Source organism: Emys orbicularis, chromosome 3, assembly GCF_028017835.1.
Source record: "Emys orbicularis isolate rEmyOrb1 chromosome 3, rEmyOrb1.hap1, whole genome shotgun sequence".
Lineage (NCBI taxonomy): Eukaryota > Metazoa > Chordata > Testudines > Emydidae > Emys > Emys orbicularis.
Window position 1 is genome coordinate 7217742 of NC_088685.1, and position 62847 is coordinate 7280588.

The 62847-nt window shown below is 49.4% G+C and overlaps 1 long non-coding RNA gene across 1 annotated transcript; it reads left to right on the plus strand.

Annotated features, from left to right (window-relative positions):
- The first annotated feature begins 39344 nt into the window (after positions 1 to 39344).
- LOC135876829 (uncharacterized) lies at positions 39345 to 57387 on the plus strand. Its single transcript, XR_010561315.1, has 3 exons — positions 39345 to 39428; positions 41110 to 41289; positions 57113 to 57387. It is a non-coding gene; the product is annotated as an uncharacterized LOC135876829 (long non-coding RNA).
- The last annotated feature ends 5460 nt before the right edge of the window (positions 57388 to 62847 follow it).

Sequence of the window (62847 nt, forward strand, 5' to 3'; positions counted from 1 at the left end):
AGCCAACTTGGGCTCATGGGGCTCGGGCTACAGGGGTATTTCACTGCTGTGTAGACTTCCAGGCTTGGGATGTAGCCCAGGCTCTGGGTCCCTTCCACCCTGTAGGGTCCCAGAGTTTGGACTCTAACCCAAGCCTGGAAGTCTACTCAGCAATGAAACACTCCTGCAACCAGAGCCCTGCGAATCTGAGTCGGCTGGCGCAGGCCAGCCGTGGGTTTTTCTTTGCTGTGTAGACATACCCACAGCACTCTTCTCGAGGTCTGGGAAGGGTGCTAAGAGTGTCACAGCTAAATCCAAGAACAAACAGAGAGTTTAGCAAAAGTGGGTTTGGAGTTGTATGTAGTGGTCAGAGTCAGGGCCGTCCCTACCCATACGCAAAGTACGCAGCTACGTAGGGCACTACGCAGCTGCGTGCTGCTCCAGCCCCTGCTCCGCCTCTTCCCCATGGCCCCCGCCCCTGCTCCGCCCCAGCCACGCCCCCACTCCACCCCTTCCCCAAAGCCCCCGTCCCTGTTCCGCCCTCACCCCGCCTCTTTCCGTGCCTGCGCCAGCCCAACCCTGCCTCTTCCCACCCCTGCTCTGCCCCAGCCATGCCCCCCCTCCACCCCTTCCCCAAAGCCCCGCCCCTGTTCCACCCTTGCCCCGCCTCTTTCCACGCCTGCACCACCCCAGCCCCGCCTCTTCCCACCCCTGCTCCGCCCAAGCCCCGCCCAAGCCCCACCCCCTCCACCCCTTCCCCAAAGCCCCCACCCCTGTTCCACCCTCGCCCCGCCTCTTTCTGCGCCTGTGACATCTCAGCCCCGCCTCTTCCCACCCCTGCTCCGCCCAAGCCCTGCCCCCACTCCACCCCTTCCCCAAAGCCCCGCCCCTGTTCCACCCTCGCCCTGCCTCTTTCCGCCCCTGCTCCACCCCATCCCTGCCTCCACTCCCCTGAGGACTGCAGCAGGGGTGGGGCGCCCTGCACTCACCGGCGGCGGTAAGAGCGACCCAGCCCCAGCCCACTCTGCGCTGCCAGCTCCCAGCCGTGCCACCGGTGAGTGCTGGGGGGTGGTTCCCCCCTGCCCCACAAGCCCCAAGGCTGGGAGCGAGGGGAGCAGAGTGGAGCAGGCTGGGGCCGAGTCACTCCACTTCCCGCCGCCCCATGAGTGTGGGGTCAGGCCCACCCTCCACTCACTGGGGGGCAGGAAGTGGAGCGACCCGGCCCCAACCCACTCTGCTCCACCAGCTCGTGCTGGGGGGCGGTTTCCCCCTTCCCCCCAAGCCTGCTCCTGCCCCCCCCCGCAGAGGCCTGGGCTCCCCCCCCCAAAGGAGGGCTGCATAGGGCACCAAAAAAGCTAGGGACAGCCCTGGTCAGAGTGTTATAGAGGGTAAGACCTCTGGGGATGATGATTTGTTTCTTACGTTTGCTCAGGAAGTAGATGTCACTGTTACGTTTTGCTTCCTTTTTCTTCATGTTGTGGAGTTTCCAGTTCAGATGGCGAAATTCGATATCTTCCATTGATCACTCTGTCCTCATCCCCAAAAGAAACCTGCACAACACTTTCAAAAACCGAGCCTGGGAACTAAATTTATAATGTTGCTAGACACTGAAAATCATGGTCTTAATAAAGACACTGCATTTGTGGCTTATTACAACAATCTGTAACCCACCAACCCCCCTTTTTTGTCCTATGACTTACAGGGGTGTTAATAGGCCACTTCACCTTGAATGGCCCCTTAGAATATGTGCTAACTGCTTACGCTAAAACATCTGTTTGATCTTGTATTTAGCTGTGACACCTTTTTTCTCAGACCTGAAGAAGAGCTCTGTGTAACTCTCTCACCACCAGAAGTTGGTTCAGTAAAAGATATTACCTCACCCACCTTGTCTCTGTTATATTTACTTGCAGTGTAGTGTTCAGCCACTAGATGGCTCTGTGTGCTTTATAGAGCTCCAGTCAGGGTGGGTCACTGGTAAATAAGGAAGGCAAAGCTGGAACTCAAGCTGTGTGGAAGCCTGTTTGTGTCTATAGCTAATAGCGGTTTTCTCTAATAAATGTTTCCTGTTTAAAGAGAACTGTGATTCCATCTATCATGACACCATCAGGGGCAGTGACTGAGATTTCAGGGGAACCTAATCACATCAGCCATGCCATCAGGGGCTCATTCACCTGCACATCTACCAATGTGATATATGCCATCATGTGCCAGCAATGCCCCTCTGCCATGTACATTGGCCAAACCGGACAGACTTTACGCAAAAGAATAAATGGACACAAATCTGACATCAGGAATCATAACATTCAAAAACCAGTAGGAGAACACTTCAACCTCTCTGGTCACTCAGTAACAGACTTAAAGGTGGCAACTTTGCAACAGAAAAGCTTCAAAAACAGACTCCAGTGAGAAACTGCTGAACTTGAATTAATATGCAAACTAGATACCATCAATTTAGCTTGAATAGAGACTGGGAATGGGTGAGCCATTTCACACATTGAATCTATTTCTCTCTGTTAAGTATCCTCACACCTTCTTGTCAAACTTTCTGAAATGGGCCATCTTGATTATCACTACAAAAGTTTTTTTGTAGGCTCCATTTGGAGAACACTCCTGCTGTTTCTCAATCTGCTGAGTGATGTGAGGTGGTCCCTCTTCCCATGGGGGATGCTCAGAGATTTGGGAACAAGAGGCCAGAGCAGGGAGCCGAACCTGGCTCTTCAGCCTGGCAGTGCAGATCTTACCACCAGACAGTCAGGCCAGTCCCAGACTCAAACTGGAGAGCGTTCAGAGAAGAACCATGGAAATGATTAAAGGACTGGAAAACTGGGCATACAGTGAGAGGCTCTAAGAGCTCAATCTGTTCAGCTTATCAAAGAGAAGGTTAAGTGGTGACTTGATCACAATCCATAAGTACCTACATGGGCAATAGAAATTTGGTACTAGCGGACTCTTCAATCTAGCAGAGAAAGGCCTTACATGACCCAAGAGCTGGAAGCTGAAGCTAGACAAATTCAGACTGGAAATAAGGCGTCCAATGTTGACCAGGAAGGTAATTAGCCTTTGGAACAATTTACCAAGGATGGTGGTGGATGCTCCATCGTTGGACATTTTTAAATCAAGACTGGGTGTTTTTCTAAAAGAGCTGCTCTAGTTCCAACAGGAATTAATTCCAGGGAGTTCTAGGTCTTGTGTTATGCGGGAGGGCCAACTAAATGATCACAATGGTCCCTTCTGACTTTATAACCTACGATACCCTGCCGCTTCCTCTCAGAATTTCCTTGATCATTTGCATGGTATTTTGCAACTAATATTTATACACTTGTTCCCAATCTTGTTAGATTGCACCTGAAATCTGAAAATTCTTATGAAATGCATCTTTGTCCTCCCAGTAAACGGGCAGGCACAGTCAGGTAGTTTGTGAGTACTGGGCACCGTGTGCCGGTTTGTTATTGCAGAGCTAGTCTGCGTGCCCTTTATTATTGTAGAGTTACTTGTGAGCACAAAGTTGGATGCACCGTTTGCTATTGTAGGGTCACTTGTGAGTTGTTGGCACAGCTTACTCCATAACGCAATTGCTTTCAGTGCTGTCTCCCTTGAGCTATACCAATGTCCTGACTCTGTGTAGGGCTTGAAGTTGCAGTCACTGGTGTTTCTAGGAACAGAGCGAGCACGGAGCAGCCACCGCATAAGGAACTGATACCTTGCTGATATCTGACAAATACTGAGAGGCTTCAGCTGCCCCTGGCCTGGAGGTGAACATTACAGGAAGCTTGATATTTATGCTTCTGGCTGGAACTCTTCTCAACACCTGATCAGTCTGGATGAAAGAAGAAGTGCCTGAGAGCAAGGAAATAATAAGGGAGCTTGTTAGCAGTGAGCAGCAGCTTCTTGCATTCCCTACCCTAGGAACAGGACCACGGAATGAAGCAGTCCAGGGGAATAAGATTTCAGGAGAGACGGTTTTGGAGAATTAAATCTGCAACCGAAGGGCGAATTAAAATCAACCTGTGGAGAAGAAGGCTGGGGAATCCCAGCAGACACCAAACCAAATCAAACTCCACAACCTCTGAAAAGAGATGCTCGGAACAAGCAGTGGCCATTGTGGCTTCAGCAGCGTCTGGTCAAGAAAGGAATAGTCAAATACCTTGACTGCGAGTGGAAAAGGCAATCAAAGCAGGTCTGAGAGTCAGTAACAAGGATCAAAGCAGGTCTGAGAGTCAGTAACAAGGCGCAGGGAAAAGAGAAGGGCAGATAAAAGTAGAGAGACTCTAACAGGTATATTGGGGGGAAGGAAACACTCAGTGGAAGTAGGCCAGTGAATGAAATGGGGCTGACAGTTTGATGATGACTCTAAAATGACTGAGATATTGACTCACTTTTAAAAATACCTGACGCTAACAATGACTAGAACAAAGCAGTTTAGACATTTAGGAAGAAGGGTAGATCTCGTAAAAATAGCTATTGATTTGGAACAAGGCAAGGGTCTGATTGCATTGGAACAAATCGTTTGCCACCTGGGAACATCAGCATTGGCACCAGGGCTGTGTCTACATGGCACAGTTAGCCTCAGTGGTCAGCACCCGAGTCAGTGTAGCCCGGGTGCGAGCGTCCCTACTGCAAAGTCCTACCTGCGTGTTCACTGGTTCTGTACTCGCCCGGGTGTGGTTGTGGCCGTAGCTCCTGGTTCTTTGTGCTGAGAGGCTTTAGGATTCTTTCCCAGTCAGGTATGTCAGTTGCAGGAGAGCTTGCCTTTCATTCAAGGGACTTGTCGGAAGGCATTGGAGGACAGTCAGCGCTTGAGAGACTTAGCAGGCTTCCTCATTGCAAAGTGGGTGAGTTCCAGTCTGAATGAAAGTGGAACTTGGGCTCTAACCTACACCCCAGCCAAGTGAACTCGCCCAAGCTTAAAGCCCCTCCGTACCCAGGCCAAAGGTTTTTCTGTGTAGACAGTAGAGGGGTTAAGTCTAAAACCCTACTAAAAGTCTGGGTTAATTGTACAGTGCAGATATACGCTATGCTGTGCTCCACTCTGCACTTCACAACAGAGCTAGAACTTGGATTCTCCTGCTCCAAAAGCACAGATCCCCACCATCAGAGGGAAAGGAGATTCTCCATTAGCTGTTATCAGTCTAGGAACTTTGACATGCGGTAAAGCAGTTTTATTTATGTCCACTAAGGGCCCTGCTACACTAGCACATTCACTTCACTAGAGTGGTTCATTATTGGTTTAGAAGAGACTTGAGTCTGTTCAGGAACGGTGGTGCTTCTAGCCGTCTCCTATCAATTGTGGTTTCACAATGTCCCCTGATCTGGGTTCTGTATTGGCCCAAAGCCACTTGACATGGGGAAGCTTTTTTTAAACAAAATAATAAATACATGTAACACTCCAATAAGAGAAATCAATCTGCAGACTTAAAAATTCAAAGTCCACCTGCATATCAAACAAAATAGTTGAATGTGAGTTTCTCTTCTACTTACCTGTCCGCAATAATAATTTATTTAACTTTGTTCATATGTTGGGAAGCGTTGTGTAGCAAAGTAGAGGCAGGGCGCTTGACAAAGAGAGGCCAAAAAGTGACTAGTGGTTGCGAATGCCCAATTTGAGACGTCTTAAGCTAATTTTCAGAGGGTGGGTGCTCAGCGCTTTCCGAAAAGCAGGCCTGTTTTTAAGGTACCTCGAGTTGGGCCCCTGGAATTATTAGTCACTCTAGAAACGGGCAAATTCTGTGGCAGTTCATCAAGCAAAACTCCCCCAAATCTGAGGGGTTCTCAGGCTTTGTAACGGAGCAGAGCTCATCTTACTAGAGATTGCCTTGTGGACACTTCGCATTCCGTTCCCCATTGTCAGCCTGTCCCATTCACAACCATCCACTCCCTTCTCATTCACAATCTCATAATGTCCCTGTGGCAATTGCAGCTGTTGCTCATGTAGTAGAGTGACATTAGGACACTTGATGTATTGTGTGCTTTATTAATGCAATTTAGCAGCTGGAAATGAGGAGGAGGAGCCGGCATCAGGTGACCAGCCGGTTCTCCGCAGAGCACTCTGCAGACCTCAGCTGGGGGACCACAGATCTAACTAATAATAAATTATAAAGGGGCACCTTCCTTTTTTTGCCCATTGGTTGGCGATGCCGCTGCCCAGGAAAGGAGCTACAGAGGCAGGCGAGAGGAAGCTATAAGCCCTGGGGTGGGGCAGCGAGAAGGGCAGGCTTTGTGATGATAGCGCTGGATTTAGATTTCAGAACAGGCTTGGGCAGGCAGTGGCTCCGAGGGGACTTGGTCTAGCTCTTCTGCTTACTGTGCTGATTCGCTGCCGGTGTGTTCCAGGCCTGGCACCCCCCCAGCTCCCTGCTTTGAAAAGCTTTGAGTGTGAGCCCTGAGGGAAGGCAGAAGAGGGGAACCTTGTGACTTCCTGGCCTCTGGTCACTGCGTTTCTTCCAGGGAGTGTGGACGTGATGGGTGAGGAATAGGCATCTGACATGCAGGGCCCAGAACAGTGGCTGCTGCTGTTCCTGATGAATCATTGTGGTTTCCCTGTGAGACGCCTCACTGAGAAGATGATAGGTTGTTTTGGGAGCTAATTAGCAGGGAGCCTGGCTAAGCGCCCCTTGGCTGGAGGGGGGTGAGGGGGGGTGAGGAAACGGGAGCTGGGCTGAGATGATTTCCCCACAGGCTGCAGAACAGGAATGTAAACCCTGAGCAATAGTTAAAACTTAGGGGGAACAAAAAGCCCAAGTGTAGCTTTGGCTGTTGAAACGAACGCTGTGTTGCGTGCTGGGCGGTTCGCAGTCTCTCTCCACCTGACGCCTTGCTTGCGCAGTGCTGCGGGAAAGGGGTCTTGCGGTCTGGGAGCCAGGATTTATAGAGTTCTAATCCCATCTCGGATGCTGCTTGTGGCTGCAGGCGACTCTAACCCCCCTGCCTCCGTTTCAGGATATGCCCCAGGCTATCTCCCAGAGGCGCTGTGACTGCAGATCGGGGCGGGGAGGGGGGAGGAAGGATGGTTGATAAGGTTAAGCAATGTAATTGCAGGATCAAAGCTCTAATGCTGGCCTCACTGATTTCCTCTTTGAGTTTGGGGGTGCATTACTTCCCTGCCCTGTGCCTCAACTTTCCCATCCGGAAAAGGGAGATGACACTTCTCTGCTCTCACAAAGGAGCTTTGACGTTTAGCTCATTAATATTTGTGAAGAGCTTTTTGCTCCTCGGAAAGTTCAGTGTATGATGTTAGCAGCTGTTGTCTCTGAAGCTTGGAGTTCCATCTTAGAAATGGCCTCAGACATTAATCTCTGACTTTCACGAGTTATTGGCCACTAACTCCATTGCGGGGTGGAAGTGGGGAGGGGGTTGGGAAGTAAGTAGTAGATGGATCTGTAAAGTCAAATATCCCGTGACCTGCCGTGGGCCCAGCAGACTTTTCCAATCACAGCCCCGGACCCGTGAGCTGAAGGGACAAATGCTGCTCCCTGTACTGCTGCAGCTTCTTGAACTACCAGGGCACTTGCTTTAGTCAAATCTCCCATCATGGAGGGGATTGGAAGTGCCTTCTTGCATAGCCAGGACTCTGCTCTGGCCCAGGATCCGTGCTGCTCGTGACATGCACTTGTGCATTCTGCCATGCTAAGGGGTTGCAGTCGGGTCCTCCGCCTCATTACACTTGCCTCTTTCCCTGGAGGGGAGAGCACTTGACAAGCCCCTGCTCTTCCCCCCTTCTCTTGGTCTCAGTGGCCCCTTTAGGTGGCTGAAGAGACTTTTAAAGGAGGAGAAACCTTTTTAGGGTGGTGTTGGCCCCTTTAAGCCTGGGCGGTGGACTTTTGGTTCCCTGACGGTGGGTGGAGCTATTTGGTGCCTCTCTCTTTTGGTGCCAGTGTGACTGGGAAGGGGGGGGGGGGGAGGATGGGAGACAGCGCGCTGCTAACAGAATTAACATATGCCCACCCAGTCAGTGACCACGGAAAACAACCAGGGCAGTTGGCAGCTCTCCCATCAGCAGCATGACAGCCTGCTCTGAGAAGAAGTGACCCTAGGATCAGAAAAGCCTTTGAGGTTCAGACAGAGCAGCGAGGGCCAGATGTTGAGCGAGAGGCAGAATAACCCTCTGGTCTGTTGGGGGATTCAGGTCGTCGGCCCTGACCTCCGGGCTAGCGTCTGTATGCGTGTTTGTGCGTGTTGTTGGCTGGGTTAGGCGTGTGGTGGTTATTTTTAGTTGCGGCTATATTTGCATTGAATTGGAGCCAGTGGAGCCTGACCCCTGCCATGTGACAGGGGGTGTTAATCTTTAGTAACCCTGCCCTATGCCAGGCAATAAAGAGCCGACTCCTAGCAGCACTGCTCTGTGCCGCACCCTTATTCCACTTTCTGGGATTGGCTCTTTGGTATGAGTCTCATGCAACAGATTGGGCAAGGAGCACTTAATACAGAGGCAGTGTAAACCTGGCTGGGCCTGGGAGAGCCACAGCCCTGTCTCAACCACACGGGATTTGCTTTTCTGGAAGAAACCTTTCAGCGTCTGTGGGTTTGAAAGGGTGCGGGGGAGAGCGTGTGCGTTCGTTGCTCATTGGGTCGTGTCCAGTAGTACAGGGTGGGTGCTGCAGGCCCCTGCTTGCTTCCTCTCTCTCTACTCTCAAAACTTCAAAAGGCTGTGGCTGCTGGCACTGCTCACGCTGTGATATGTGATGTTCGCTGCTGCTCCGGGGAAGAGCAGGCAGCGGGATCCAGGCCAGACAATGGTAGTGGTTTGACACGAGAATGGTGGTGGTGTGTATGTCTGTTATATACCAGCACTCAGTTTCGTGCACCAGTAATCTGGGCTGGATTACCAGACCGTAATACGCAACAGCCAATTATATCCTATTAACCTGTGAGGGATTAGTTTATAAATAGACCTACGCCCGCTTTTGTATGAATTCAAGATCCCTATTACATAATTGCATGTTAGTTACAAAGAGACACTGCAAATGTGCAGTGAATGACTGAGACGTTCCCCACCACCCCTCTAACCAACCCAAGGCTCCCGACATTGACCTGACGTGCACCTCTGATAGGCAAATGCCGTGCCTGCTCACAAGGGTAGAAAGGTGACATGATCTTGCACCACAGGGGTTAAAGCGAGGCCGGGAATTCAGCTCCCCCTCTTCTGCTAAAAGCAGCAGGAGCCCTCCATCACTCGTAGGTGTGGGTGAACTCCCCCTCCTCTGTGGCTGGTGTGGGGAGAGTTTCCCCCGCCTATTTCAGTCCACAGTTGCCTCCCCTCTGCACATAGTACCGAAGGTCAGAGCCTTTCAGCTCCCATTCTTGTTGGAAAAGAATCTGGAATGTGGAGTCAGAGTATATTGTTAGCAGAACTTATTTGTTTACTCGCATACACCAGTCCTGGAACAGAGGTGGTGACAAACAGCATGCAGGCAAACTCCTCCGTCAGGAATCTCAGCCCAACCACCAATGCCCAGTTCCCAGGGAGCAGCTCTGCCCCAAAACCTGACTGGTTAGAGAGAGCATGGCACAGAGGAAACTCCCTTGCTGCTTTCCCCAAAGCAACTGTATCACAAAACAAATGACAATGAAGCATTTCTTCAAAGACTGGACATTGCTTTACATTAAGAAATAGAATTTATGGGATTACATGAAACACCACCATCCAGTGACTCCTGCCGTAACACTACTTTTAACCACAGCTTGTATGTCTGACATCACACCGTGTTTAGCTTTCTGGGTGCATGAGCCTGTGCATCACCAGCTGAGGAACTAGGCTTTGAGCAGCCCTAGATCAGGTGAGCAAGTAGATTCTATTTTTCAGCAACAACGGGGCACTTAGGTAAAAGGGTGAGGACTTTTGGGGTATGTTAAATACTGGGCCAGTGCCTCAGAATTCAAGTAAATCTCTGTCAAAGGTTCTTTCGTCTTTAGGTGAACAAACCTGCTTAGTGTATAGCTTTGCTGAGCACCGATGTTGACAAATCCTGTATGGGGAGTAGAGAGCCCCTTCTTAAATAAATATTTGACTAAAGAAATAAACTCGCTACAAGAATCAACATTCTGCGGCCTGTGGACTTGAATACTGTGGTCCTCCATGGTTAGGAAGAATAGACCTGCTAAGCAAATGTTCGAACCTGCCTCGGCCTGATCCCTGTCTGTGCTACCGAGTGTGCAGTGCTCCGAGATGAAGACCTGGCAGGGAAAGAAACAGGTCCCAGAAATAGACTTGCTGGACCAAATCCTCTGGAGTCAGGGAGAAGGTTTTGCACATACCACGCAGCCTGTTTGTTTGTTTTGCCGAGAGCCTTCATTTTAATAAGGGGATCGAGGGATGTTTGCTCATTGCCTTGTGTCACCGCGGTAGATGCTAGCCAGGCTTCTCCTTCGTCCCCATCGGAGCCAGGGGAGAACCAGCAATAGCTCGGCAGGCCTGTTGTACCTACAGGGGCCCGGGAAGCCATTCTCTTCCCCTCCTGCCCACACTGCTGGTGCAACATCTTTGTGTCTCCTCCTCTGTCTTCCAGTGCCCTGGCTCACCAGAGGGAGCTGGCAATGGCCATCAAGCACAGGGACTGTTCAAGTCCAGAGCCCTATAAGTGTAGGTTACAGTCAGCACAGAGCAGCAAGGAAGGGGCATTGTCTGGTTACGAATGTCCTTGCCTGGGGTGGTGGTAACACCCCAGATGATTAACACTGGATGATCCAGTGCAATTTTTACCATTTTTGCTGTTTGTTTCTTCTCTTGTCCTGTTAACTTTAGACAACAAAAATAGGAACATAGGAATTGCCAGAGCAGCTCAGACCACTCGCCCATGTGTCCCAATACCCTCTCTCTGACAGTGGCCAGTACTAGCTGCTTCAGGGACAGATACAAGACACCTCAATGTAGGCAGTGATAAGATAACCCGTCCCCAGGGATGTTCCTTGTACCCTGGAGCCAGAGGTTTTAGATCCCTTCCCAAGCTCCTGTTAACTGTTTTATCATTAATTATTATAACTCTGGATATTCTTCATAGATTCCAAGGCCAGCAGGGACCATTGTGATCAGATCTGACCTCCTGTATAACACAGGCCATAGGACTGCCCTAAATTAATCCCTGTTTGAACTAGAGCGGATCTTTTAGAAAAACATCCAAGCTTGATTTTAAAGTTGCCAGTGATGGAGAATCCACCGTGACCCTCGATAGGTTGTTCCAATGGTTAATTACCCTCCCCATTAAAAAATTGTGCCTTATTTCCAATGTGAATTTGTCTAGCTTCAACTTCCAGCCATTGAATATTGTTAGACCTATTCCTGCTAGATGGACGGGCCATTCACTAAATTTTTGTTCCCCATGTAAATACTTATAGACTGTAATCAAGTCACCCCTTAACCTTTTCTTTGATAAACTAAACAGACTGAGTGCCTAGAGCCTCTCATTTTTCCAATCCTTTGATCAATCTCGTGGCTCTACTTTGAACCCTCCACATCAAAATCCTGCTTGAATTGTGAACGCCAGAACTTCTATTGTTATTCATATAAATGTCCCATTCCTTCTTTTTGAACCCTCCTAAACCCTTGGCCTCAATAATACTTTGTGGCAATGAGTTCCACAGTCTAATTATGTGTTTTGTGAACAAGTATTTCCCTTCATTAGTTTTGAATTTGCTGCCTTTCAGTTTTATTTAATGTCCCCTTAGTTCTGGACTGGTCCTTATCACTTTGGTTTTCGAGACGTTTTCACTTTTTAGTTCTCCTGCATTGGCAGAGCACTGCAATGTCTGGGTTGCAATTGCTGCAGAGGCATATTTTAAATCTGAACCCCTCAAAAATTTGCTTAAAAAAAATATGGAAACATTTCTAATGGTCATAGGATTTATAGTTGCCTGTTTCTCTAAAACCTGAAGGCTGTGCCTACATAGACATTTAGAATTATTACTCCACTTTCTTAGCCAAAAGACCAATAAAAATTTACTGATGCTCAAATAACAGATTAATTCCAGCTGTTACTATTAGTTTTTTGTAAGTGAGATACACAAATGTACCCCATTTTCAAAAACGTAACATTCTAAAATTACATTTAAAGAAGGAAAAAAACAGAATATGGGTTTGTATCACTATTAATGCTTTTATGATGGTAGTGATTGAAGACCCCATCTGAGATCAAAGCCCCATTGTACCAGGCACTGTACAAAGGCATAATAAGACACAGATGCTTCAGAAGAACGGCCATACTAGGTCAGACCAAAGGTCCATCTAGCCCAATATCCTGTCTTCCGACAGTGGCCAATGTCAGGTGCTTGAGAGTGAATGAACATAACAGGTAATTATTGAGTTATCCATCCCCTGTTGCCATTCACAGCTTCTGGCATACAGAGGCTAAGGGCACCATCCCTGCCTAAAGAACTTGCAGTCTAAATGGAAGGAGAAAGAAAGTGTTTTCATCATGCCCATATTACAGCTCTGGAACTGAGGCACAGATGGATTAAGTGACTTACTTCAGGGTCACATAGGAAGACTGTGGGAGAGCGGGGAATGGAACCCAGCTCTTCCAGGGCTCCATGATGTAACCACTAGACCAGCCTTCCACTTTGTGCTGTATTTATTGGACCCAAATTTGTTTGAGAGTTTGTCCCGGCTTTTATTTTGTTAAAATAGAGATTCTAGGTGGATTTTGTTAAACAGGTTTCACTGAAATCTCTAATTGATTCTAACATTCCCACTTTCAGTTGGTGTACAGGGAACTTTTCTGGTGAATTGCAGAGTCTATAACAGGCTGGCAATTTGCCTGAAACATCCCTTTCCTGCTATCAGGTGTTTGATCCTGCCAGGAAAGGGTGAAGTGGGTTCTGCTGACTCACTGAGGCAGGTGGCTTGTCACCTGGATATAAGAACGTAAGAATGGCCATACTGGGTCAGATCAAAGGTCCATCTAGCCCAGTATCCTGTCTTCCGACAGTGGCCAATGCTAGGTGCCCCAGAGGGAATGAACAGAACAGGGAATCATCAAGTGATCCATCCCCTGTCACCCATTCCCAGCTTCTGGCAAACAGAGGCTAGGGACACCATCCCTGTTCATCCTGGCTAATAGCCATTGATGGACCTATCCTCCATGAATTTATCTAGTTCTTTTTTGAACCCTGTTATAGTCTTGGCCTTCACAACATCCTCTGGCAAAGAGTTCCACAGGTTGACTGTGGGTTGTGTGAAGAAATACTTCCTTTTGTTTGTTTTAAACCTGCTGCCTATTAATTTCATTTGGTGACCCCTAGTTCTTGTGTTATGAGAAGGAATAAATAACTCTTCCTTATTTACTTTCTCCACACCAGTCACGATTTTATAATCTCAATCATATCCCCCCTTAGTTGTCTCTTTTCCAAGCTGAAAAGTCCCAGGCTTATTAATCTCTCCTCATACAGAAGCCATTCCATACCCCTAATCATTTTTCTTGCCCATTTCTGAATCTTCTCCAATTCCAATATATCTTTTTTGAGATGGAGTGACCACATCTGCACGCAGTATTCAAGATGTGGGTGTACCATGGATTTATATAGAGGCAATATGATATTTTCTGTCTTATTATCTATTCCTTTCCTAATGATTCCCAGCATTCTGTTCGCTTTTTTGACTGCTGGTAATCACTCTCCAGAAAAAGAGGATCTAGGGTGTGGGTTGAGCACTCCTCAGGGAGGAATCCTAGGAACAGCCAAGCCTGGGGAGGACTGATCAGAACTTTGTTGTATTATTGTTAACCAAGTCCAGGAAGGGTGTGAGTTTTGGCTTTACACAGAGTGTGGGCTGTATTTCAGAGCAGTTTGGGAATGGCACATACTCACTATATTCCATTGCTTCTTGGAAGGGCAGCTAGGTACTGGTAATGGGATTCTATAAAGTGCTGACCTCATTTGACTAGATCTTTAGCCTTCTTGAAGGGTGGCTGTTTAATGCTCATTGATTTATGGGGCTACTTTAAAGCGATCAGTTAGGATGTGGGATCACCTATTGGAGGAGAACAGGAGTACTTGTGGCACCTTAGAGACTAACAAATTTATTAGAGCATAAGCTTTCGTGGGCTACAGCCCACTTCTTCGGATGCATATAGAGTGGAACATATATTGAGGAGATAGGGCTGTAGCCCACGAAAGCTTATGCTCTAATAAATTTGTTAGTCTCTAAGGTGCCACAAGTACTCCTGTTCTTTTTGCGGATACAGACTAACACGGCTGCTACTCTGAAACCTATTGGAGGAGATTTACTGTACCTCTCAGTTTTTGCTGGACTGGGATCTCTGCAGATTCGAACCTTCAGTTGAAATAAATGCAAATGGGGTGCAATACACCCTTGTGCACAGGGCCAGCTCCTGTGCACCACATAATCCCACTGGATCCTTCAGCATGGATGGTCCTATGCTGGCCCTCTGCGGACCATAGGTTCCCAGTCGGTCCCCTGTGTGGTCCTGCCCTTCCAGTACTGCTAACTGGGAGGGTGTGATGCTTTGGGGTTCAACTCAGACCAATAAGGGGTTGTGTCACTTCTCACGCTGCAACTCTGGGTGCCTTGAATGCTATGCTGCTGCTGTTCACAGCCCTCACCCCAACAGCTAGCCTACCAGCATGCAGGTCTAACTCTGGCTTCCACCACCCAGTTCCTGTTTGAAGAGTGACCCCAACACCCTCCCAATCCCAAGTTTTCCCAACACCATCATCTGCCCTGTGACACTCTGCGGGGTTTCCCAGAATTGAGACTTACCCCCGCTCTGCAAGTCAGAGTTTTGCTGTGTGACAACTCCCTGATACACCGGCTTGTCTGCTGCCTTGCCAGCAAACTCTTCAGGGCTCTGCCAACCCAGACCTTGCCTTGTAGGTAACAAACAATGAACCCCAATTCCTGAGTTCCCCAGAGACATCTCCCTGTGGTGTCCAGCCCTCTTCTGGAACACTCCCAGAAGTTATTCAGTTTGTTACTCCTTTAAAGAGACAATATGCTACAGCTCGTCAATGTAACTGGGGTTTGACAATGACTCTTATTTAATCACAGGCCTGAACTGGTTTATAGTAAAAGTCATGGGTTTAACTGATCCCAAGTATAAGGAGTAAAGACAGAAATGGTTACAAACCAACACAAGTAAAAACTATACTTCTAAGGCTAAAACTTAATTTCAGCAAGTTACAAACTTTGCCTAAGCAGGTTTCTCACCTGTGTTCAGTTCCCAGAGACTTCAGCCCCCTTGGCTGAAGGATCCAATGTTCTGTGATTCCAAGAACTCTGGCCCCTGTAATCCCCCAAATGATGAGTACCAAAGTGCCTTTCTGTCGCTGCTTATATCTCCCAAAGTTCATTGACCCTGTTACAAGAAGCAGAAAAGCTTCCTGCTGTCCTTCCTTTCCTGTGGACTTCCCATCTCTCTGCTGATTCGTATGTAAATACAGCCTCCATTGTTTTGATTCCACAATGCTTAATTTACTTTGCAGACAGATAGATTGCTGCCTTCCCAGGGAGAAAAACTCTGGTTAAAGCATGATATCAGTGAGTATCCATAATTCCTCGTGTAGTGGTAAAACAGACATTTCACAATGACGTTAATCACCAGAGTGTCAAAGGCTTTCATAAAAGACCTTTATTCTATACACTTTTATAGTACAATAATAGTGTGTACAATCAGTTGATTCAGTTGCTTATCATTTGAGATTCAGACCACCTGTCTTCATAGCCCAATAATTCTTTGACACGTATTCATTGAAAAGTAAGCCTAGACCAAGCTTCTCTTCCCCTGCTGGAATGGAGATGCTGAGCTGCCTTCCCAAAGTTCATTGACCCTGCTTCAAGAGGCAGGAGGTCTTCCTGGCGTGTGCTTGCCATCCCCCGTTGAGATTGCTAAGTTTTCATCTTTCCCCACTTGCTGTCTTGAAGGCTTTGTTTACCTTGCATATAAACATGCTTTTCTTTGTCTTTGGTCACACCTTGCCTAACTTACAGTGGAGACGCATTCAAGAAGGTGGAACCCCATTCCTTTGTGTAGGACAAGGTACCTTGTGGGGTACTTCTAAGAACATATTTTCAGCATATGTTTGTAGTTTTGCATACGTTACCCGTTTGTACACCACACAATAATATTAATGAGCAGTGAGTTATGAGTCTTCCAGTGATATATTACATGCCACCTTTTGCATATGTAGCCTGACAACAGTGTTAGATGTAGTGAGTATGTCAGGCCTGAAGAGTTGCTGACTCAGAGTAGTGGACCACCAGTGGCACTTGGTGTCACAGACAGGGATTCCAGTTAGATGGGTTGAGGTTGTGGAAGGGTCCTGGCATGGAAAAGGTGGAGAACCACTGCCACAGGGCATTTATTTGTGTATGTTCACTCCGTCCTTTTTAAATTAAGGAAGTTCAGTGCAAAAAGCTTGTGCTGCTGGAGCACTATGGCCAGGGATTTTAAAACCCAAATCAGGCAGAGCTGATTTTCTGTGCAGAGCTGTGAATAAACATCTTGTCATCCATTACAGCCATCTTGAGAGAGGGAGTGTGATCCCTCTTCCCACGTCGCACCCTGGCAGCCGGAGTGAGTCCCATCCTAGACACACATTGTCTTAAATATGCTGAGGATGAGTTGGCACCCAGGAGATTAGCCCTAGGACATACCGAGGGAGTCACAGGGTTGCTAAGGGATTAGGGAGAAAGAAACTGATCCTTGAGGGGCGTGAGAGTTTGCAATGATGCTTGGGGGCATCAGGGTGCAGAAACCCCCATCCCAGGTACGTTGCTTGATAACGTGCTGCAATGCACTCTCCACCTACCCAGCAGAGTTTGCTCACCCAGCTGGTTTTCCACTTGTTGCGGTTGCCTCGTTTGTCCTACTTTAGTTTAATTAAAACAAGGAGCATGCATTTGGCTCAGTCTTTCATTCTGCTTTTCTTTCTGCAGGCAGCTCTTTGCCCAGCGACCCGGGAGCAGCAGCCCAAAGGCAGATAAATGGCTTCACTGGAAACTCCCATCCTCAGCCAGGAGGCTCCAGCCGCACAAAGGATTTGGACTCCTCTCCAGGAAACCATCGAGGGGAGAGAGAATCCAGAGCATCAGCCCTGGGTGTCTTGGGAAGCAGCTCCCCAGCGGCTTCTCAGAAAAACTCAACTGCCCCAGAGTGTTTGCAGCTCCGGGAGCTCCCAGCGGCTCCAAGGAATGTGCAAGTAATGACTGCAGAGCAGCCTAGTTCCAGTCAGGACGCATATGGTCCAATCTACGAAAGCATCAGGGATAAAGGAATCACTTGCTACCGAGGGAGTTTGTACGAACTAAGTGCTGGCACCGCAGAAGGCCCTAATATGAACTCAGGCCATGCTACTGCAGGGGGTGAGGAGAGTGAGCCAGGGGAAACACTGCCACGACGCACTAGCAAACAGGAGCAGCTTGTGGGTGATGGTTCCAGTGGGGACCCCAGGGAGTCACCTCAGGAGTGGCAGGAACTTGCCTTGGAGGAAGATGCCGTGAATGAGTCCTTGACTGAAAGGGAGAAGAAGCTAAGGGCGATGTATGCGCGAGTGTGTAAGAAATCCAGGTCCCCGGGGCACACACCACCTGCAAGCCCAGACGCGTCCACAGAGCCGGAAGAGGAGGAGCCTCCGCCCCTACCAGAAAAGCACTTGGATGTGATCTATGAGACCCTGGGGAGCCTGGGGTCTGAGACGCAGGTAATGCGGGGTGTCCTCTGCCTGGCCTGATGTTCAACGGGCCCTGAGTTCCCTGAACATCTCCTGCCCTCTTGCCTGCAAGGTTCTGTTTGATCTAGGCTGGGACTTCTCCCTGCTCCCCCTTCTACAGACCTTTCCAAGGGGAGTCTTCTGGCTGTCTCCTTTCCTTCTCTATCAGCTAGGAGCCGCCAAAGGAATATTTGAGCTACTACTCTGCTGTGATCTTATCAGCTCTCCTAAGCTCCCCAGGGCTGGGCCTGGCCAGTACTTGGTTGGAGAACCCTGCCAGATGCTGAAGGGAGTGTTGTTTGGCACTCGGTATGTACAACTCCTCCCCAAGTCTGTGCTAATTGGATGCCCTACCATGGTGCTGGGGGCACTCTGGGGCTGGAGGTGCTGTCTGATGGATGGGATGTGAGCGGGATCCTGGCCGTTGTGTAGTTAAAGATCCCATGGCATGGGAGTTTCAGCATGGATGGGGTGTGAACCCCGGTCTCCTGGCTGAATTCCGTCTTGCGGAATTGCATCCTGACCTGTTAATTCGCTTTGAAGTCTCCCCTCTCCCTCCAGTCAGACACTCCTTCTCCTCTTGGGGCCGGATCCAAAGCCCAGTGAAGTTAATAGAAAGCTCCTCACTGACCCCAATGGGCTTTGGTTCAGGCTGTTGCTGCACTGAGCTTAAACGTCCCCCAGTGATTGAACTTTAAAGCCTCCTTTCTTTCCAAGTCAGCACCACTATTATCAAGGCCCCTGTTTGGTTTGGGTATTTTTTTTTTCTTCTTGTAACTATGTAGCCCAGCCTGTGGCTCTCCTCTCTCCCTCTCTGAGGCACGGCCGAAGCCAATCTCCACCCACGCCCCGCAGACCTGGGGTTATCTCGCTGCTGCCCTGTACATTCTTTGCACCAGAAATGCTGATCTGGGAAAGTGGTCGTAGAGGAAACACGCTGCTAGATGAGTGAAGCCCACGTGGTTTAGGGGCTGTCCATCAATTGCATAACATGTTTTGTGGTGATTTTTCAAGACTCACCCACCCCTTTGTAACACGGAAACAAGCACTCATGCAACATTAAGGACCCAGCTACCTCCCAATGTGTTATGTAATTTACGGACAGCCCCTGGATGCTTCCCTGCGCTTCTGGTTCATGTATCCCCCCCCCCCCGTTCTGCATCTTGATCCCATCTTCTTGGGAGGTTTAGAGCTATTTGGGAGGAGGAAAGGGAGACCAGGATGAGAGGAGGCGGGAAGGGGTGGGGGGAGCAGGAGCTGGAGAGAGACATTGGAGGTGGAGGGGATAGGGAAGGCTGAACAATTGGGGAGGGGGGCAATGGCACACTGAGAGGGGTAGGAGGGACAGCGGCATGTGGGAGGAGCTGACCTCACTATTACTGAGTCGGTAGCTAGCTCTAACTTCGCAGCACCGGCTGGTGGGTGAGCTTGGGACCTCTCCAGTAGAATCCTGCACATCATCCCAGCTCTGAAGCTAGGAAATGACATGTGGCGGGAGAAGCGGGGAATCCAGAGAACCCACTTCAAATAAAACATGGCAGAAATCCTATCTGAAGTCACTGGGGCAGATTGGGTGCTGGTGTGAACAGGTGAGGCTGCATGGACATCAGCCCTGACTTGGTGCTCAGAAATCCCCAGGGGGGTTCACATCTTTCCCCTGATGTGTGGGAGAAAATTTGGGTTCTTTTTTTCTCTTGACCAAGCTGAGACAGGCCTTTGATCCACAAGCAGTTCTGACTGTGACCCATCCAACTTGCTGGCACGTACAGTAAGCATCACACCTACAAAAGCTCAATCACAAGATATGGGCTTGATGTAGGACTCAGTGAGGTTCTCCAGCCTGTGTTATACAGGAGAATAGATAATCCCAATTGTCCCTTCTGGCCTTAAAACCTATGACTCTACCCCCCAAAGCTCTCGCCTGGCCTGAGCAGGTGTCATCCCTTGCCATCATCCCCCTTCGATAGATGGGAAAACAGAGACAGAGAAGGGCAACATTAACATGCTGAGCTTTGTACAGGAAATCAGCAACACAGCAGGGAATAGTATCCCGGTCTCCCCTTGGCTTGGCCGGTCCACAAAGCCATCCGTCATGATCAGGCCTAAAGCTTCTTCCAAAAGAGGGAAAACACAAAACCTTCTCTTGGAACGAAACAGATGAGCTGGGTTTAGTGGGCACTATATAGGGAGGCAAACTATTAACAGTATTATTAGCCTAGAAAAGTCTGGACCAGACTCCCAGATCTGGCCACTGCCAAACTCTGGGGAAGTTTGGACCTGGAGCCACTTTGGATCCATCTCTAATTATTGCTCATGCTAACAGGCTTCTGCTTTCCTCTCTGTCGTCCCACGGGACAGTGAGGTGCCAACCGTCATAGCCCAGCCAGAAGAATGAGGAGCCCCAACTTCCGGGGAAGGCGACATTGAATGCAGCGAGAACTCCAGCCCTGACTGGCCCTACCGGGAGAGGCAGACGTTTCCTGACCTTTCGTGGAGGGACGCCATGAAGCCACGCCTGACACTAAAGCATCCCCAGCTCCTGCCCCTACCCTGTTAACGGTATTACCCGGATACACCAAGGACTTCCTTAGAGATCTCAGTTAGGAATGTTCCGCTGACACTGATGTCGCACTGTCGACAGCTCTATCAAAGGTGCTGGAACAGCATGTCTTACCCACAGCAGCTGTTGAAGAAACTGATACCAATCATGTTTGAGCATGGAGCGTGACATGACAGGCTCTGAGAGTTACAGGGAGACTAAGGGAGTGATAGATCTCCACTAGTATCCTCCTGAGACCTATACACTTGGAGACACTGTTGTACAGAAACTGCCAGATCCCTCCCTCTTACCCAACTGTTACTCCAGGGTTTGAAAGCCAGCGCTGTACAACAGCGTGGTACAATAGCTGTGATGAAGTCTTGGCTATTAACTGAATGCCCTTGAGGAGGCATTCCCTGGCTGGGTGCAGCAAGGTTTCAGAAATGAAGAGCATGTCTTGGAAGTCCCAAGGGGAAAGCAGAACGAGCAGGGTGATTTCAGTACATTATGCAGGCAGGACAAATCAGTCTAGGTCACCATGTCCCACAGGGCTTTTGGAGGTGGCTTTTGGAAACTCGGGTCTAATTCTGTAGGAGCCCAGACCAAATAGTAACTTACCAAATTTCTCTTTCTCCAGCACTTGGTCTGGGAATTAATAGCCCTGCTGTGATCTGAACTTTAGGGCCTTCTGATAGTAATCTGTAGCCTTATCTCAGTTTCCCCCTGAATCTGCTCTCTGATACTGGCATAAATCCACTGACTTCAGTAGTGTTACTGCTGAATTACACTTGCAGAGGAGAATTGGGCCCAGTACTCTACTTGAGCTAAAATCTACTGTCAGCATGTCCCAGCCTGGCTTACCCATTTTGAGTACATCATGACTACAGAAGCTGATGCATTGTGACTGTTAGTAAGTATGATCCCAGTAACTTTGTCAAAGTGCCGATGGGGACATTGTTCAGAACTGCATCTGATAGTGTTTGGTGCAAGGGGAAGGGCCATCCCTTCTCCGTTATCAACCCGGTTATTCAGAGTTAAGACAAACAAATATCTGAGCCAAGCCTCCGAAAAGCATTTAGCGGGAAATGGCTGGGGGATGTGCCAGGGAATTCTGCCCTCCCTCCGCTAGCTGTCCTGAAAATAAACCCAAAAGAGGTGAGTGTGTTCATATTGTAAGGAGGCATCAAGATCAAGACCCATCTGAAGTCTGTCTCCCACCCACAAGAACTGGCAAATAACGTTTTACAGGGAATCTTAAAGCTTGGCTACCTAGCAAAGAGCTCACACAACCATCTCTTAAGCAAAAATTTCCATCATTCTGCTCTGCCTGGGGCTATGAAAATCAACAGGGTAAGAAACCATTCTCACTGTGAAATGTGTATATTTTTTCATTTGTATTAAGGTTCTGTTTGTAAGTAGTTTTTAAATGGTTTATCAGTGATTAATAAATGGTTCATAGATTGTTACAGAATCCAGCACAGTGAGAGGTTGCTTATAACCAATGGCTTATAACTATCTATAACACCTACTGTTACCTTGTAACTGTCTATAACATATTCATCCCCTCATTTATTAACCTGTGATATGAACCTGCCTTATTATAAATGGAACCTTAACAAAGGGCGGCTCTCCAGCTGAAGAGGGTGGTACCTCAATCACACTTTATCCAACCCCCCTTTTTGCTCTGGTGGTTTGGACCAAATGGACCCTGCGGATGAGCTAGCCCTGGTTTTGCAAAATGAAAACTCCATCCAGTCCTGTCCTATCCTGTGCTCATCATGCTGGTGTGTGCGTGTGCCTCGTTTTCATATGTTCAACCCTAATGGCCAGCAACAGCCGAAACGTCACCTGTTTCTGCGGTAGCTGGTGCCAGACCAGAGCTGTAAAAGCCGGTGGAAGTTCATGCTCCTCAGTTAAGCAAAACGGTTCCCTTTCCCTTTAAATGGCTGATTGTGCACTAAGTGATCAAAGGACGGATAAAGGCCCACGTGGGATACTTTTCTCACTGGGGATTGAGGGTTGAGATCCATTCTCTATTCTTTCACATTCTTATACTGTGCCCATCGCTGTGGTATCTGAGCACAGGACGTAACCGGAACAGTAGGCAACTGGGAATAAATAGGGATGAATATTATTATTTATTGTTTGTATTGCAGCAGTAGTCAGGCCCCATTGTGCCAGACGCTGCACAAACATCTAGGAAACCTTTGTCCCGGCAATGAAGATCTTACAGTCTAATTACATCTAACGAAGGCAGATCTAATTCATGCAAAGACCTGTGGAAATAATAGCCACAGCGGCTGAACCAAAGTGTGGGACAAATTCGGCTAGGTGCAGAGCCAGAGCTGCGGGCTGCTAGGAGATCTAGCCCTGTCCTCTTCTGCCCCTTCCAAGGCCCTTCTAGGGCCTACCTGCCCCTACACATCCATGAAGGTACATGGGTGCCTAGACCCCAGCCTTAGGCACTTAAGTCCCAGTTTTAGGTTCTACTCGATCCACAGAACTCCCACTAAACCCTGCAGGCATCTACATTTCCAGTGTGAAAGTTCTACCGGCGCCTTTGTTTGTGATTTCAAGCATGCCCACTGCTGCCTCGTGCTTGGTGGCCAGATGCCTATCTCCCGCTTAAGCCCCAGAGCGCTCTGCGATCCAGGGGAAGATAAGCGTTTGGCTATGTAATGTGTGTGTATGGGGGCCCCCTCCAGTAGGCGTGCTCAGAGGCTGCCTGCCGGAACGGCTCCCATTCAAAATCGGGGGAGAGGAGGAGGTGATGCCCTCCACCTTATAACTTTTATCCCAGGGGATAGATCATTCACTTGGGAGGTGGGAGACCCAGGTTCAATTCCCCCCTCAGCAGAGGTGGAGACAAGTGGGAGACCCCTGTTCAAATCCTCCCAGGTGGGGGTGTCCTAACCCCTGAGCAATGGCATGTTCTGATATAGGGCTCCTTCAGTCATAGGCGCTGACTCCGTGGGTGCTCCGGGCCTGGAGCACCCATGGGGAAACAATGGTGCATGCTGAGCACCCAGCGGCAGCCCCCCATCAGAGCTTCCCCCTTCCCCCAGCGCTTCCTATCCGTCGGCGGGCCACGCTGATCAGCACCTCCCCCTCCCTCCCCACACCTCCCACCCGCTGCAATCAGCTGTTTCATGGCATGCAGGAAGCGCTGGGGGAGAGGGGGAGGAGCTAGAACATGGCATGCTCAGGGGAGGGGTGGAACAGGGTGGGGAGGGGTAGGACGAGGCGGGTGGGGCCTTGGGGGAAGGGGTACAATGGGAGCAGGGGAGGGGGTCAAGCACCCTCTGGCACATTGGAAAGTCGGCACCTGTGCCTTCAGTCTCTCCTGCTGAAGCTGTTCCTCTGTGTATACCTAATTAAAGAGGCAGTAGGCCAGAGAGAACGAGCAAAAGTGAGAAAATCTCTATAGGCCAGTGGTTGGACCAATCATCTGGGTGGGGGGAGACCCAGGGTCCAGTTCCCTTGCTCTCATTAACGTCAAACGTCAACTGTTGTGTCAGGAGTCTTAGGGAGTGGCTAGCTCAGGGATTGCTTAGGGGACACAGAGCCTTTCATCTCCAGGTGATTCAAATCCAGCCAGCCTTGGTGATGACTGAACGTTTTGCTGATGCTAGGTGTCCTGTGTGCAATGAGCCACTACTCTCAGTCTGGTGCAGTTTGGTCCCCTTGCCTCAAGCCCTGGTGACTGGGTGCCCGTGATCCAGCTGTGGTGCGGGATTTGCTAGGGCTGCATGGAACGTGAGCCCCTCAGAGTGTGAGCAAAAGGTGAGACCAGACCTACCTTCCAAACCCGATGGGAGCAATAGCAGCAAACCCTGGGGGTTCAGATCTGGTGACTAAATGCTGATTCTGTGGCCTGGGACGGGAAGGGGAGAGGAAACTGGGACAGAAAAACAGGAAGAAAAGAGAGAGGAGAGGTCTCTTCTTGCCTCTCCCCCTCCATCTTTCCCCTTCTTCCATACTACAGTGCCCCCCGCCCTTCCCCCAAACCCATTGTCCAAACATCCCTATTTTTGGGCATCCTTTTGTAGCGTTCACTCTGTAGTTGGTGCTCTAACTGTGGCTCTGTCGGTTCAGCCCTTCTCCAGCGACTGATAGGTGTCTATCTCCAGATGGCCCCACAGCAAGTTCTCCGGAAGCTAGTCAGTAAACACTTCGCAGGGAGGGAATCGCCTTTTGTCATCTTGATCGTCAGGCTCCTAGCACGCTCTGAGAGGCTGTGTAGTAATAATATCAACGTGCTGTGGTGGGGTGGCCACCGCTCCTGCCCTGAAGGGCTTGAAATCAGCCCTGGGAGAGGGCTGAGGCTGCGACAGGGCTGCTGCTAGGAAAAGCAGCAAGCCTCGGCTGATTGGGGAACCAGCCACAGATGCAGCCACGCCCCAGTCAGGGCCCAGCTGGCCCTTATAAGAGGGCAGTGGGCCAGGAGCACACAGAGACACTCTCTCTCGATGTGGAGAGGGATGGGCCTGGCTGCTAGGAGCTAAGCAGGGTACCGAGACTGGAGCAGGGCTGGGGAAGGCCAGAGGAGCTGGGGAGCTCTGGCCTGGAAATCTCCCAGGCTGCAGGCCTTGTTAAAGGCCAAAGAAAGGTACTGGGGTTACAGAGGGCAGCCAAGGGTAGGCAGAGGCAGCAGGTCCAAACCCCCCTTGCCGGTGATGAGTGTCACTTACACTGCAGTCTGCCCCAGGGAGCGGGGGCTAGGTGATAACCGGCAGTGGCCATAGACTGAGGCAAGGTGGGGATAGAGGGTGGGGGTTCCCTGGGGAGGGGAGACCCAGATCTGTGAGGAGGTACTGCCAGGGGGCAGCACCCTGGCCTGAAAGGGGCACCAGGGTCCAGGAGGGACTTGGGCCCAGCGGCAAGCGGGACACTGGCCTGGAGAGGGCGCTCCGGAGCTGGAAACGCTAATTTCCTGGACGACCAGCAGGAGGTGCTGCGCCGGTGAGTCCCGCCCCATGACACATGAATGTCAGGACAGAGAGCTCTGCCAGGGGTAAGCACACTCCATACGTTCACCAGAGCATCCCCAATAGATTAGTCTCAGAAACAGGATCTTGGATGACCTTGTGCTCCAAGGGACTGTGAGTGATCCTCAGTCTGGGAGTCCCGGTGAATAGTCTTTGTGTCTCAGTCCATCCAGCAGGAACACTAGGTAAAGAAAAACCAGCAGAAGCCTCACACTCAGCCATGAGCTGTGCTGGGGGAATTGAATTCTGTGCAGGAGACATTGTAAAACGTCCCCGCAGATTTGCAGGCTGTGAGATGGTGGCCGTGGGGGAGCAGTTTTCACCCAATTGTAGTCCTCTTCCCCCGGCCCTTCTCCCACACTTGAACATCAATGAGGAACATTGTTTGTGACCTAATTTTTTCCCCCTTGCTGAACTCTGGCGACTATCTCTGTAGTAAACTAACAAAGAGGGGCTATGTTAACGCAGCGAGGGTCCTGCCTAAACTGGAAACAAAGCAGGGGTATTCAGAGTTAAGGCCCTGACAGCCTAGATATCACCACCCTCGCTGGCTGTACGGCTGCTGGCTGGCCTGATAGAAAACCGGGTGACACAACGGGGCAGAGAGAAAGAGAGAGAGTGAGACACTTGGAGAAGAGGCCTTAGCTCGGTGTTCATTATTTGTGTGTTTCAGTATGATCCCGGGGGTTACATTCCTTTCACGAGGTGGCTCTGTTTCATTATAATCTCATGGGGGGGAGGGATAGCTCAGTGGTTTGAGCATTGGCCTGCTAAACCCAGGGTTGTGAGTTCAATCCTTGTGGGGGCCACTTAGGGATCTGGGGCAAAATCAGTACTTGGTCCTGCTAGTGAAGGCAGGGGGCTGGACTCGATGACCTTTCAAGGTCCCTTCCAGTTCTAGGAGATGGGATATCTCCATTAATTTAAATTTAAATTATTCATAATATTTACTGGTTTTTCAATAGCACTTAGAGGCCCCAACCAAGATCAGGGCTAGGTGCTGTACAAATGCAGAGTAAGAGACAGTCCTTACCCCAAACATTACAATCTAAGTCAACATGACAGACAAAGGGTGTGTTATGTCCATTTTACAGACTGGGAACTGAGGCACAGACATTAAATGGTTTGCCCAAGGCCATGCAGCGAGTCCATGGCAGAGCTCCTGAGTCCCAGGCCAGTACATTGCCCATACAACCATCCTTTCTTCCTCCCTACCTCCAAGCTCACATGATCTGTGCTACATGTCCATAGGGTTGCCAACTTTCTAATCACACAAAACCAAACATCCTAGCCCCGCCCCCTCCCTGCCGCCCATCTCCCTGCTCCGCCCCTCCCCGAGACCCACTACATTCCCCCTCTCTCGGTGGCTCACTCTCCCCCACCCTCACTCACTTTCACTGGGCTGGGGCAGGGAGTGCAGGAAGGGGCTCCAGGTTAGGGGATGGGGCCGAGGGATTCGGAATGCGGGAGGGGACTGCGGATTGAAGCAGGGGGTTGGGGTGCAGGAGGGGGTATGGGTTCTGGGGTGGGGCTGGGGGTTCAGGGTGTGGGAGGGGGCTCTAGGCTAGGCAGAGGGATGGGGTGCAGGGGGGTGAGGGCTCCGGCTGGGGGTGCAGGCTCTGGGGTGGGGCTGGGGATGAGGGGTTTGGGGTGCAGGAGGGGGCTCTGGGTTTGGGGGGCTCAGAGCTGGGACAGGGGGTTGGGGCTAGGGGTTGGGGTCCGAGCTTACCTTGGGCGGCTCCTGGTCAGCGGCACACCAGGTCTAAAGCAGGCTCCCTGCCAGTCCTGGCACCTAGCGGCCAGCAGGTCCAGCTCCTAGGCGTGGGGGCCAGGAGGCTCCGCGCGCTGCTCTTGCACGCAGGCACCGCCCCCCCAGCTTCCATTGGCTGAGGTTCCTGGCCAATAGGTATGTGGAGCCGGTGCTCGGAGTGGGGACAGCGCGCGGAGTTGCATGGCCCCCCGCCTAGGAGCCGGACCTGCTGGCCACTTCTGGAGCACCTCATGGTGCCAGGACAGATAGGGACTAGCCTGCCTTAGCGCCACAGCACCGCCAACCAGACTTTTAATGGCCCGGTCGGCGGTGCTGACTGGAGCCGCCAGGGTCCCTTTTCGACCGGGCGTTCCAGTCGAAAACCGGACACCTGGCAACACTACAAAGTCCATCATGTTATTGAGTGAGGCCAGACCCAGTTCAGAATGAGCCCGGTGTCACTCTGGTTTCACGGAGAGGCCATCTGTGGTGTCGCATGGTTTCTGTACAAAATGAGGTGAGACTTAGTCTGCTGGACTGAAATCCACTTTGAGCTCTTGGGTTAACTGGAGGGAGGAATTGTGGGGAGGGGGGAAGGAGCAATGCCTGAGTCTGCTTTGTGTGTAATGCACCTTTAAATACGAGAGATCCAGTCCTCCCTTGCATTGCACCTGGGACTTTAATTTTACACCTTTTCAAAGTGGAATTGTGCCCAGATCCGGATGGGGTTTGGCCCCATGTCGGCTGAAGGAGCGGTAAAGTTCCAAGGCAGATGCAGATGTCCCCAGAGTTGAGTGTTCCGTTCAATTGAAGGTCCACTGCTACTTAGCATCTTCCGAGGGAGCCATGCCTGGAAGCACACTGCCCATGCCCTGTTGCTCTTACAGAGGCCAGTGCCCACGGTCTGTGCCCCTCTGTCCTGCAGATACCCATGATGAAAGCAGCTTTGGGGTGCAGCGTGAGGGGAAGTCTGTTCAAGACCAAAGCAAAGTGCTGATTACAGGAGGGCGTTCTAGTCAGACCCGCAAAGACTATTGTTAGCTTGGTCATTTCCAGGCTCCTGCAGCTTCTGGGGAAGGAGTGCAGCAGCCATTCTGAACAGAAGTGGGTTGTGTGTGAGAATCCAGGATCCATCAGAGAACAGCTGAGAACCCCTCACCCACACTCACCTGCTTCAAGGCACCCGTCATCAGTCTTTCTGAGGGGAGGGCAGGTAGCAGAGGGGCCAGGAGCTACTGAGGCATTTCAGGCTAGGATGGAAGCAATCGGTACCATAGGAACCACTGGAATGTTTTGGGCCATGTTTTTTGGGGATGTGGAGGGTGCAGAAAGGATGGTGGAGCAAGAGGATCAGAGCTAGTCCTGGGCAAGTCTCCAGTGGCTCCCCCTGCTCTGAAAACACAGGCCCTGAGTGGAAGAAGAATCTGCATCTTGGAGCCCACTGCAGCTTGGAATCCACTCCAGAGCCAACTGCAAGGCGAGACCGGAGAGGGATATATAGATATATAGCGAGAGAGCAAGATCTATATTAGGGCTGTCGATTAATCACCATTAACTCATGCGATTAACTCAAAACAATGAATCGCGATTAATTGCCGTTTTAATCGCACTGTTAAACAATAGAATACCAATTGAAATGTATTAAATATTTTGGATGTTTTTCTACATTTTTAAATATATTGATTTCAATTACAACACAGAATACAAAGTGTACAGTGCTCACTTTATATTTTTATTACAAATAACTGCACTGTAAAAATAATAAACAAAAGAAATAGTATTTTCAATTCACCTCATACAAGTACTGAAGTGCAATCTCTATTGTGAAAGCGCAACTTCCAAATGTAATTTATTTTTGTTACATAACTGCACTCAAAAACAAAACAATGTAAAACTTTTGAGCCTACAAGTCCATTCAGTCCTACTTCTTGTTCAGTTAATTGCTAAGAGAAACAAGTTTGTTTACATTTATGGGAGATAATGCTGCCCGCTTCTTATTTACAATGTCACCTGAAAGTGAAAACAGATATTCACATGGCACTTTTGTAGCCGGCGTTGCAAGGTATTTACGTGCCAGATATGCTAAACATTCGTATGCCCCTTCATGCTTCGGCCACCATTCCAGAGGACATGCTTCCATAGTCATAATGCTCGTTAAAAAAATAATGTATTAATAAAACTTGTGACTAAATCCATTGGGGGAGAATTGTATGTCTCCTGTTTTGTGTTTTACGCATATATTTCATGTTATAGCTGTCTCAGATGATGACCCAGCACATGTTGTTTGTTTTTAAGAACACTTTCACAGCAGATTTGACAAAATGCGAAGAAGGTACCAATGTGAGATTTCTAAAGATAGCTACAGCACTCGCCCCAAGATTTAAGAATCTTAAGTGCCTTCCAAAATCTGGGAGGGACGAGGTGTGGAGCATGCTTTCAGAAGTCTTAAAAGAGCAACACTCCAATGCGGAAACTACAGAACGTGAACCACCAAAAAAGAAAATCAACCTTCTGCTGGTGGCATCTGACTCAGATGATGAAAATGAACATGTGTTGGTCTGCTCTTCTTTGGATCATTATCGAGCAAAACCCGTCATCAGCCTGGACGCATGTCCTCTGGAATGGTGGTTGAAGATGAAGGGACATATGAATCTTTAGTGCATCTGGCACATAAATATTTTGCAATGCCAGTCAGTGCCATGCGAACGCCTGTTCTTACTTTCAGGTGACATCGTAAACAAGAAGCGGGGAACATTATCTCCTGCAAATGTAAATAAACTTGTTTGTCTGAGCAATTGGCTGAACAAGAAGTAAGTCTGAGTAGACTTGTAGGCGCTAAAGTTTTACATTGTTTTATTTTTGAGTGCAGTTATTTTTTTGTAGATAATTCTACATTTGTAAGTTCAACTTCCATGATAAAGAGATTGCACTACAGTACTTGTATGAGGTGAATTGAAAAATACTATCTCTTGTTTTTTACAGTGCAAATATTTGTAATAAAAAAATAAATATAAAGTGAGCACTGTACACTTTGTATTCTGTGTTGTAATTGAAATCAATATATTTGAAAATGTGGGAAACATCCAAAATATTTATATAAATGGTATTCTATTATTGCTTAACAGTGCGATTAATCACGATTAATTTTTGTAATCGCTTGACAGCCCTAATCTATATATAAGTGGAGGAGGTCAGGTCTGGGTTAGACTTATTCCAGCCTTTCTGAAGCAGGGAGGGAGGCAAGTTAGTCTGGGAGATCCACAGGGGATCCCAGCAAGTGGGAGGCAGCAGGGGGCAGAATGGAGGGAAGCGGTGGGGTGGAGATGTTGTTAGGCTGACGTGTTTGGGAAGCGTGAGGCGTCTGGAAGGCTGCGCCAGCGGGGGGCGGGGGGGGGAGAGGCTGTGGGGGTGCAGGGTAAGACTGTGTCTCTGTTTAGGGAGAAGGACGGGCTCGGTGTTTGGGGCAGTACTGGGGGCTGCAGGTAGGAGGAAGGGAGTCAGATCACTGTGGCATAGAGGCCAGACGGGGGAAGGGAGAGGCCGGCGGGCCAGCACTCCATGGTTATCGTCTCACCTTTTCTGGCCCTCACTGTTGTCACATGGAAATCCCAGGCTAGGTCTACACTACGGGGGGGGGTGTCGACCTAAGATACGCAACTTCAGCTACGTGAATAGCGTAGCTGAAGTTGCATATTTTAGGTCGACTTACCTGGCTCTGAGGACGGCGGCGAGTCGACCACTGCCGCTCCCCCGTTGACTCCGCTTCCGCCTCTCGCTGCGGTGGAGTTCCGGAGTCGACGGCAGAGCGATTGGGGATCGATTTTATCACGTCTACACTAGACGCGATAAATCGATCCTCGATAGATCGATCGCTACCTGCCGATCCGGCGGGTAGTGAAGACGTGCCCCCAGTAAAGATCCTGAGCCCTTGTCCTTCCTGGCCCCAGAAGAGGAGTTTGCCAGGGGCCTGGCGTGACTGGGTGGGCATGTTTACACTGCAGTACAGATAAGATGCCTGCTGGCAGCCCAGGTTGGTGTTGCTAGCCGGGCTGACCGGCCGGGCAGCGGGGCGCAGAGCAGGCTTGTCCCCAGTGCTTGCCGTGGGCAAGGAGACTGGCAGGAGTTTGGGCATAAAAACTGAAACAGCGCTGCTCCTGCCGGAGTGTGGCCAGTCTCTGGCTCCAAGAAAGGAAGGCAGGCCCCGCTCTCCATGAGTGTATTCCTCCCTGAGGGAGGCTGTCCTGTGCTTGCCTCTAGCTCTGCCACAGACTCCCTGGGTGACCTTGGGCAAGTCACTGCCCCATGCTGTACCTCAGTTTGCCCAGCTGTAAAAGAGGGATTAAAAGTAAGGCCCTACCTCCTTGGGAGGCTGCAGGGCTTAATTCACTGACGACATCTGCAGCTCCTGTTGGCCGCAGTGAGAGTCTGGCCAGAATAAAAGCTGCATCAGGCATTCAGGATTTAAGCCTTTTGGTAACAATGACGTGCTATTGTTGTTTGCTATGTACTACAGAAGCTGCTGGAGACCAGCGCTGCACTGTGCTAGGGGCTGTACAAACACATAGTCCCTAAAGAGCTTACGATCTCACCAGCCAGGGGAGAAAGGCGGATGATTGTCCCCACTTTACAGATGGGGACCTGAGGCAGAGAGGGCTTAAGGGTGGGATTCACAAAGATATTTAGGCACCTAACGCCCATTGATTTCAAGTGACTTGCCCAAGGTCCCACCGGGAGGCTGTGGCAGAAATAGGGCTGGAGTCCCCATTAAGTGCAGTAGTGCCCTGGACACATAGCTAAAGCTAACTGTTTTGTGTGGCGTATCCCAACATGCAAGCTGTCTCTGGAGATGTGTGATATGGATAAATAAATAAACCACCTCCGAAGGAGCGAGGGAACCTGAGGGCTTGGGAAGGGGGACAAGGTCGGGGTGAAAATGGATTGAGTATCACTGAGGCAGGGAGGCCGTGCAGGCGCTGAGCTGCAGAGGAGAATGCTCTCTGGTCAGCAGAGGTGAGGGCCCGTGACTGGCCGGGGCTAATTAGTGGAAGGCGCAGGCAGGTGAGTGGAATGAGAGAGGGGCCCAGCCTGGCCTGCAGGAACAAATCCGGAGGGTGGGTTTGAAAATGCAGGAGGGCAGATTGGAGCTGGCTCCTGAGAAGAAGGGAGCAGTGTGGCTGTGCTCCATCAGGAGACGGCAGGTGGCAGCATTCTGCGCAAGCTGCAGGCAAGCCAGCTGGGATGGGGGAGGCCAGGAAGAGGGATGCTGCTGCAGTAGACAGGGTGTGTGGCAGTCGGGGTGGCAGGGATGTGTAATGAGGCTTTGCATTTCAATAGCTCCTTTCACAGGGGAAGGCCAAAGTCCTTTACAAACAATGGAGCCTGCAGGGAGGGAGTCACCCCTGCTTTGCACATGAGGAAGCTGAGGTACAGGCTTCATTAATTAACTGATGTGATTGGCCCAAGGTCACCTAACACCTTGGTGGCAACACTGGCACTCAGGTATGCCCTGACTCCTGGTCCCCTGCTCTGTCATCTCTGTCATTGTATTTACAGCTCACCCACCCCGGTAGTGGCTGGGGATTGCACACCTAGACTCTTGCCATCCTAAGGATCAGGCCCTTCCCCTACTTGGATTTTTTTCCTTCCCCTCTGTGCTCCAGCTTCCTTCCTGTTATCCGGGGTAGGCTGCAGAGAAACGTACTGAAGCCAATAGCCCAGCAATGGGAGTAGAGGTAGGGTGACCAGATGTCCCGATTTTATAGGGACAGTCCCGATTTTTGGGTCTTTTTCTTATATAGGCTCCTATTACCCCCCACCCCCGTCCCGATTTTTCACACTTGCTGTCTGGTCACCCTAGGGGGGCTGGGCGGTGGCTGATGCGCCGTCTCAGATGTAATGTAAAATTAAGGTTACCATATTTTAATTTTAAAAAAGGAGGACACTCCACGGGGACCTGGCCCCGCCCCAACTCCGCCCCTTCCCCACCCCCAGCCCTGCCCCAACTCCGCCCCTTTCCCGCCCCGCCCCTTCCCCAAAGTCCCCGCCCCAACTCTGCCCCCTCCCCTGAACGCTCCGCCCCCTGCTCCTCCCCCTCCCCTGCTTCCCGCGAATCAAATGTTCGCGGGAAGCCTGAAACAGGGGGAGGCAGCAGGTAGGCTGGGGCTGGGGCTGGGGCTGGGGTAGGGCGGCCCAGTCCCTCCCTATTTTCCCGGACATGTCCGGCTTTTTGGGATTTCCTCCCGGACGGGGATTTGAGGCCCAAAAAGCCGGACATGTCCAGGAAAATCCGGACGTATGGTAACCCTATAAATGGACCCTTGAAGTCAGTGAAGTCCCAATGGCTCTTTTCGCATGAGCAGGGAATGTAACAGTACCTAGATACGATGATGATAGAAAAGCTGATGATGGATGAATGTGGCCTGGTCAAATTCCAGTATTCTGCCTAAATACCGTTTCAGTTGGGATGCACGTCATTCCTGTGTGAAATGGCTGGGCTGTGGTGCTGTGCACGGCTGAACAGCTTCCACCTTTCAACCCAGAGGTGGCTGCACTTCACTGATGGGTCTGTCTAGCAGTGTTTTTCCTGTATGCACATGCTATACAAAGCTTTAGAAACTCCTCTGTGCTCCTAGCAGCTCTAGTTTTAAACGTAACTATCTTGCTGGGGCTAGTATATTTGGATGGCAATAAATCACAATCTTTATTTTCCTCCCCTGCCTTGGCGTCCTCTGTCTGTAATATCTTTAGCTGCTGTCGTCTGGGGTTGTTATTTATGCTGCTTCCCGTGGCTGCAAATCGGCCGTATCTACGCAAACTGCCACCAACATGCACAGCAAAGCCGGGAGCTGGGCTGTATCTGGAATCCTTTCCCTTTTTTTCAGCACAATAATTTTTAAAGGTTTTAACAACCTGGGATTTCTTTATTTTAGTGACTTGGCCTTCAAGTTGCTTGACATTTTCATGAGGAAACGTAGCTGTTTGCCTTACAGGTTCTCCGTAAAGGACAACAAAATTCCTTTTTTGTTGCTTTATAATGAAGAGAGAAGCCCTGAAAGATTTTTTCCCCTCTTCTGGAAAAGGGATATGGGCTTTTTTTGGAGGGGGAGCAGGGGTTAGTTGCTTTCATATTAAAATATCTGGTTTTTCTCTCGCTCTGTCTTTGCTGGAGGGCTCTATGGAAGACCGGAGAACTACTGGGGTTATAGGATGAGGAGGAGAGAGGCGACTCAAAGCTGAGCTCTTGGGAAGGGAATTTTAAACCAGAAAATTTTAAATTCCTTGTTTAACTCAAACACATGTGCTAAAAAGATCTCCGGAAAGCCTGGGACACAGTGATGACGGGCAAGGAAAGCTCGCCCTCCAGGTCTCCGGCCCAGCAAGGAGGCCTCCAGGAAAAGCAGGGGAGTTACCCAAGGTGAAAATCCCTTGTCTTCACTTCCCAGGTCACCCTGAATGTTGTCTGGCCAGTTGGATAACAACAATGCTTTTCATTTCTCCAGTGCCCTCCACCCAAGTGCTTTTATTACAGACGTCAATGGATGATGCTTCACGGAGCCTGTGTGATGTAGCAACCATCATGGTCCCAGAGATGGGGAAACTGAGGCACATATAAGCGAAGGAACTTCCCCAAAGTCATGACCTGATCTATGGCGGAGCAGGAACTACAAATGGGTCTGGCACTTTAACCCCAAGGCTGCTGCTCCCCGTTACACTCACAATAATGCCCAATGCTGTGCTGCTTGGGAAGATGGTCTAATGGCTGAGACATTGGACTGGATGTCAAGATAGCTAGGTTCAGTTCCCAGCACTACTATATGTTCCCTGTGTAACCTTGGGCAAGTCATTCAATTTCTATAAGCCTCATCTGTAAAATAGGAACAATCATCTTTTCTTTTCATAGAATCATAGAATATCAGGGTTGGAAGGGACCTCAGGAGGTCATCTAGTCCAACCCCCTGCTCAAAGCAGGACCAATTCCCAACTAAATCATCCCAGCCAGGGCTTTGTCAAGCCGGGCCTTAAAAACCTCCAAGGAAGGAGACTCCACCACCTCCCTAGGTAACGCATTCCAGTGCTTCACCACCCTCTTAGTGAAATAGTGTTTCCTAATATCCAACCTAGACCTCCCCCACTGCAACTTGAGACCATTGCTCCTTGTTCTGTCATCTGCCACCACTGAGAACAGCCTAGCTCCATCGTCTTTGGAACCCCCCCTCAGGTAGTTGAAAGCAGCTATCAAATCCCCCCTCATTCTTCTCTTTCGGAGACTAAACAATCCCAGTTCCCTCAGCCTCTCCTCATAAGTCATGTGCTCCAGCCCCTAATCATTTTTGTTGCCCTCCGCTGGACTCTTTCCAATTTTTCCACATCCTTCTTGTAGTGTGGGGCCCAAAACTGGACACAGTACTCCAGATGAGGCCTCACCAATGTTGAATAAAGGGGAACGATCACGTTCCTCGATCTGCTGGCAATGCCCCTACTTATACAGCCCAAAATGCCGTTAGCCTTCTTGGCAACAAGAGCACACTGTTGATTCATATCCAGCTTCTCGTCCACTGTGACCCCTAGGTCCTTTTCTGCAGAACTGCTACCTAGCCATTCGGTCCCTAGTCTGTAGCAGTGCATGGGATTCTTCTGTCCTAAGTGCAGGACTCTGCACTTGTCCTTGTTGAACCTCATCAGGTTTTTTTTGGCCCAATCCTCTAATTTGTCTAGGTCCCTCTGTATCCGATCCCTACCCTCTAGAGTATCTACCACGCCTCCCAGTTTAGTGTCATCTGCAAACTTGCTGAGAGTGCAGTCCACACCATCCTCCAGATCATTAATAAAGATATTAAACAAAACCGGCCCCAGGACCGACCCTTGGGGCACTCCGCTTGAAACCGGCTGCCAACTAGACATGGAGCCATTGATCACTACCCGTTGAGCCCGACGATCTAGCCAGCTTTCTATCCACCTTACAGTCCATTCATCCAGCCCATACTTCTTTAACTTGGTGGCAAGAATACTGTGGGAGACCGTATCAAAAGCTTTGCTAAAGTCAAGGAATAACACATCCACTGCTTTCCCCTCATCCACAGAGCCAGTTATCTCATCATAGAAGGCAATTAGGTTAGTCAGGCATGACTTCCCCTTGGTGAATCCATGCTGACTGTTCCTGATCACTTTCCTCTCCTCTAAGTGTTTCATAATTGATTCCTTTTCCATCCTTTGTCTTATCTAGTTAGAAAGGGTAAATTCTGCGAGGCCGGCGCTGTCTGTGTGTGTTCACGATGCCGAGCACATAGGGACCTGAGCTTGGATAGGGCCTGTGGGCCCTACTGAAAACTGAACCACTATCACAAGGCTGCCATGTGGCGGGGGCTCCTCCCCCTGGAGTCAAGAGGTTTCCCTTCCTTTCCCCGGCTCCTCTGTGTTGCAGCCATTGCCCTGACAGCCCACGGGGACTGGATTGGCTTGAGAAAGTGCTGAGCAGTGTGACTCTGGGGCAGCCCCACAGAGCTGGTTTGGTTGTGCACGCAGCTGTTTCTCATGTGCGGACGCACACACACCCTCTATCTGGCAACATGTTTTTTGTGCAACCCAGTGTTTGTGTTGTCAGGTAGGTCCCAAACTTGTCGTACCTGTTTTGCTCTCAGCCTGGGCTGCTCACATACACTCCCTTCTTATCCCTGTCGCTGTCTCCCTGCTCCACTTTTATTGGTGACCGTGAGAATGCCACACACGGAGCGGGGGCTCGAAAGCCTGAGGTGGAGGGAAGCTGCCCGCTGGCTCATTCCCATGTGGTCGGGACAGGTTCAGGGAGAATTGTAACCTAGAGCCTCCAGGGCCCCATACTTTTAAGGAGGCTGAGACGAAGGACAAAAAGAAGCCAGGCCAATGTTGGGGGGATGAAAACTAGTGGCTTTAATAACTCTCTCAGCATGGGGAGGTGCCAGGCTGCAAGCACCAGCATTGTTATCAGCAGGCTACTATGCAAAGATTAATGTCAGTTATAAGGTGGGTGTCTCAAAGGGAATGATTAAGCAATGGTGCATGGTGAGGTGCCGTGCTTGCAAGAAAATCATCTAATCACAGAGATGCTTTGAGGCACAGGATGCAGCTGATTGCCTCAGAATACCGAGGGCACGATAATTTCACGATAACCAACGCTTCCTCAAATTGTCCTTCAGTTTTATGCCTGAAGGCAGCGCAGGGTTTTAGTGCATTAGAGTCACAGCAAGAGATTCTGTTCTCAGGGCTGCAGCGTATAATACCTAGGGACATGACAGCTAGAAACAGGGAGACTGACTGGAAGGCGCTAGAGAGAGACACACACATGGCCTGGCCTCTGACGTCTGCTTTTCAGGAGATCTAATCAGAAATATCATCAATCCCATGTGTAAATTTCTTTAAATACTGGTGCTTCCCCCACGTACCTGGTAGCTTCTTCCAGGTGTTTGTGACCCTCAGCTCCCTACCCCCAAACTCCTCTGGGTTTAATTTTGGTTTTATGCCACCTTCGGTCTCACTTGCAAAGCAGAACAAGGAAAATCACTTTCCCCTACTCTTTGGGTTGTTTGTGAACTGTTCCTGTTGATCCACTATTCGCGATGTGTGACCGGCTCCCCTGAATGACCCAGAATAGTTTCTTCTCCCTGCCTGGATGACTGAAACTCCTCAAGTGGTAGACTAACAGAGTGAATGACGGGTAACATCTTTTCAGGTAGGAATTTCTGGACAAACTATCATCTGTGCTAAAATCCCTGCAAATGTGGGAATTTACAAGCGTTTTCCCCAACTCCCAAAGGTTGTCCAAGTGCTTGTAAAAGACGAATAAGAAGACCCCACTGGCAGCAGTGACTCGGACTGGGAGCTCTGATTGAGGAACTGATCCGATTCTCCCCTGCCCCCCTCCAGCTTTGTTCTCGACACATTTTGCCCCATTGATCATCAGCACGATATTGTCCCCAAATGTTGTCATGCCGTCAAATGTGCGCACAGAGAAGGCCTGCACACAGTGAGAAGCCTGTCCAGTCTAACCTACAAAGCACCACCAGACCAGAGGGCTTGTTGCCCTACATCTAGTTCAATGTCAGGGCTCTAAAGAGGGTCATTACAGAGCTGCTACAGTAATCCCAGGAGCAGACAATTGCATGGCAGCAAGTCCACCAGAAAGAAGCCCACTGGTTCCTTGGAGCTTGGTTTCCTGTCATCTCGCTCCCCTGGGTTCTGGGCCAGAGCCGGCTCCTAAGGCATACAGCCCAGGATTCCAAAAACAAATCGCATCTCAGCTCTCACGGTCAATAGTTTGTACTCCCCTTCCAGGTGACACACACCAGCCAGCCAACAACTTTATGTCTTGGTGTCACTCAATAAGCTATAAAAGCAAAAGTCTCTCTCAGGCCCTACCACTGCTCCATATGCAGATCAGATGAACTGTAGGGGGGGCTAGAGACTATGGAAGGGAAGCTAGTTAAATAGACTCTAACAACCATTCTGATCACTTAACAACAACCAGATAACAATCTTGTCCCCTTCTGCAACTCCTCTCACTTGAAGGCCTTATGGCACTTTATTCCACTAAGGAGTTAATCCTTGTGATGCCCTGTGAAGTTGGTAAGAGAAGAGTAGTGTGTATGTACCACCACTGCCCTCCATTGAATGGAATCAGAACTGTTCAAATGTGTGTCATAGGCCCTATACTGCCAACAGCTAATGAAGATTCTCCATTAGCTCCAGTGGCTGGGGCCTGTGCTTCTGGGCTCAATCCCAGTCACTATCGTGAGGTTCTTTGGAATGGCCAGAATGAAGTGCTAGCTGGATTATTATCCCCACTTTACAGCTGTGTAAACAGAGATGCAGAAAAGCTGGCCAAGGTTTCATGGAGGGTTGCTGGCAGAGCTGTGAAGAGAAGCTCTCTCTGGCCTGGTCTACACTGGGGTGGGGATCGATCTAAGATACGCAAATAGCGTAGCTGAAGTCGAAGTATCTAAGATCGAATTACCTGGGGTCCACACAGCGCAGGATCGACGGCCGCGGCTCCTCCGTTGACTGCGCTACCGCCGCTCGCTCTGGTGGAGTTCTGGAGTTGACGGTGAGCGCGTTCGGGGATCGACATAGCGCGTATTAACGAGACGCGATATATCGATCCCGGATAAATCGATTGCTACCCGCCGATACGGCGGGTAGTGAAGACGTACCCTCTCACTGTCCTTCCCTAAGTGCAAATGTCTTTTCAACTTTCCTCCTGCCGACTTTCTCCTGCTGTCCTTCGCTGGCAGCAATCCCTGGGTGTGGCATAGCCTCGTAAGGGGGTGGGGCTCCACCATGGACTTTCACTGCTTATCTCCAAACAGCCAGGCTTCTAGAAGTCACAGGGAGACTTTGATGCCAGCATATAATTAGAAACAACAGGTTTTTTTGGAGCAACCGAGATAACTTTGTTGTGAATGTTCTTGGGGCTTGTGTGTGTGTCTTAGCATGTTCAGGCTGCACCCACAACAATGCACAGAGAGCCAGCAGGCACAGCAATCAGGTAAACAGCAAAGCCAGCGATAGCAGATACATGGGTTAATGATTCCCAGAGGGCGGAAGACCTGAGCTGCTTGGGCGCTCTCTAAACCTGCCCTGTTGTTTGGGGGTTATCTCTCAGCTGCCGCAAGGTCCATGTTCAAGGTGGCAGCGCAGACACTCTGCGCCCTCCCCGGTCTCTGCATTAGCTGGGCATTTTCACCGGCACACGACATTTGCACACGCCATGCCCTCAGCAGACAGAGCGGCCGAACTCCGAGCGCGGGCACCTAGAGGAAGGCTGGCGGCATGAGGCACAACCCATGCTATACCTGCGCAGGGCCGGATTAAACTTCTGTGGGCCCGGCACCAAACATATTTGTGGAGGCAATGGAGCGTGGCATGAGAGGGTCGGTCCCCGGAGTGAGGGGCCAGCCAGGGGCATGGCATGGCAGGGGTGGCCCCGCTCTGCCTAGCCCAGTGCGAAGGCACTATTTACAAACCGGCAGTTGCCAAATGCACAATGGCCCGCCTGGCCCTGTGCTGCCAGCGTGCCCCTTCCCCTTGGGGGTGGGCCCATGCCACGCCCCACAGCCCCCATGCCCAACACTGGAACACCCCTCTATGGCCAAAGCCCCCGCAGACCCGCTATGCCCAGCGCCTCCCCAGACCCTGCCAAAAATGCACAGCGCCCTGCACAACACCGCAACTGCCCAGCGCCCTGCTGCCCACAGCCCCACCACAACTGCCCAGCGCCCCACACAAAACCCCCACTCCCTTGTTCCACAACACATACAGATCTTCCCCGCCCCTCACAGCCCAGCACCCCGCCGAGCCCCCAGAGACCCCCTCCCCCACGCCCTACCTCCTGGCCGCACTCACTGGCCCTCTGGGAGGTGACTGTGTCTGCCGGGCTGAGCCGGCAGCACAGCCAGGGCAGGTCCTGGGGCGGGGAATCGCTCCGGCCCCTCAGGAGTGGCGCGATCAGCCAGGCCAGGGCCTGTCCGGGCCGGGCTCCCTCAGGACCCACTTGCCTGGAGGGGCCCAGCCAAGTCCCCCACATTGTGTCTGTTCCCCCCAACTGGCCGAGACTGGCCAGGCTTCTGCACCAGTCCCAGGCGGCTCAGCTCCGGGGAGACAGGTGGGGCCCCACAGATGGGAAGCAGAGACTGCCTGGAGCCGGAGGGGCACTGGGGTCCGGCCAGGGGGCAGAGAGAAGCCGGCGGGCGGGTCCGGGGGTGGATTGGAGCCCTCGGCCAGCCGGCGGGCTGAGAGGAGCAAGTTATGGGCGGGGCGGCAGGGGAAGCCAGCGGGTGGGCGGGGTCTCGGGGTGCAGTGCCAGTGGAGCAGGCCAGGGCCCCCATCTGAGCATGGGCTCGGCTCCATGGTGCCACTGGCGCCATTGTAAACCCGGGACTGTACCTGCGCTGTAAGGAGACATTCCATCTGTCCATGGTACTTACGCAGCCCCCATTACCGTACTACCTGAGCACCTCACAATCTCTACCGTAAATATCCTCACAACCCCCCTGTGTGGCAGGGCAGTGCTGTTCTCCCCACTGCACAGATTGGGCATGGAGGCACCGAGTGGTTGACTTGTCACAGGTCACACAGGGAGTCTGTGGAAGTGCAGAGAATTGAACCTGTATCTCCCAAGGCCTAGGCAACCACCCTAACTACTGGGTCATTCTTCCTCTCTTGTGCAGTTTTTGTTTGCTCGGACTCTGGGTTCTTGGTTTGACTGATTCTCTCTGTAGCCACCAGAAAGCTACCGGAAGAATGAGCTTCTTCCATCACAGTGGGCAGAGCATCAGAGTCTTGCACAATACCATTGGGACAATTGGGGCACTAGGAGGACACCAAGAAAAACAGTCTGAGAGACTTGGGTAAGTGTGGGATCAAGATAAGGATTTCCAGTTAAAATGTTCAGGGGGTGAAGTTCTGCATGGGATGTTTCTTTTAGAAGATTCAGCAGTGAAACATTGTTCAATGTTGGCATTTAAATCACCATCATTAGGTTTCAGAGTTAATGGCACATAGAGATGGATGAGGCAATTCATACCTTTCACAGAGTGTATTGGCTCAGTCTTGTCTCCCTGCAGACTCAGGGCAGCAGTACTTTACTTCACATTCGGCAGGTTTAATTGCATGTCCCTTCTGGTCTGCCTGTAGATGTGTACTTCTCATTTTTACTGGTGGGGAGGGGAGAGTTTCTCTGGGATCCATCCCATTTTCCCCCTGACCTTAACAGCCCTGCGGTCAGGCTAACCAGGCTTTCAGGCTAAGGAAAGTTGGCAGCAGCGCTCCCCGTGCAGCTCCTGGAAGATCAAAAGGGGTTGCTGAGATGCACCATCAGTTAAATTTGCTGATAATTACTGAACACCTTTGAATTAAGAAGCAAATAATAGCAGGGAACATGGAAGGCTGCGTTTTTGCTGGTAGAGGCTCCGTCGCTCCTTTAACTCGGGTGTGCTCAAAACATCTCAAGTGCCGGGCTTCATTGACTGGATTTATCACGTGCGCTGGATTTATTTACACCTGAACAAACAAAGCAGGCCCACTTGTAGCGTGGAATTTAGACCCACTTCGATTTTTCCATTGCCAGAGAGCCTGGCACATTCCTGGCATAGAGCGAATGCAGAAATGCATGAAAGATCATAAGGAACACTGCGAAAAACAAATACCGGCGCCTCTAGTGACCTGGAACACTGCGATGCCTGGGACGGGTCTGAGTCCATGGTGCTTTCCTAGGTCATCTGGCTCTGGAACATGTGGCTCTTTGCCCTACAACAAATGGAGGAAGGAAACACTTGTGGTTATGGCACAAGCCTGAGCTGCAATAAAGGTCTGACACACAGGGGTGCTGGTAACAGACTGGTCTTTATTTGCTGGAATCAGTCACCTGACATAGACTATCCCTGTCACGTGACATGGGTTCGCTGGTGCAGGAGGGCTGGTCTCATAGTCTTGGAGGCCAGGGGCCTGCCCCTGTGGAACTGTGTGAGTCCTTGGGGCCCAGCCCATTAATGGGTCACTCCCAGGAGACTGGTTCCAGGCTGGACACAGACTAGACCCCCATGACACTCCCATTGCATCCTGATCACATGGCCACTTCGTGTTTCCAAAATGCAGTGGCCTGATGGGAGGCTAAGAAATGGATGCATGACCAGTGGAGCCTCTGCTTGTTGCTCCTGGTATATTTCGTGGTCAGTGATTGCATGGGCTTGTGTTATTTCTGCTGCTTGGGAGCCCTGCCAGCAGCATTCTAGGTGTCCTCAAGCAGCAGTCTGAGCACAAATTAGGGATGCATTGTCTTAGCTGTGTTAACATGCCCATGAATCTCTGTAAAGCTTTCTTGCTTACAGTCTTTCCATTTGTACAATTGCCTCCACTTTTCTTAAGTCCAGTCACTAGCCATCCTGGGTAGGTAAATTCATTTAGCCCACCCTGGCACTGGTTCCTGTTCTGTTCAAGGTTCTTTCCCTCGGCACACTGAAATCAGTAGATCATCAACAATGAATCCCACCCTATCTAGATCCTCGAAGACCTGGGCCAGGATGCTTTGGCACACCCGAGGTGCTGCGGCAATCCCAAAGGGAACTAAACATATAGTTACCAAGGGGAGGCTGAGGGGGGCAAAGTTCTGCACTTTCTGTATCAAATCAGACCTGCCAAAATCCTTGACTTGCATCCAAATCTGAAAATACTCCTGCGTTTTGAAGTCAAGGCATCACCTCCCCATCTGTTCTTTTGCATTCAGGCCTACATTTGTTGCCCCTGTTCAAACCTTTTGTATCTATACAAATGCCTACCTTGGGACCATAGTGTGAACCCTGTCTGCTGGTGTCTGCTTTCTCTCAGTAACATCTAATTTTGCCATGCAGTCCAGTTCACCTCTCAGCGCTAATGGGACTTTGCATGGCACATGAAGCTGGGGTTTGTGTCAGCATGGTGCATCCCAAGCCGTTGCCCAGCTCATCAAATTCTTTTGCATCCTGTTCAGTGGACAAGTTATGCACTGTTTGATCATCTGCAGGTGAAGTTGCTCTTCAGCGTAAGCACATACGGGGCTTCCATTTCCACTATTTCAAACTCCGCTACATGGTATCTGGCTTTATATAGACAGTACCGTGCAGTTTTCCCGTGTGAGTTCATTTTTGTGCCTGCTACACCAAGCAACCTTAATTTTCAGTGTTAACATTCTGTGTTGTGGTTCCATGGCACTCCGTTTCGGTATCAGCTTTGAACTTCACTTTTTGTTCATGTGTTTCCAGGGTCACAAACCAATCAGGACCCGGGCTTTGTAAATGTATCAAACTCTGTGTCTACAGCATCCCCTGCAGCAGAGCTGTGGCCTCCCGCTGTTTGATCATGAAAGGATTCTGTGTTAGTACCTCTTTGCAGAGGAAGTCAGTGGGAGCATCAGGAACTCCGCACCTCTGAGCATTGGTATAGGATATTAAAATAGGCTAGCTTGTTCAGCCTGCAATGTTGGTTGGGCCCCTCTGCCCATTGGCAACTGGTGGGCATGTTCCCAGTGGTGAGCTGGAGCTGGTTCCCACCGGTTCTCAAGAACCGGTTGTTAAATTTAGAAGCCGGGGTAGAACCGGCTGTTAAAGGGGAGAGCCGGTGCGCCGTACAGGGGCGGCCCGGCTTCCCCAGGGAGCAATTTAAAGGGCCTGGGGCTCCCAGCAGGGGCTGGAGCCCCAGGCCCTTTAAATTGTCACCAGAGCCCCACTGCTGGAGCCACGGGGTAGGGCTGTGGGGCTCTGGGGGCTATTTAAAAAGTCTGGGGCTCCCGCTGCTTCTACCGCCCCGGCTCTTTAAATAGCCACCGGAGCCCTGCTACTACTCCAGGGCTCCGGCGGCTATTTAAAGGACCGGAGCGGTAGAAGCAGGGGAGCCCCGGCCCTTTAAATAGCCCACAGAGCCCTGGGGTAGCGGGGGGCTCCGGCGGCTATTTAAAGGGCCGGGGGAAGCAGCGGGGCTCCAGCGGCTATTTAAAGGGCCGGGGCGGTAGAAGCAGGGGAGCCCCGGCCCTTTAAATAGCCCCCGGAGCCCCAGGCTGCTGCTGCTACCCCGGTGGCGGAGGGGGGGAGGAGAAACTTTCGGGTTCTGGGGGGGAAGTCGGGGGCAGGACGTGGGTTGGGGTCGGATGGGTGGGGGGGCGGGGAGACAGGCACGTGGGGCTTGTACTCACTGCTTGGTTCCCTACCGGGTCTTCCGCGGCACTTCGGCGGCGGGTCCTTCACTTGCTCCCAGTGAAGGACCTGCCACTGAAAACCCGGAGCCAGTGGACCCGGTAGGGAACCGGGTCTTAGGATTTTGGGAGCTCATCACTGCATGTTCCACAATGTGGGGAGGTGGAGGGGGTGGAGTTGAACAAGGAAACTACAGTGTCCAGCCCCCACCTCATCACCAGATCAGATCCCTGCAGCCCTCCCACAGAGTCTAAGGGAGGTTGGGAGCATGCCAAGGTAGGAGCACTGCCCCCCAGCCCCCAGGTGCAGGCTCCTCTCCAGGGAGTGGAAGGAAGCATGGGGCTCTTGCAGTCCAATTCTGCCCTCGAGGGCACCACTTGCTGCGCTCCAGGGAATCCGCGGATGCACCTCTTGAGGATAAAACTAACCTCACCAAAAATTCTCAAGCTTAAGGCAGCAGCAAGTGTTCTCCAGTCATTATAGCACGACGGCTGCAGCATAGCCAGGGCTGTAGGAATTGTGCCTTCGGGAAGAAATGGTTAATAATCGATTCATTCCAGTTTCAGTTTGTCAGCCTTCTGCTTCGTTACCCTGACCCTGGGGGAAATGTGCACCCTGCTGAAATGTTACAGCAGACGAGTCTGCATGCCCAGAGCTCTGCTCAGGGCACGTGTGACAGCTGACACCGGCCGTTGGAGGCAGGAAGACAGGGGGATCCATAGAACGTTCCTGTTTACAATAAGATCGCTGGATTGCACTTATTTTTATTGTGCGTCTAATTCGTAGGAAGACGCTTCCCCCCGGGTGCTGAGCTCTGCTGCACAGGTGCCATTGGATTTTAAACGTAGTAACTTACCTGCTGGTTAGAGAGGGGGAAACGGGCTCAGTGGACCGACATGAAGTAAATTCCTTCCTTCAAGCTTTCCTTTTTGAGCGGTGCCTTTGCAGTATGACAGTAAAGGGCTCGTAAAACAGGCTTGGGCCCAGCTAAAGGGCAGGCAGCGGCTGGGCAAACCTCTCTCACAGCTCTGCCAGCCCATCCCACGCCTGACCTGTGACACCCCCCTCTACTATTCCGGTCCTGGTCTTCCCCCCCCCCCCCCACGCACACACTGCTCTGCCAGTGCACTTCAGTGGGTGTTCAGAGTGCTCAGCATTTTGTACAGGGCCTAGCACAATGGGGCCTCAGACTGAAGGCTGAAAGGCTACCGGGGCTCCGCACCTCCGCTGCTCTAGCACTTCAGTATAGACACTACCTACGCCCACGGGAGGGGCTCTTCTGTTGCTGTTGTTAATCCACCTCCCCAAGAGGCGGTCGCTAGGTTGACAGAAGAATCCTGCTATTGATCTAATGCTGGCTATGCAGGGGCTTAGGTTGGCTTAAGTACGTTTCTCAAGGGTGTGGATTTTTCACACCCTTGAGTGAGGTTGTGAGGGTTGATCTAATTTTCTAGTGTAGACCAGCCCTTGTTCTCCCTTAGGTGCTACCGCAATATAAATGTTAAATAATAGTAATTGATCCAATTGAAATTGAGGGGAAGAGTCCCATTTAGTTGGCTCAGGCCCTTAAACTCTGACAGAGGCTATTTCACAGTGTTGTAAAACACATGGCATTGCCTCTGGGTGTGACAGAACTAGGAGATGAGCAACCCGAGTGTGAGCAGCCCTCCTATCTCCCCTTGGTGAAATCGGGTGGCATTTCCTACATTCCACCCAGAAAAATATGTCACAACAGCCACATGAATTACAAGCCTGTGTTTGCCTCACTCTCTGTAATCACAGCCTTCTTGCATTTCTTCCTCTTAGTCACCCGAAAGGAAAGGAGGTGAGTGCCTTAGTAAGCAGAACGTCAGAGGTTGTTGGCTGGAGATGACTGTTGGCTTAGCTGACCATTCACACGGCTGTTTTACGTGTGGCTATGCATGGTACTCCAGCCTGCAGGGAAGAAAGGCAAGAGGGGGAGGTTCTCCCCAGGAACAGTTGGCTAACGTGGAGTGAGTAGGAGAGGAGTAAACAAAAGGAGATTGCACTTTCCAAACACCAATTCCATGGAGATTATTTTGTTGCTCACACGAGCACAGTCTGTTTTCATTTTAACTTGTAGCTCTAATGGTGCTCGGAGAACGGTGTGCAAGGAGGCCATATATCCCTGTCATGTTATGCTCCTACCGCCCTTAGCACAACCTGGTGATGCCCTTCAGGCGCTGCCTCAGTATAAATGTGCAATGACGCTAGGTTTTAATCAGGTTGGGAAAGAGAGTGAGGAAATCAGAATCCTTTGTTCATCTATAGTGCTTGCCATCAAAGACTCTCAAAGCACGTATGCACATTCATTAACCCTGTTGAGGTAGGTCAGGATTATCAACCCCCCTGCAAAGGTAGGGAATTATTATGCCCATTTTACAGATGGGGACACTGAAGGCTTGTCTATACTTATGGTTAAACTGGCATTGCTGCGATAGATGCAGCAGTATGGGCAGCGAGTGGAGCCCCACTTCAGGATGGCTAGCCTCTGACTCCACCCCTTCCTCCTACCCCCCGCTCCGTGGCCGGAGCCCTTAGTCCCCGTGGCCCTCCTCTGTGGCTGGAGCCCTGAGACTCGCGTCCTCCCCCACAGCCTGAGCCCTGAGACCCCCTCCCCGCCATGGCCTGAGCCCCTGCCCCGCCGTGGCTGGATCCCTGAGACCCCCTGGCTCCCTTCTGTGGCTGGAGCCCTGAGACCCCCTGCCCTCCTTCCCTCCTGACCCCCCCCCCACAGGCAAAGCCCTGAGACCCCCTCCCCCCATGGCCTGAGCCCTGAGATGACCTCTCCCCCATGGCCCGAGCCCCTCTGGCACCCCGCTGCTGGAGCCCTGAGACCCCCTATCCCCCGCCCACGGCCAGAGGAGCCCTGGACCAGCTGGAGCCCTGAGCCCCACCCCAACCTGCTTGGAGGAGCCCCGGGCTGGCTGGAGCCCCCGCAGCCACGCCTCCCCGCTGCAGACCCCAAGACACCCCACAAAATTTCAAAAGCTCTTCTCTTCTTCTCTCTTCCGGAAGAAGAAACTGAGCTTTTGCTATGCCCCATGCTGGTTCCGGGGCGGCTGAGGAGGCAGGATGTGTTACTCAGCATCCCGGGTTCATCAGTAACCTCCCTGGAGTCCAGGGAGATTACTAATGAACCCAGGAAGTTGAATAGCACATACCACCTCCTCAGCTGCCCCGGAACCTGCATGGGGCGTAATAAAAAGCAAATGTTTCCCTTGCAACTGGGGTCCCACGGCAGCAGCTGCGCTAGGGGAGGCAGAGCCTCCCCGATCTATTATACCCACTGCCCATGTGCAGCGGTGTCAATTTAGCGGGTCTGGTGAAGACAAGCTGAGTCAGTGGCAGAGCACTCTCCCATCAACTGCTGTACTCCACCTCCCCACGTAGCGTAAGGTAAGTCGGTGGAAGAGCATCTCCCATCGACACAGCGCGGTGTAGACACCACTGTAAGTCAGCTTAAGTTACGTCGACTCCAATTATGTAACTTACATTCCTGACGTAGTGTAACTTCGGTCAACTTACAGCTTTAGTATAGCCCAGCCCTGAGACTCAGAGAGGTCAAGTGACTTGCCCAAGGCTATATAAGAGGTCAATAGTAGAGCTTGGGAATAAGACTCTGGGCATTATTCTTATCTGCCAGTGGCTTTACACTGATGTAGCACTGTTGATTTAACTCAGACTTTATTCCTGATGTACTCATGTAAGTGATGGAGAATCAGGCCATGTCTGTCATCAAGGAGATAGCCCTATCTGATAACTCCTAGAACACTGCCTGATTTTTCAGCTCTGTGTTCTACTCACTAGATAACATTCTTCCTCACATGATTGTTCACCTTGTTTGTCTGCCTTTCTACATGGCGGCTGCTGGTAACTCCCTCACATCGAATGGCATGTTACCACATGATGATTTACTCTAAATCAAGGTCACTGAACAGTCACTGAGGAGTTCTTCCCGAGTGAGTGACTCAATTGACTTGTGACCATGTGCTGCTTGATGCCATGATAAGATTGCAGAGCCGGAACAGGAAAACACTTCAGTGCCCTACTCACAAGGCCAGATACGACGTTTGCATTGACCCATGGTGTCTTGGTGCGTGACAGGTATGAAAGGGTTAATTCACTCTCCATAACATCCTAGTGTAGACATAATGTCCTACCCGGAGGGTACGTTCAGTCAATGACGGTATACTCATCATGCAATGGTTCTATCTTGGGAGTTGTGGAGACTAACCAGACACATTTGCATTCACCTGCTCACGTAGCTGAATGTATCTCTTCACAAAAGCCTTCGTCGTCTTCCTAACTCACCTCCAGAGTCTAGTAACCCTATTCAGCTCGATTATACACACAGCCGGAATGACGGGCAGGACTAACTCTCACTTGTGGCTCTGACAGCAGCAATTACCGATGCGTCTTCTGAGACGTTATAATGAAATTTAACCACATTCGATTTTTAAAGTAACACTAGCAAGGTCCAGCAGTGCCCGTCTCAGCCTCTGGAGAAAGAGGGAAATCTCACATCACGTGAGCAAAACCAGCCATTGTCCCTGCACAGCTGACTGCCCCATTCAAGAGGGACCTGCGCATACACCCTCCTTTGCCAGAAGGACAGGCTGTGATGATGTGGGGCCTTCAAGAGACGGGCACCCATGGAAATAACAATGAGATACAGTAAGAGCAAAACGCTTCTCTTACGCTACCACTGGCAGCCAGACAGGTGCCAAACGGGTGCCACCTAATAACCCTCTCCATGTATCTCTGCCTCAAAGTGGGTAATTGTTATTGAAAGGACATATTTAACCCTTCAAAACCAGAGAATGAGTTCACATGCATGGAACAATGATTGACTTAAAGGAGACATGACAGTGGATTTTTTATGTATAAAGAAGGATGGCTTGAAAAAAAGTTTTCAAAAGATTTTTTTCTGCTGTTAAATAAAAAATAGCAGGATTATCAGGATTTCTCTTCCCTGTTTTTGTTGGAGGTCTCCTTGGAGGCCCTGAGAGATGGCATGGGAGTTTTTCTCAGTCTTTAGTCGATGAGATGGGTTAGGGTTAGGGTTAAATCACAGATCTTTTCTCCCAACGATTTACTAGTTCCCCAGCTTTCCAGGAGAAATAAGGTCGATAAGAACTGAGTTTTTAATTTAAAAAAAATGTGCAAAAGGAAAAAAAATCACCTTTCAGGGTGTATTTATACCCCATACAATAGCAAACATAAGGCACAATTCCTTGTGTTTCATCTCTAACAGCTGGAGTCACGTTAGCTTGTTCAGCTTACCCCCTCTTGCAGTGATTGGGGCAGCCAAGGAGAGGAGGAAATTGGGGTTAGAGGGGGCATCACCAGAGACAGCAGGGAAGATGCATACCTGGGCTTGGAGGAGAGTGAGGAGCTGAGATACCAGGGATCAGGAAGGAAATCAGGAATAGGGATGGGAGTGATGTACTAAGAACTGGAAAGTGGGCTGAGGAGGAAATGTGTAAGGGACAGATATCTTGGGGTACGTCTACACTTACCGGAGGGTCTGGCGGCAGGCAATTGATGTTCTGGGATCGATTTATCACGTCTGGTTTAGACGCGATAAATCGATCCCGGATCGATCCCGGAAGTGCTCGCCGTCGACGCCGGTACTCCAGCTCGGCGAGAGGAGTACGCGGCATCGACGGGGGAGCCTGCCTGCCGCGTCTGGACCCGCGGTAAGTTCGGACTAAGGTACTTCGAATTCAGCTACGTTATTAACGTAGCTGAATTTGCGTACCTTAGTCCGAAGTGGGGGCTTAGTGGGGACCAGGCCTTGGAATCAGGGTCGCAGGCAGCAATGGGACGGAGTAAGGAATCCATGTCCGCTGTCTTGAAAGAGGAATAAAGATGATAGACAGAGACAACAGAACTAGAGAGAGGATGGAGGGAGACAGAAAGGAGACAGCAAGACTGCTAGAGTAAGGTCCCAAGAGTATAGCCATAGGGCATGTTATCAGTATCAGTCATCTAGCACTAGAGGCTCCAGATTGGTGTTTGTCAAAGAATAAAAAGGGAATTGGGCATTGTTTTATTCTATTCTATTCTGACACCGTTATCCTTTTACTGGACTTCTGAAGTCGGGCATGTATGAGGTCTCCTTAGTACAGGGAGTCGTGTGTGTGTGCGCGCGCGCACAAAAATGTGACAGTGGCTGCGAGTTAATTTAGCCTCTGGAGAGATGTCAATTTAGCATGTGGCAAACAAATGTTCCTGAGCAACAGCCACAAGAGGAGATGTAGGAACAAGGCCAGGGCAGCTGGAAGGGGGTTTCACAGAGATTGATCCATCTGTGGGAGTTAGTGAAGGAGAAGCTTTGCTAGGTTAGTTAGTCCATCTTGCACTGCCAGCCCTGCATCACTCCCACTGAAGAGCAAGGAAGGTATCTTGCTGTATGTGGGAAAAGCGAACAGACACTCCAGCCTAAATCATGGGGTCTAATAATTCAGCGGCAAGGAGCACATGCTGTGTGCATTTCTTTGCAGCCAGCAGTACAGCCTTTCTTACGTGCAATTTATAGGACAATTCAGTTAATTGTGAAGGGGGAAAAAAATTGTTTTGGAGTCGGAAGAGGGGATCTAGGTCTGGTTGTTGGGCAGTGAGTCTGGGGTGGGGAGGCAGAGTGCAACTCGGATGGGGAGCCCTGGGGAATCCTGTGAGGGGGAGACTGGGACTGGCTGGGCAAGGAGATTGGGACTGGGATGAGAAGCCTAAGAAGTGGAGACTGGGAATGGGGAGAGAAGGAGAATGGGAGGGGGATGACGAGCCAAGGGTGGGGAAGAGACAGGACTGGGGCAGAGACAGAGAAGGTCAAGCTTGGGGGAAACATTCTTCCCTCCAGAGCCTGGAATAGAATCCCAGATTCCTGAGTGTCAACATTCCTCTGCTGTCAGCAAATATCTGTGATATCCCCTGTGCATCTCACCCCGCCCCCCTCCAGTGTTGGTCCGTCCTAGAGGATGACAACCTACTATTGTGATCAGTTACTTTGTTAGCTTAAGTGCCCGAGGTCTAGGCAATGGAGCTAACGGTTCCAAACCTGCTGCTCAACCGTAGGTGTCGAGATTATGCCACGTAGTGGAGTTTCTGTTTATTCACATTGCTTTTTTAACCTAGGAAATTACGCACAAAAATGTGAAAAGAACATTACGGTTGCAAAGTCAAGTACTCTAAAATTAGGAAATGCCAGAATTAAGATTGCCTGTGCAACCTTAATTTGCCTGTCTCTCCCCCCCGCCCTTTATGTATGATCTATGTGTTTATTTAACCTCCATTACCAGAGTATCTGGGCGCTGCCCAATCTTTAACATATTTATCCTCCCAACACTACTTGAGGCAGGGCAGTGCTATTGTTCCCATTTTACAAATGGGGAACTGAGCCATAAAGAGACTAAGTGACTTGCCCACGGTCCCACAGGAATTCTGTGGCAAAACAGGGAAGAGAGCCCAGGTGTCCAGCTGAGAAAGACACTTTGTCCCTGAGGTGCCTCAGAGCTGGGCTCTTTCTGCAGCCCATACAAACTGTGCTGGGGTTGAGGGAGGGCTTCTTGTACATTTAACACGCTCCATGGAAACTAAGGAAAAGACTGGGTTGGCTTGGTCCCATGACCACCTTCATGATGCTTTTCACTGTGCTGTAAGTGAGGCAAACATGCAGCACACCTTTGTTGTGCTGCTGCCCTCTGCTGGATGGACTCAGAACTGCTCAACTTTGTGTCATAGACCTGGTAGGGGCAACATTTTAATTTGGATACTTCAAACATTTAACATATGCCTTTGATATTTGCAAATCAGTGTATACTGTGTCAAAGCAGGGAAGGACAGGGACTGCAGGGAGTGAAATCAAAAAGGGTTAAACAACAGCCACAAAAACAGAGGCAAATGGGCCATGATGATAAACATTACAAATAGGTGCAAAGAAAGTCTTGTGGTGCTTCCCTCCCCCCACTCTTTTTCTGTTCTTTCTATAAGTGTAACTGGGCGTGGAGGGTGCTCAATTAGATGCAAGACTGGGCCCTGACCGTTTAATCCTGCAAAGGGAACTATATCCTTTGTGGGTTTTAGGCACTGTGCGGGCAGATTCCTTTGCAGGATCAGGACATTAGGTTGTGAGTTCTTCAACACAAGGACCTGTCTTTCCTATGTGCCTTTAAAGCACTTTTGGATGCTGCAAACTCACAATATTAAACAAATTGACGGCATTATTGCTGGGTTCTTTTATTTCTTCTAGGGGAAGTAAAGATTTTGTACTGGAGGAAACAGAATGATGTGTTAGTGGGATGTAGCATGGATGTAGCATAGATTTGTCTAGGTCCAGAGTGACCTAGACAAATTGGAGGATTGGGCCAAAAGAAATCTGATGAGGTTCAACAAGGACAAGTGCAGAGTCCTGCACTTAGGACGGAAGAATCCCATGCACTGCTACAGGCTGGGGACCGACTGGCTAAGCAGCAGTTCTGCAGAAAAGGACCTGGGGATTAAGTGGATGAGAAGCTGGATATGAGTCAGCAATGTGCCCTTGTTGCCAAGAAGGCTAACGGCATATTGGGCTGCGTTGCCAGCAGATTGAGGGAAGTGATTATTCCCCTCTATTCAGCACTGGTGAGGACACATCTGGAGTATTACATCCAGTTTTGGGGCTCCCACTACAGAAAGGATGTGGACAAATTGGAGAGAGTCCATCGGAGGGCAACGAAAATGATTAGGGGGCTGGGGTACATGACTTATGAGGAGAGGCTGAGGGAACTGGGGTTATTTAGTCTGCAGAAGAGAAGAGTGAGGGGGGATTTGATAGCAGCCTTCAACTACCTGAAGGGGGGTTCCAAAGAGGATGGAGCTTGGCTGTTCTCAGTGGTGGCAGATGACAGAACAAGGAGCAATGGTCTCAAGTTGCAGTGGGGGAGGTCTAGGTTGGATATAAGGAAACACTATTTCACTAGGAGGGTGGTGAAGCACTGGAATGGGTTACCTAGGGAGGTTGTGGAATCTCCATCCTTAAAAGTTTTTAAGGCCTGGCTTGACAAAGCCCTGGCTGGGATGATTTAGTTGGTGTTGGTCCTGCTTTGAGCAGGGGGTTGGACTAGATGACCTCCTGAGGTCTCTTCCAACCCTAATCTTCTATGATTCTATGATTCTATGATAACGCGAGCGCATACTTACATTACAATGTTAATGCTATCTGCTCCGTTTTTGTTGTTGTTTTCAGACTTTTTTAAATTTTACTCCCTTTCCTTTCCTGATTTGACACAATATAAATTGGTTTGCAAATATCAAAGGCATATGCAAAAGACACTTCCTCTTTCCATGCCTCTTTGTCCATCTTGTTTACTTAGATTGTAAGGCCCTACTACTATGTATATGTACAGCAGCTAGCACAGCGAATCCCTGATCCTGGCTGGGGCTATTAGGTGCTACTGTAATACAAATCATAGTAATAATAGTGGAGTAGAAGCTGTGCTGTTGATCAGAACGTAAGAGCTGCCATACTGGGTCAAAACATCTTGCCCAGTATCCTGTTTTGGACAGTGGCCAGTACCGGAGCTCCAGGGGGAGTGTACAGAACAGGGCAATTAGGAGTGATCATCACCTGTCTTCCACTCCTGACTTCTGGCAGTCAGAGGTTTAGGGTCTCCCTGAGCATGGGGGGTGTCCCTGAGCATCTTGGCTAATAGCCATTGATGGGCCTATCCTGCATGAACTTATCTCGTTCTTTTTTTACCCCATTCTTCTTTTGACCTTCACAACATCTCATGGCAATAAATCCTTGGAATAAAGACAATATTGACTTTATGATGCTGTTACTTGCAGAATATAACAACCAGGTTCTCGATTCTGAATCTAGGCCAACTTTAGCAGCTAAAAGCAAAGCTGGAAGGTAGGGGGGGGAGGGGGTGATTACTGCTTAAAAATGTGAATTCTTTAACCTAAATATGGCTCAGTCACTTACATCATCCTGAAGTCAGTTATGTGTACATATCCGTTTCCATCGAAGCTTCCCTAATGAGTTTTAGGGTACTGTCCCTTTAAGGCAAGAAAGATCTCCGCTTCCATGTGGGTGTGCTGTTGGGAGCCAAGCCAAACAACCCAGATCCCCTCCCCCTCTCACGTTTGTATATCCAGCCTGCTGAGACTAGATTTCTCTGGCTCAGACATATTTGGCAGCCCAAGCCAGGGAGTGAAAAGCTAAAATGTTCGGATTGGTTCATATGGCTCTTGTTGTTATAGTGGAAGCTGCAGTTGAGAAGAACCCTACAGACCAGTAGCTGTTAATACTTGTTGCAATTAATGACTCCATGCAGCCTATGCATATATAAACCAAGGGACAGATTCTCAGTAGTGAGTTTAAAGCTAAGGGCAATCATAGGATTACTGGAGTTAGAGATGTCATTCTACTATGCACTGTAGCTTCTTGGAGCCTTATGACGACATTGTGGCTAGAACTCAGATCCTCTTGATCCAGAAGAATAGGCCCATACCAAACTAAAGGAGAAGCCCCTTTAAGCATTAGCAGTATAGAGCCTTTGAGGCACAGTTGCACAGCTCGGAGTCTGTTTGTCATTGGGAAGTCACACTAACAAGTATGATACAACACTACACGCTCAGGTTTCAGAGTAGCAGCCGTGTTAGTCTGTATCCACAAAAAGAACAGGAGTACTTGTGGCACCTTAGAGACTAACACTCAGGCACAATGATAAATCTCCAAAATGGAAAGAAAAAAATTAAACCCTGAAATATAATCATCATCACATTGAGGGATAGCTCAGTGGTTTGAGCATTGGCCTGCTAAACTCAGGATTGTGAGTTCAATCCTTGAAGGGGCCATTTAGGGATCTAGGGTAAAAAAACTGTCTGGGGATTGTTCCTACTTTGAGCAGGGGGTTGGACTAGATGACCTCCTGAGGTCTCTTCCAATCCTATAAACATTTAGGGGGAGGGATAGCTCAGTGGTTTGAGCATTGGCCTACTAAGCCCAGGGTTGTGAGTTCAATCCTTGAGGGGGCCGCTCAGGGGCAAAAATCAGTACTTGGTCCTGCTAGTGAAGGCAGGGGGCTGGACTCAATGACCTTTCAAGGTCCCTTCCAGTTCTATGAGATAGGTATACCTCAATATTATTATATAATAATGATTAATAAGCTACAGAAGCCACTAAAAGAAGACAATAAAACCTCCCAAAGGAAGCAGTTTAGCTTTCTCTGGTAGATTTAGGGCCATGTCACTCTCTAAGGCTAAGCAAACCTCTGCCCATAGTGATATTTTCATTACATCTCAACTGTGCAAGAAGTGCTTATTGGTTGGAATAGAGGTTTGCATCTGAGCCTTTTGCCTCTAAGTTTTGAGTCCAATTTCAGTCCAGGGACAGTAATAGCTAAAAGTTGTTACAATCCCAGAATCGCCAATCCCAAATCGATCACCCAAAAATCATGAGATTGTCTTAAAAATCATAAGATTTCAAATAATAATAATAAATAATATATTTAGGGTTCTTTTTCTTTGACTACAGATTTTTGGACCTTCAGGTCACATTTTCAAACTTTTTGCACCAACCATGAGGATTAGCAAGTTTCTAAATGAAAGCTGAGATTCTCACATATTCTCATGAATCCAGGAGATGGGGCCTTAAGAAAAACACCTAATATCATGAGCCTTGTAATCAGTTGGCAAGAGTTGGCAGCACAGCCTTGCAGGTGATCACATCACAAAAACACACCATCACTGTAGGCACAAAATAGCCCTGGCAACTGACCTACCCCCCAGCTGTGGTCCCAGCCATGACCCCCTTACCCTTGTCCAAGTCCCCCCCATCCCCGAGCCGTAGCCCTGCTCCCAACCATGGCTCCTGGGGGGGGGGGTGCAGACAGGAGAAGGGGGGGGGCAACATGAAAAGTTTGGTGACCACTGCTATGGGGGACTCACCCCAGATCTGCACTGAGTCACAATGGACAGGGCCCTGTGAGGGAACCTTGTACTGCCACTGTGCTGCTGGACCTGTTCTGTGGATAAATGGATACGGCCAGTCTGCTGGGGTGGCAAACCAGATTTAATTCAACTTAAAACTTTGAAAATACAGATCTGTTGTAACGCACAGGCTAGTGCTCCGTCCACTACCCAGTGGAATCAGAACTACCGCTCAATAGGGTGTCAGGGGCCCTATATTGCTATTGCTAACAGTCACTCTGCATTATTATTATTATTGTACTTATTATTAATTTGTATTGTGGTAGGACCTAGAGAGCCCAGTCCCACTGGTCTAGATGCTGTAGGCACACAAAACGAAAAGACAGTTCCTGTCCCAAAACACTTAAAATCTATGTAGAAGCTGAGGGACAACAGGTGGATACAACAAACCAGACGGTGGAGGAAGCACAAGGTGACTGAGACTGTAATGTATAGGAATTGGGTAGTAGACCTTTAAATAGTTTGTGAGTCCTCTAATGGCCCTGACTGACTGTCTTCTATGTTTCAGAATCCACCAGAACACTGCCCGAGCAGCTGTGAACCTATGTCACTAGGCCTTGAATGTTATAGGTGGTAATCACAGTAATTTGGACATCACTGTAACCAGGTGCTTCCTGTTACGTTGGCTGTGTAAAGAGCAAAAGATACAACAGAGACAATTATGGTAGGGGTGTTAGGACTGTGTGCTTTTTGCAGCAGGTAGTTCTGAGTTCTAACAACCATGAAATTCTTGGGTGGCCAAGGATTTGTTGTACTATATGTTTAAAACACAATAAAATCTGCCTTGCTTTAATTTTTCTTGGGAAAAGGAAACATTTGTACTTTCTTTTTAAAAAATCTGTTTATTATTTGCAGGATGTTATGGCACAACTACTCTTTTCATATATATTGTAAAAACCTTAGTAGGAAAGTGTTACTACGCATTGCTCCAGATGTTCACTAAAAGAAAAGTACTTGTAGAAAACAGTGACACAACATGTACTTCATCCTGTAGAATACATACCACATTGTGCAGTTACTGCCTGCCCTTTGAATTACATTTTGAAGGCTTTTTGTCCATATTGTAGGATAATGACATGAGGTTGTTTTGAAGAAAACAAAATTGCAAACAGCAAAGTTCTGTAACTTAGAAACACGGCTGTAGATATATTCTATTGTAATCTTCTTTTGGATTTGTAACTAAAAATGTAATTATTGCCTTCGTAGTATGATATGTGTAAATTAGTGTCTCCCTAATATGCACTGTTACTACAGGTATACTGGCTCAAGGGCAATTTCTGTGACCTACTGTGGGTCTATGACCCTGGAGATAATGAAGTCGCAGAAAGGTTTTCGAACAGCACCGTTCAGTTCATGATGCTGGACTTGGAGGATAATCTTTTGATACAACTCCACACATCTGGCCCAGTGTCTGATATGCTTCCAGATAGGAGAAGTGTCAGAATTACATTAAAATTGTATTAGGATTGTAGCGGGGCAGTTACCCCACTCCGGTGGAAAAAGGCTAGAATGATTGGGGAAGCAGCCACAGCTGGGGCCACGCCCAATCAGGCCACAGCTGGCCCTATAAAAGGAGCTGAGTCAGTCTCTCTCCAGCTGTGGAGGGAGAAGGGCCTAGCTGCCTGGGAGCACAGGGTACCTGAAGCAGAGCAGTGCTGGGGAAGGGCAAGATTAGCTGGGGAGCTCCAGCCTGGCAACTCCCCAGGCTGAGGCCTTGTTAAAGGCCTGAGGAGGTACTGGGGCTACAGAGGCAGCCTGGGGATAGGCAGCAGCAGCTGGTCCTACCCCCTTGCCAGTGATGAGTGGCCATTACAGACTGCAGTCTGCCCCTTGAGAAAGGGGCTAGATGATGATTGGCAGTAGCTACTGAGGCAAGGTAGGTGGTTCTCCGGGGAGGGAAGACCCAGAGTCTGGGGATACTGCTGGGCAGAACCTCAAGGGAAAAGGGTACTGAGATCCAGGAGGGACATGGGGCCTGAGGCAGGTGAGACACTGGCCAGAAGGAGGCACTCCGAGGCTGGAAAGAGCTAATTCCAAGATGACCAGCAGGAGGCGCTGTGCCGGTGAGTCTTTGCTTTACTACAGAATCAAGCCACCAGATTTGACACTCATGACTGTAGAAGTCTCACTGAAACAACCATGTTAACTAAAAAAACAAATTAAAAAAAAGTTGAAAGAACAGATTTAAGGGATTTTTCTTAATTAAAAATAGTTTAATTACTTTTTTTTTTTTTTATAATAAACCCTGGGAAGCTTTTAACTGGCATATGCTTCTTTACCAAAATCCCAGCTCTTCCACTGCACAATGCTTTGTTTATTGTAGGGTAGCATTAAACGACATGGCAATTTGTTATTATAGGCTGCTCGTGAATTCTGAGATGTCCACTTTGGTGTCTTAGAGCATGGCTGCCCATGAACACTGAGTGTTATGGGAAGAAAGGCTATGTTATTTGCTCAGAGTCAGTGAGACAGTCATCTAGACCTTGGATTGGAACTCAGTTGTTCTTGACACCTGGTCATGTGCTCAGACAATTTGACCATACCTTGCTTGTCACAGAAGCAGCACACAATAAATCCATCTTTTCCTGGAGGCCTTACTGAAACATTTCTGTGTCTCACACGCACACTACATAACAGAAGCAAGCAAGCAAGATGCTGTGATCCTTCACTAAGATACAGGTAGTCCAGTGGCATGTACTGGGAGATCATTCTTACATATAACTCTTCCCATTCCCTGCTGTATTGAGAGAAACCATCCTGCACTCTGGCAATTGCCTGGTGGAAGCACTGTTACCCAGAAAATGATAAGGAGTTGTTACAATCTATTTTGAGTTCTTTCGCAGGGGCCTTAATTCAGCAAGGTACTTAAGCAGTAGTCCCATTGACACCTGACTAATCTTCATCAATGGAATTACTCATGTGGTTAACGTTAGGCATGTGCTTAAGAACCTGGCTGAATTGAAGCCATAGTTGGGAAATCTTTAATACGTGGAGTATGGATGTTAGGTCTGTCATGGCATAGCTGATTTATGTCAACGCATCCTAGATTCCATGGATCACACAAGGGGTGACATTCTGGCCCCATTTAAGTTAATGGCAAAACATCCATGGACTTCAGTGGGGCCAGGATTCACTTAAGAAGCAATTTCTGCCTCTGCCCAAATACAGCTGGCATGCAGATATGCTGTACAGAGGCAGATCTAGGGTGACATTTTAGACCAAGGCATTGTACCATCTACTATCAGCTACCATCTGTATGCTGATGACTCACAGATCTACCTCTCTACTCCAGACCTGTCTCCTTCTGTGCAAACTAAAATCTCAGCCTGTCTCTCTGACATCTCCTCCTGGATGTCTAGCCATCAGCTCAAGTTCAACATGGCTAAAAGAGAGCTCTTAATCCCCTCCCCAACACACCTCTTTTCGATCTCTGTGGACAACACCCCCATTCTGCCTGTGACTCAGGCCCATAACTTTGGTGTCATCTTTGACTCAGACCTCTCGCTAGGTCCTCACTTCCTTCACTGTCTAAGTCTTGCAGATTCTTTCTGCATAATGTCTCTTAAGATATCCGGTTCCCATGTCTCTATCATATCAAACATAGGCTACTTTTCTTCCGTTTCAAGGCCCTCATGATGCATCACAGATGCTGGCTTCCTCCTTTCCCCAGGGGTGCTCAACCCTGCTCAGCCCTAGGCCCCGCCCCCACTCCACCACTTTCCCCAAGGCCATACCCCACCCTGCCTCTTCCCGCCCACTTCTGCCTCCTCCCCAAAGCATGCCCTATCCCCACTCCTCTCCCTCCCCCCAGCGCCTCCTGCAGGCTGCGGAACAGCTGATCATGGTGGGTGGGAGGCGCTGGGAGGGAGAGGGAGGAGTTGACCAGTAGGGCCGCTGGTAGGCAGGAGGAGGGGAGCTGGCTGATGTTGAGTGCTAAGCACCCACTAGTTTTCTTTCTGTGGGTGCTCCAGGGCTGAAATATCTAGCTCCTAGGCGCTCTACATGAGCATTGAAGGCACACTGGCACTTTCCATAGAAGGGGGATATTAAAATCTATACCTTTAGCCAAAAATGTCCATCTTTTGCTGTTTGCCAATATATTGTGTGTGTGTGTGTGTGGTTCAGCAGAGATTATTGCATGTAGCTAATGGTGAAAAACTTTGTTGTTGTCCACATTTGTAGAGTACATTTCATGCTCGGGAGCTCTTTGATTTTGGCAGCCAGTTTGTCTGGCTGCACATGTTGTTTAGATGTGTATCTGCCTCTGGCGTGATGGGTGTAATCAATTAGGTCTAATTTTTTTTAAAGTGTGTCAACCAATTTTGGGTGCCTGGCTTGATCATGATTCGAATTTCTGACTGACATCAATAAGAGCTGCAGGTGCTTAACCCTTCTGAAAAATCAGGCATGTGTGTGTCAAGTTGAGCACCTAAAAACAGAAGCATCCAGAATTAGTGGAAGTGTAGCCCACACCACAGAGTTCAGATTCTAGTACTGCCAACCCCAAGTGTTAAACTATCATGAGTCAAGTTCCCCCAAAATGTGAGATTGGCTTAAAAATCATGAGAATTTTTTTTTTTTAAATAGGCTTTTTTTCATTTACCTTCTGGTGTTTGAGCCTTTAGGTCTCACTCAATTTACACTTTCAAGCTTTTCTCTACAACCGTGAGGCCTAGAAACTTACTTTAAAAAAAACAATGAACATTGAGCTTCTCTCCAAATCACATGCCTTCAGGAGCTGGAGCTGCAAGAAAACATCTTGATAAAGAATCACAAGAGTTGGCAACACTGTTCTGAACTTTCCCAGTTTGGTGGTGTTCAGATCTGGATTTGGTTTGGCCCATTATAGGGACCTAAAGCAAAAGTCTGCATGCACATTTCTCTGTATTTTGGGGGGTGTTTGGGTCTGGTGGTTTGGTTCAAATTCACCGCTACTAAAAACGAGATAAATTATATGAATGGATTCAAAATGTTAGTTAAGCAATTTATTGAGAGCTGGTATGCCTAGAAACAAAGCATCTGTAGAGGTTCATAGACAGATGCCAAAGTAAAATGTCATGCAGAACAACAGGCAGATAGTGTTGAGCCACCTGTATTCAAGCAGACAACATTGTTAAATGCACACTAACATGTAATATTAATTGAAGTCACCTTAGGCTGTGATTAAATACCATTCTGTTGACGTGTGTTTTATTATGTGTGGCATTTCTCGCTCCATTGCTTTTTGGTCTATATCTCTTTTAAAGTGTTGCGAAATTAATAAAGACTTGGGTAAGTGCCTTGGAACCATTGGAAAAGCTATAACCAGGAACAACTCAGGAAGAAAAAATAGAGACGCTTCTGAATTCCTCTGAAATAGTGTAAAATAAGTTAATGCTACTACATAAACGTCAGAAGTAAGTTATTACCATATGGCACCTTTCTAGCCTGTGAAATTGGTGATTCTCAGTGCAAGTTCTAGCAGATTAAAGTCCACATATAACAAAACACATTTGGCATTAATTGTCACCCTTGCTGACAATCTTAGCAGAGATGCTAAAGTGTGATGGGAGAATAAACTCCCATCTCATAGGCCTTCTAGTTTATGGTTCAGTAACATTGGCAGAGAATTTCACTGCCTTTACCATACCTGATCTGTGGACAGAGGAATTCACACACAGACTGTCAAGGTGGGACCTTTCTTTAGCACTAAACATGCACATCCACACATTGCGTTCACTATAGTCATAAATGCTGTAAATATTTTAACCACACCTATCTTGATTCCTTAGATCCATGCTTCATAGGGATGCCATGAGTATTGTGTGTGTGTGGACTCAGATTCAGCACTTTATTCAGCTTGTTTAGTGTGCAATTTAACTTCAGCTGAAAATCAGTCTGACAACAAAGCAAGCATGAATCAAACCAGAAGCGGCAATAATTTTGCAGTTTGCTGTCCAGTAAGGCTAGGATTTTTGGGAGGGAGAGAATGGAGAAATACAGAAAACAATGTCCTGTTGGAAGAGCTTTCTACCACCAGAGAGGAATTTTGGTGGATTGGGGTATATATTTGATCAGCACAATTCTTAGTAATTTATTATCTTGAGCTGATGATGTTCATTACTGGGTTGTAGCCATGTTTAAAGCAAAGTAAAAACTGAAGAAAATGTCCTCATAAATAAAAAATGTTTGCACATGCTACACGATGGTAAGCGCTGTGGCGCTTTGTGGTCTTGGGATGCCCTGTTTGTGAGTTAACTGAGT